At 35.9% G+C, this 72,089-nt stretch overlaps 2 protein-coding genes, 1 long non-coding RNA gene and 4 pseudogenes across 11 annotated transcripts in view; 4 read left to right on the forward strand and 3 right to left on the reverse strand.

Annotated features, from left to right (window-relative positions):
• Positions 1–5,443: 5,443 nt before the first annotated feature.
• On the forward strand, positions 5,444–8,073 carry LOC147488563 (uncharacterized). Its single transcript, XM_086572026.1, has 3 exons — positions 5,444–6,366; positions 6,874–7,611; positions 7,723–8,073. Exons 1-3 carry the CDS (start codon positions 5,773–5,775, stop codon positions 7,831–7,833), a joined length of 1,443 nt encoding a protein of 480 aa, XP_086428152.1. The 5' UTR covers positions 5,444–5,772; the 3' UTR covers positions 7,834–8,073.
• An 8,435-nt stretch (positions 8,074–16,508) lies between these two features.
• LOC147488564 (cytochrome P450 81Q32 pseudogene) lies at positions 16,509–24,340 on the forward strand (annotated as a pseudogene). The gene is made up of 3 exons (XR_015201244.1): positions 16,509–17,652; positions 21,922–23,351; positions 23,520–24,340. The product of XR_015201244.1 is annotated as a cytochrome P450 81Q32 pseudogene (transcript).
• A 6,619-nt stretch (positions 24,341–30,959) lies between these two features.
• On the reverse strand, positions 30,960–33,914 carry LOC147488565 (patellin-6-like; annotated as a pseudogene). The gene is made up of 5 exons (XR_015202828.1): positions 33,839–33,914; positions 32,193–32,445; positions 31,997–32,121; positions 31,514–31,658; positions 30,960–31,271 (listed from the first exon to the last, which is right to left on the reverse strand). The product of XR_015202828.1 is annotated as a patellin-6-like (transcript).
• A 4,248-nt stretch (positions 33,915–38,162) lies between these two features.
• On the reverse strand, positions 38,163–38,663 carry LOC147488566 (large ribosomal subunit protein eL28y pseudogene; annotated as a pseudogene).
• Positions 38,664–40,105: 1,442 nt separating this feature from the next.
• Positions 40,106–41,337, reverse strand: LOC147488567 (putative glycosyltransferase At5g03795; annotated as a pseudogene). Its single transcript, XR_015202829.1, has 2 exons — positions 40,921–41,337; positions 40,106–40,659 (listed from the first exon to the last, which is right to left on the reverse strand). The product of XR_015202829.1 is annotated as a putative glycosyltransferase At5g03795 (transcript).
• A 608-nt stretch (positions 41,338–41,945) lies between these two features.
• Positions 41,946–42,740, forward strand: LOC147488568 (uncharacterized). The gene has a single exon (XM_086574417.1). It carries the CDS (start codon positions 41,946–41,948, stop codon positions 42,738–42,740), a length of 795 nt encoding a protein of 264 aa, XP_086430543.1.
• A 26,787-nt stretch (positions 42,741–69,527) lies between these two features.
• The window catches only part of LOC147488569 (uncharacterized), an 11,049-nt gene continuing 8,487 nt past the window's right edge, over positions 69,528–72,089 (forward strand). For 4 of the 6 annotated variants that reach the window (XR_015202673.1, XR_015202672.1, XR_015202671.1 and 1 more), the window contains exons 1-2: positions 69,528–69,779; positions 70,993–72,089. The exon at positions 70,993–72,089 is cut by the window's right edge. This is a non-coding gene — a long non-coding RNA (uncharacterized LOC147488569). The remainder of the gene's footprint in view (positions 69,780–70,992) is intronic. The other 2 variants (XR_015202674.1, XR_015202676.1) reach the window with 1 other exon arrangement.

Raw genomic sequence — 72,089 nt, forward strand, 5'->3', positions numbered from 1 at the left:
TGTGAATATTCCAGCCGCCAGGCCACATGAGAGATTTGAGGAAGGTTTTCCATGCTAGCACGTTCCTTAATTAGGTAACTTCAATCTTTCACATTTGCTAGACACTGATGGAATAGGATGATGCTTTATGATGGTGTATTATGCAATTATTATTACTATGATTATGTTGAAATTTTTATTATTAGGATTTTTTATTTTTTATTATTAGGATTTTTTTTTTTTTTTTTTATTTATTTATTTATTTATTTTTTTTTTTTTTTTTTTAGTTTACGTAATTAATGTATTATGGAGACGTGATTACAAAACATGTAATTAAAGACGGGAGATGCCAAAATAGATGACTAATCATACAATTAACACATGCTAGTTATACACATGAAGTCTACACATGCAACTCTATATTAACTATACGTGAATAGAAACACGGCTTACGCATGCAATAATATATGGCTAAAAATACGTGCAACTAGATGCGAGCTAGGGGAATGTCGAGAACGAACTCATGCAAAGTAATACTGCGTATGTGAATGGATGTAATATACATATACAAAAAATAATCTAAGCAGGTGGTTTGAAATTACATAGACATCTAAATATATTCGAATCATATTAACGTATTAATATGCAATAATGAACCACACATCCCAGAAAAAATTCTATATATGTAACGAGATCTCATGTCAACATACAATATGCGATGTAAAACAGGTTATATCAATCAACCAAATAATATCCTCGACAAAGTTTGAGGAGTTTAAGAATTTGAAACCTGGCGTCCCGTGATTCCTCGTACAACGATTGAACTAATCCTGAGCTCATCAACTTACTGGAAGTTTGGTAAATAGGTCGAGAGAGTCCAAAATAGTACTGAGAAAGAAAGTGGCTTGTACCTGAAAAATGGAGTGTTGATACTCCAGGTTAGTCTCGCGCGCTACTATTATAATCTTGTCCGAGACTGTAATATCAATTCAGTACTTCAACTTCCTACGAATACTTAGACTATGTTAATAATGATAAACAAGATCTGGTTCACAGATATCTGTTAGTAAAAAAAGTTGGGGCAAACAGGTACTTAACACGTTAGTATCGCAAAACAAATGAAAATTGAAAATATGAAGGGGTAGGAAGGGGGCTTATTACGTGATGTATTCCAGTTATTACGTTAAATGTCCATAGTCCTTAGGCGTGCAGCGGCGCCATTTGATAAACGGTAATTTCCGATTTGGTTTACTTAAGTCCAAAGTTCATAGTCCGAAGTCTAAAGTCCGTAAACGTCCGTTTAGTCAAGTTACCTTACTCACGTGGGTTTGTAAGATAGGTCAAGCAAGGGATCGTCCATATCTTAGGGCTCGGCAAGGTTTACAACTGGATTTACAACTTTTAGTGAGTAGGATTTTAGGTTATTCAGTTGGTATAAGTAAATTAATGGTAATGCAAGTAACGTAAAATAATAACGATTGATTTCTATGTAAATAAACATAGATAGAGAAACAGGGAAAGGGTTAAAATTAGTTTCAACAGTTATAATACCACATAACTACAGCTCTAATCTGTCTCGAGTTCATACACAAACCTGAGACGGCGTCGAGTATCGATCCCTAGTGAGATGCACGCATCTCTGAGCTCATTTCACTAGCATAAGGAGTTGAACTAATATTCCATATTGAGAATATTATTTCAGCTCCTGGTTCGATTCTACATTAGCTGGACAAATCAGAGAGCTATCTGACACCATAGAGTCGCACACGAGACATTTTGGGTCTCTCGCGAGACTATTCTCGAGCATCAGCACTCCAAAATTAGACAGTCTCAATTATTTTGGGACCGGATGTATAACCTATTTCTAATTCCTAAGTAGTGATTCTGGAACATTAAAGTGTCAATCGGATCCTCACACGAGCATCATTAACCCTCCCCTCAGCAAGAGGTTTAGCTCATGGCCATTGGATGATTAATTGAACTTGTTGTATATAATAAATAAGCAAATGAAGAACAAGAATTAAACTTGACAAGAAATGACTTTTATTAAGTAAAAGGACTTACAGTACTGATGCTGGTATGAAAGCTATTGGAAGGGAAAGCGAAACAACGTCTTGAAATGAAAAGCTAAACTACTAAAGTCTAAAAGTAAAACTGAAAGCTGAAGTCTAAAGTCCCCTTCTCATATATATAGATCTCCAGCCCCTTCACGTGAAGCCCCTAATTAAATGTTTTGTTTGTATTCAAATTGATAACACTCCAAACTTTGTAATTTGGTTTTGTCTTATTATGTACTAATTTGGTTTTGTCTTTTTGCTAAATCAATTCAAACATTGATTAGTTCCGTCTTTTCCTATTGCAAGGTGGCACACAATTGTGACCATCACTTGCCACCTGCCTATGCTGACTCGTCATGCCTTTTGAGCCCACATAGTGGGTCCAGGTGCTGTGTCCAGTGGCGGCGCCGATTTTGGCATTTTTACAACTTTCTGTCTTTACGTTGAGTTTGTCGCCCTGGTTGCTCTGACAGTTCACTAGCCAAAATCGGCGTCCAGTTTTGAAAGATGTGAGCTTCTGAAGTTTGCTGCTTCTTTACACGTGGACCCGGTCTGCACTGGTTTTGTCCCTTTGGAATCTTCGGCTCTAGTCAGGCTTTGTTGGGCTTCACTAGGCTAAGTGTGAAGACTTCAAGTATGCACAGTATTCCCGTACTTTGATGCATGTTTTAATATCATATTTATGTTAACTGTGGAAACCTGCAAAAGTACGAAAATATAATTATTTCATGATTATTAAACACATAATTAACCAAAACACTATGTTTCTACGGGGTTTAGTATTACAGTTTTGGGTGCTTATCAACAAGGTCTTCTCTTCTTCTTTTTTCTGATATTCATCCAGTTCTCAACTTGTCAGCTGGGTAAGCTTTTTATTGTGTGGTGTAACGGGTTAGGAATTTTTGGTGAAGAATAAAAGACTTTTAGAAAAAGGTGAAAGCTCTAGAGGAAAAACTATTTTTTTGGGTTTTAAACGTTTATTTGGCTATATCGATCCAAAAAGGGTCTAAATTCTCTCATAGGATATGGCGTGGTGATCAAGCAAGTGGACGTTTAGTCTTTCTATCTGGACATCCTTTGTGTCATCACTCAATAATCATTCAGATGAGGCTTTTGGCTAGATTCTTAAAAGATATGGAACTTAATTGTTCTAACCTTGGTCTCAGAAACTCACTGCTATATACAACAAATGCTTATGCATGTTATTTCACTGCTATATACAACAAGTGCATTGCATTTTTGTCTTCATTTTGACATTGATTCTCTTGCTGTGAATGCTACCATCTCCTCAAAACCACAAAAAGTTTTGGTAGAAGCTTTCTACGGTAAGATTGTTGTTAGTCTTGAGAGGGAGTTTGAGTTATCTGCTCGACAGAAAGCAGTTATGGGATGCTTAGCAGTCGGAACATGCAAAAGATTTTCTACTTGCTATTCCGATGGAGGGACTTGGACAGCGTATTTCACAGGTGGAGTATTGTGCCATTCTCCGATACCGTCTTATGATTCCTCTGTACTCTAATGGTGGTCTTTGCCTTGTATGCAAAAATAGTATATTAGATGCTTGGGGACCATGCAACACATTGTAGACATTTTTCGGGTTTTAAATACCAACATGATCATGTTAGAGACATTTTGTGTGATGCATTTTGGAGGGCTGGAGTACAAGTGAAGAAAAAAAACTCCTGTTAACTTTCTCACTTATCCAAATGAGGGCAGATCGACACTTCGGCCTGCGGATGTCTTGATTTACATGCGGATGTCTGAGGGAAAACATGCATGTGTTAATGTAACTAGAGTCTCTCCATTGGTAGGGTTAGAGAATGGTGACTTTGAGGTGAGAGAAGCAGCTAATAAAGTAGCGACAGGGAAGATGGAGAAGCATGAGAAAGCTTGCAGGGCAAACCAACATTGTTTCATTTCGTTTAGTTTCGACACTTTCGGTTTCTTGGAACAACAGTCTGTTGAGCTTCTCAAGAGACTTCAGAAAGTTATAGACAGTAACGTTATGACAACTGGTTCTAACGAGTTTGTTTTTAGAAGGGTAGGATTTGCTATTCATAAAGGACTTGTGGCATAGCTTGTTGCACGCTTGTCCTAATTATTTATAAAATTCATTATCATTATCAATAAAATTTCCACTTAAAAAAAAATAAAATAAACGAGTTTGTTTTTAAAATGATAGGATTTGCTATTCAGAAAAGACTTGCGGCGTAGTTTGTTACACACTTGTCCTAATTATTTGTAAAATTCGTTATCATTATCAATAAAATTTTCACTTAAAAAAAAAAAAAAACATATCGTTGGCATGTGTGGAACCTTTATTGATTTATGTGGAGGCTTAAAGCATTAGACAAGCTCGTCTCAAATATATAAAACTAAGGGAGTAATGGGAGGGGTTATAGGGACATATCTTATCTTAACACGTAAACAAACTCAAAATCGTTAGGACATTTATAAGTTTTAAATTAGGCTAATTTTTTGTATATATGATTTCCTAACTATTCTAAACATTTTCACAAATAATCAAAAAAATTAAAAATTTCTAAATTTGCCAAATATAGTATAAAAAATGGTGAAAATGAACGGTCTACAATTAACCAAATTTTGTAAATTGTTAACTATATTTGGCAAGTTTGAATTTTTTGAATTTTTTATTATTATTTGTGAGTTTGTGACAATGTTTAAATAGTTACGAGATCATATCTACAAAAAATTACCCTAATCCAAAACTTATAAATGTTCTAACGATTTTGATTTTGTTTATGTGTTAAGATAAAATATGTCCCTAGAACCCCTTCCTAAAACTAAATGGGCGTTAAGTGAGGTTCAGTACAAAACATAAATCAAGCATCCTCATTCTGGCGTAAATTTGAGGTTCTCTTAATTTCTAAAGAAATTAATACCGTATTATGACATGAAGCATATCTCCTATAGGGATTGTTAGACATTGACAGTGCCAGTGAGTAGTCTGATTTGGTATACTCAACCTACAAAATTCACAGTACAAAAGAATATGAGAATAAGAGTAGTCTGACAATAAATAATAAGAGTCCGGAAATTATAGAGTTATGGATCGGAGTTTCCTTTTTCCTTGCTACCCACGCACGGAATCTTTATATTTGTAGCGATTTTGTTTTATCTGTATTTAACCGTTAGGGTGCTTTGGATGTGAAATGGGTGGACTGGTGTCAATAAATTTTTGTAAGGTGTAAAAGGCCCACTTCCCCACCCGGGCAGAGAAAATCTGACCTTAGAAAATTAGCTAGGCTTTTCGTTTCTTTTTTTTTATTAACATTCCAAATGAAAGAAGTATCCATAGTCAAGTTAGGCGTGAAATTAATCAATTATTATTGCCATCGCAATAGAAGGACCATGAATAATCAATGAGTACATTACTTAAACCATCCATTCATAATTGTAAAGTAAATCTGGAGAGACATCTGACTCTCAAAAATAAGAGATACATCACCTAATTAATTGTCCGTCACCAGCCATGTAAATTGCTGATCCTTCTTTTGGTGGACCACATGCAAGTTTCAAACTCCTGAAATGAGCCCAGAGTTCAAGTGTTTTTAATCCTTGTAAATTGCTACTGTTTCTGCTTTCTGGCCTAATCATCTACAAGTACCAAGACGGGTTGATAAAATATTTTACACAAAGTGATAAGGATTTATTCGAAAGAAGAAAACAGTCCCTACATATTCCAGTGCTTCTCTTCCTTCTCCATCCTGCAACAATGGCAAGGAAAAATCAAATAGCACTAAAGCTTTTAATTGACAAGGATAAAAATAGAGTGGTGTTTGTTGAAAGCAATGGAGATTTCATTGACGTTCTCTTTAGTTTATTGACTTTGCCAATGGGAACTACTGTAAGACTCTTTCAAACACAATCTTGCATTGGAAGTTTGGATAACTTGTACAAGAGTTTGTTGAAACTCAACAAGGAGCATTTACAAACGCCAGAGTGTTTCAACATGCTGAGTCGTCCGCGTAGTGCATATGAAACTATATGTAAGAAATTGAAGATAATAATCGACGATTCAGAATCTACAAAGTACTACATGTGTCCAGAATCAATGTGCTCTTATGACATGTTGAGTACAATCAGAAACTCCAAGTGTCGTTGTGGGGAAATAATGTCGGAGGAAAAGAATATTAGTGTTGATTGTGATGGCTTCCTTAAAAGAATGACTAATAAGTTCATTGTAACTGATGATTTACAAGTTATGCCTGTTTCTACAACAGTGGCTGCCTTTACCTTGCTCAAAGGGTATGGAGTTGGCGAAAAGAGCAAACTGGAGAAGCAGCCTATAGACATTGGGCCAGATGAGGTAACTAAACTATGTTTGGTATATATTGTACCCGATGTGTTTGATCTTGACTAGTACTACTGTAGAATATGTTGTGTGGGAAGTAACACTCAATGTAGAATTGTAACTTTCTACATCCATATATATTCTTGGAAGTAAAGAATGTTCATAGATGGAACCAGGGACGCACCCCCAAACTCTTAAAAAACTGCATATGTATTAGTAATTTGCTAGAAAGATGGACAAACTAGGATAGTTTGCACCCCTAGACGTTGAATCCTGGTTCCGTCCCTGCGTTTCTTTACCAGATGAAACACATACCCCTTTAGGCTGCTCTGCAATGCTTAAACGTAAAGCACATTTTCATAAGAATAGGTCGAGCTTATACTTGCTATTTAATATATAGTTATGTTGTTGAAGTCTGAAGTAGACTTGGTGTTGCCTTCTAAGTATGATCGAATATATCATGTAACTCTGTTCTGATCGATTTCATGTAGCCTTGATAGTTTAATGACTATGTTTTCTCAGGTTTTGCTTCTGCTCAAGCATGCTTTTCTCTCCAAGGAACCTTTCACTGATGTTTTTTTGCGTAACCAAGAACTTGCCTTGACAAAAAATGTTAAGGTGGAGCAGAGAGAAATTCCTGAATACTTGAAAAGGAAATGTCAACTCAATAACTCTAAGATGATTAGCTTAAAATTGATAGTGAGCAAGTCACAAAATAAGGTATTGTATGCAGAAGCCGGGGCAGAATTCCTGGACTTTCTGTTTAGTTTCCTAACTCTCCCTCTTGGTTCCATCATAAAGCTCTTAGGCGGAAATTGTTCCATGGGGTGTATTGCTAACTTGTACAGTAGTGTTACCAGTGTGATGGTCAGTGATTGCACCAAGTCTGAAAAGTACAGCGGCATTCTTCTTGACCCAAAGCTTCCTCAGCATTTCAACTGCAGTAGCCAAGTTCTTAGAATAGATGAAGAGGCACCTATGCAGTATTGTTATCTTTGCATTGTGGGGAGACTTCATTCAGGCTCCTTCCCTTGTCCATATCATGAAAACCAAGTGGAATTAAATGTTATTAACCCAAAATCTCCAAACGCGGCAACAGAAACTGGAGGAGGATTCATGAAAGATGCTGTAGCATACATGGTAACCGATAAGTTGAGTGTGAGTCCACTCTCACCTATGCAGGCCATGTCTCATTTTAATACTTTGAACGTGCCTGTTGACAACATTGAAGAGCAGGTTGTTCTAGTTGGGGAAGAGGAGGTAAACTAAAAAATTTCCGAGCTCTTTACATATATAAAAATTGATGCATAATATTTGCTTAACACCGTAACGTTGAATGAAGCTTATATAACACATATTTTTCTGATACAGGGTTTGCAAATTCTCAAGGCCTCTTTAACCTCAAAGACCGTCTTAAATGATGTATTTGCACCAAAATCTACAGTGGAGCGACTTCTTGTTGAAGACTTTTTATGGATCTAAATGATAAAAAATGCATACATTTCCTCATCATGCAAGTACTGTTCCATTTGCACGTTGTACAGTTTTCCTTTTTGCCTTGAGGTTTGATGTTTAGAAATGAGATCTGTGCTTAAATTATTGCATCTGGTTTGGCCAAATTGTGTAAGATAACAATGTAGGACTCCAGGAAATAGTTCCACTATGGAATAGTGTACTGGATCTGTAATTAAGATCGAATAGAATCGGAAGGAATCAATTCAATATTTCGCACCAGTAATTTTTTTGTTAATTTATTTTATTTTTGTTTTATGAGTCGCCAATATTTGGCATATACATTCGAATACATAGGTCGACCTCCTGAATGTGTTTATTTTTCGATCAGAGGAGAAAATTGTAGATTTAGTATGGAGGAGATAAATATAGTTTGATAGTTTTGGTAATGTTCTTCACTTTAATTATTTTCACTCTGTTTATTTTCAGAAGACAGGACTCACTGGAGTAATACAGTAAAATATAATCATGGAAAAAAGGGAAATTCTGAAGTCTACTTCTGATTTCTGACCACTTTATTGATGTTGTGAACTTTTTGTTTCACGTCCTACCTGGTGTTCCTGTATCTTGAACCATAGATTACTGTGTTAAAGCAATTGGCATTTTGTTTCTTACAATTTCCAAAACTAATGTAATGATATGATATAATTTTTTTTAAACTGTTGTACTAGAATCGGTGTACCTGTTACCTAATAGAGCTATAGTTAGTAATTGCCATGTATTGGAATCCATTCAAAGACGAATCATCTGTCCATCTTCCTAGATTGAATGCTAGCTTATTACATTCTTCTGAATTAATTCAGATGCATGAATAAGGACCTTTCAATTGAAAACTCTGTCACTTCTCATTCTACTTTCATATACCAAGTGATTTTAATGGATGTAAAAGTTAATGTGATTTTGTTTATCTTCCTACACTCACTACTAGTATATATGTGTGTATGTCCACGGAACCAACCACAAGTACTTCTAAAACCATGGCAACTCAGAAAGAAGTTAGTATAAAGCTTTTGGTTGACAATAAATCCAAAAGAGTGCTTTTGAAGATAATGTGAGCAATTGGAATTTGTCTAGATTTTTCTCTTCAAATACTCTTGTCCCTCCCATTAAGTTCCATAGTCCAATTAGTCACTAAGGAAAATATGGTCGGGTCCGGAAAAAGCCTATTCACCGAACCAAACTCAAAGTAGAGAACCTCGTCCATGGATAACCTACTTTGAAACCATATCAAGACAAGGACAAAGCTTTGTTGAAACCAAAAAAGATCCATCTCTGCCAGCAATTTGTAATTTTCCACTTCTACCACCAAAATATCCCTGAAGTGATAAAATACTATATATATCATGATGCTTATACCCGACAAACCGAAATGATAATTACGGTTCATCTTATTCTATATATGCTCTAATAAGTACGTAACCCATTTCCTTTATATCAAGATGTTCGATCCTGTAAGGGCATTTGCAATATATCGGTGATTTTTGACCATTTTAAAATATAACTATCACCTATATATTTTCCAAATATATCCGATATTTTCGAATTATATTTCGTGATAAACTTATTTTAAATAGTTTTCCCTTGTTCAAAAAAATAGATATATCCGAAATATCCGATATATTTATATATCTTGTTTTTTCGACGGGATGTTGGATTCATCGATATCGATATTTTTTTTAAAAATGGGTTTTGTCCCTCCCATGTTAGTTCCATAGTCCAATTAGTCACTAAGAAAATTTGGTCGGGTTTTGGGATTTCTGTACGGGATGTTTCATTCCGTCTCGGCGATTTTTGAATTTTATCAAGACAAGGACAACATGTTGAAACCAAAACTATCCATCTCTGCCGCATTTTTAATGTTCACATTTACCATTGCGTCCCTAAAGTGTTTTTACTATACATGTTTGTGACAAACCGGTGAATAACGGTTCATCTTATTCTATATATGCTCTAATAAGTACGTAACCCATTTCCTTGGGTCAAGATGTTCGTCCTGTAATAGACAAATGAATACCCAGATGCCCTGCATTGATGATGCGACGTCTACAGGTGCGTCAACAAATAATGGTACATATGTGAAAGGGGTAGTGACGTACATGGTGATGGATGATTTAGCTGCGTTGCCCATGTCTACAATCTCTGGCATTACTCTTATGAACAAATTCAATGTTCAGAATGGTTAGAATATGTCATTATTAGGATATGTCCTATATGGCAAGTCCGGCATTTCTATAAGTGTGGTGTTGTGAATAAATAACTGCGGAAACAACGTTACCCACAACAAATAGATCAATTCTACACAAAGATCGATCATTCTCAATAGACAAGACTTCAACACCCTCCAAGCAATATCCCAACACTTCTCAATATCAAATAACAAGCATATAAAGTAAAACAATTAATGTAAAAGAAGAACAAACCACAAGATGAGATATATCGTGGTTCGGCAATTTGCCTACGTCCACACTGTGAGTTCCAAACTTTACTAGATGTCCGGAATAACAGATTACAAGTCTCTAAATTCACTCACAAAGAATGAACACTCAACTCACAAAGAATTGCTTACTTATAATTTCTCTATTTCTTGGTTTTGGAAAAGCTATATTTATACTATTTCAGAAAACTTCCGAAATAAGTCAAATTCGTGATGAAATCGGTGGGGCGCGACCCGCGCTCTAGGCAAGGCAAAGTCGAGTGCAGGGTGCACTGAAGAGCTAGGAGTTCGACCAAGACATGAGCGCGACCCGCGCCCTTGTCCAGGCAAAAAGGAGCGCAGGGTACGCTTAAGCCTAAATAGAGAAAACTTCGTCTTTTTTTCTACATTCTCCACCTCGGTGAGGTTTTAACACATAAAACCGAGCTGAACACATCCAGCAAGAACACATCCAGTAGGAATACATCCAGCAAAGAAGACTCGCAGTCAACTACCCCGAAGGGCCATGCCCACAAAGAGCTCATTCAAACATGTAGGATTTGGAGCAAGTCAAAACAGTGTTGGAACTCAACTCCGGTGACAACCTTTGTCAACATATCAGCAGGATTGTCATGGGTGTCCACTTTCTCAAGTGCTACATCACCATCCTCAATGATATCCCGTATAAAGTGATAACGGACATTAATATGCTTGGTCCAAGCATGGTGAACTTGGTTCTTCGCCAAATGAATAGCACTCTAACTATCACAATACAAAGCAACACTATTCTGCTCAATACCCATATCATCCAGAATACCTCGAGGCCATAGTGCCTCTTTCACTGCCATATACTCTGCCTCAATAGTAGATAGAGCAACTGTAGCTTGTAGCATAAACCTCTAACTAACCGGTGCACCATGCATCATAACCACATAACTAGTAGTCGATCGTCGTCTATCTAGATCACCTACATAATTTGAATCCACATACCCACTGACATAACAAGTGCCTCCACCATAAACTAATCCCACATCTAAGGTACCCTTCAAGTACCTTAGTACCCATTTCACTGCCTCCCAATGCTGCTTCCCAGGATTTGCCATATACCTGCTTACAACACTAACTGCCTGTGAAATGTCTGGGCGTGTGCACACCATAGCATATATCAAATTGCCCATGGCACTTGCATAAGGAACATTTGTCATATGTTTTTGTTCCTCCACCAAATTAGGAGAGAACTTAGCTGAAAGCCTAAAATGCCTAGCTAAAGGTGTAGAAATCGACTTTGCATTCTCCATACCAAATCGAGAAATTACTTTCTGAAGGTATTTCTTCTGAAAGACAACTATCCGTCGCTTCTTCCTATCTCTGTCAATCTCCATGCCCAATATCTTCTTGGCTCCACCTAAGTCTTTCATCTCAAACTCAGAGCTAAGTTGAAATTTCAACTTGTCTATCTCCACCATGCTTTTGGAAGCAATAAACATGTCATCCACATAAAGTAGGAGATAGATGAAGTCATTACCACGAAGCCTTTTAAAGTAGACACAGCAGTCATACTTACTTCGGTTGTACTCATGTTGCATCATGAACGTGTCAAAGCGCTTGTACCATTGTCTGGGCGATTGCTTTAACCCGTACAATGACTAATTCAATTTGCATACATGATCTTCTTTCTCAGCAACGACAAACCCTTCAGGTTGTCTCATATAGATCTCTTCCTCCAAGTCCCCATGCAAGAAAGCAGTTTTCACATCAAGTTGGTCTAACTCCAAGTCGAAGTGAGCAACTAAACTCAATAACACACGAATGGGAGTTTGTTTGACCACCGGAGAAAATACCTCATTGTAGTTGACTCCTTCCTTTTGTGAGAAACCCTTTGCTACTACTCTTGCCTTGTACCCAGTACTATCGGACTTATGAAGGACCTCTTTCTTTCTGAACACCCATTTACTGTCGATAGTCATTTTTCCCTTTGGCAATAAAACTAGGTCCCATGTGCGATTTTTATCAAGAGACTCCATCTCTTCTTGCATAGCAACCAACCAATCTCTGTAATGAGCATCTCTAACAGCTTTCTTGAAACTATATGGTTCATCATCTTCGATATTTAGTGCATATGCCACTAAATCCACCTGACCATAGTGTTTCACAGGCTTCTCGTGCCCATACTTGTGCACTTCTTTAACTTGTCTTTTTTGCCTAAGGTCAGCCAATACAAGTTGCGGATGCTCTTGTTCTTCTTCTGTTGTTCTTTGTTGTGGGTTCCATGATTTGGTACCTCATCATGAACCAACCGGTCATCTCGGTCATCTGCGCGTCAGACGGACAACTCAAGCTCGGTGGCTTGAACCTATGGGACTCACCACCATTCTACTCTTTTTCCGGGACTTTTCGAAGATAATACGGAAGTCTCATCAAATGTAACATCTCTGCTAACCAGGAACTTGTGGTCTTCTAGACACCACAATCTGTATCCCTTAACCCCATTTTCGAAGCCTAAGAATATGGCTTTCTTAGCTCTAGGATCTAGCTTGCGCTCCCTTACATGGTAGTAAGCAGTCGATCCAAACACTCGCAAAACACTATAATCAGCTGGGTTATCTGACCACACCTCATAAGGTGTCTTGCAATCTATAGCTGGAACTGGTGACCTATTATATAGGTAACACGCCATGGACACTATATCTGCCCAATGCAATACTCTTTGCTTAGACTGGCATTAGACAACAAACATCTCGCTCTTTCAAGCAATGTTCTATTCATCCTCTCTGCCATTCCATTCCATTCGGCTAGGCGCACCCTTGTCCGATTAATGCGGCAATTCCACTCGTTCTTGCACAAAACTCTTGGAAAGGCTCATAGGTATACTCAGTACCATTGTCAGACCGTAGTGTCTTTACTTTCCTATCTGTGTGATTCTCAACCCTTATCTTCCACTTCTTAAATGTCTCATACACTTCATCTTTCGTTTTCATCATATACACCCACACATATCGGGTAGGATCATCAATGAATGAGACATAATAACGGTTACCTCCTTTAGAAGCCACTCTGGAGGGTCCCCAAACATCTGTATGTACATAGTCAAGGATGCTTATTGTCGTGTGCTTGCTTGACTTGAATTTGACTCTGCACTGCTTTCCATAGACGTAATGCTCACAGAACCCCATAATTGGCTTCTTCAAGTCCTTAAAGAACCCTCGCTTGCACAACTTAGACAAACCTTTTTTCACTCATATGCCCTAGTCGCATATGCCACATCTTAGTACATTCATAGTCATCACTACATGCAACCACTACTACATTGCCTATCACCGTACTACCCATCAAAGTATATAAGGTTTCATGTCTTTAAACCTTCATAACATTTAAAGAGCCATTGACAATCTTTAGGACTCCACCTTCGCCCACAAACTTGTGGCCTTTGGAATCTAAGGTACCAAGAGAAATAAGGTTTTTCTTTAGCTCAGGAACATGCCTCACATCAGTTAAAGTCTTCACTATACCATCATGCATCTTGATCCGTATAGTTCCAATTCCTACTGTCTTACAAGCAACGTCATTACCCATCAAAATGGAACCACCATCAATGCTCTCATAAGAAGTAAACCACTTTCTATTCTAGCACATATGGTAGGAACATCCGGAATCAAGAATCCACCGTTCAGCCATATAGTCTTGTGTGGACACACAGAGACTCAACTCGTCCCCTTCAGAGCCTGAAGCATAACTTGCCTCAATTTTTGTCTTACCTTTCTTCTTACCATCTCTCTTGTTCTCTTTCTTCGGGTGAAGACAATTACTTGCGTAATGTCCCTTTTCATCACAATTATAGCACTTCACATGTGTCAAAGGCTTCTTTGACTTAGACCTAAACTTCTCATTACTTGTAGAAGCCTTTTCATACGACCTTCCTTTTGCCACTAGCCCCTGACCTGCATCAATGATATTCTATATACGTGTCTTTTTCATCAACTCATAAGAAAGAAGAGCACTCTGAACTTCATCAAGATCGACGTCTTCTCTGTTCATAAATGTAGTCATTAGATGCTCATAGCTTTCTAGCAAGGAGAATATTAAACATGCCGCTTGATCCTCATCATCCATCTTCATACCAACATTCAAATAATCCGCTAGGCGCCGACGGAACTCACTAACGTGCTCTTGCATCGTTGAACCATCCACCATTATGTACCGATAAAGACGCTTCTTAAGGTACATCTTGTTCGTCATGCTCTTGGTCATAAACATAGACTCTAGTTTGAGTCAAATACCAACACCAGTATTTTCTCCCATCACACTATACATGACCTCATTAGCAACACATAACCGGATTGATGAACAAGCCTGAAGATCAAACTCTTTCCAATCATCATTACTCATATTCGCCGCCTTAGATTTAATCCCCTTTAAAGCCTTGTGCAAACCTTGTTGGATGAGGATGTCCTTTACTTTGACTTGCCAAATCCCAAAGTTATTCTTTCCATTAAACTTCTCTACTTAAAACCTTGTGTTTGACATATTGGGAGCCATCTTTCAAGTTACACACAATAACCCAAAAATAATCTCACTTCGGAATTTAATCGAACACCTTGTCTACACAAATTTCGAGCACTAAACTCAAAATCTTAGGTCGTAAACCTACGCTCTGATACCATTGTTATGAATAAACAACTGTGGAAACAATGTTACCCACAACAAATAGATCAATCCTACACAAGGATCGATCCTTCTCAATAGACAAGACTTCAACACCTTCCAAGCAATATCCCAACACTTCTCAATATCAAATAACAAGCATATAAAGTAAAACAATTAATATAAAAGAAGAACAAACCACAAGACGAGATATATCGTGGTTCGAATTTTGCCTCACGCCCACACCTTCGAGTTCCAAGCTTTATTAGATGTCTAGAGTAATAGATTACAAGTCTCTCAATTCACTCACAAAGAATGAACACTCAATTCACAAAGAATTGCTCATTTATAATCTTTCTCTTTCTTGGTTTTGGAAAAGTTAGGTTTCTACAGAAAAAACCTATATTTATACTATTTCAGAAAACTTCCAAAATAAGTCAAATTAGTGCTAAAATACGGTGGGGCGCGACACGCGCTCTCGGCAACGCAAAGTCGAGCACAGGGTGTGTTGAAGAGCTTAGAGTTTGACCAAGACATGAGTCGCGACCCGCGCCCTTGTCCAGGCTAAAAAGAGCGCAGGGTGCACTCAAGCCTAAATAGAGAAAACTTCGTCTTTTTCTCTACATGTAGACATCCATATCTAGTAATTTCTATTATCATGTTTTAAGTTAATATAAGTATGTAACTCTGGGTAGAGAACAAACCGTCTAAGACTCTATATTCCAACCCTAATCAATCTCTAGTCTTCTCCGTTCTTATTCTTAGTTTCTCTAACCGCTAGCACCATATTACTATTGCCCAAGTTAAATCTTTGGGAAATGACCTTTTCAGTAGTACATTTTGCTCTTAATTAAGAACCAGATTAGTTACATTGAAAATGACCTCTGAAAGCATGTATGGGGTTTGGTAAATGTCGTAGAGCTCCTTAGTTTCGTATATTATTTTTCTGAATTTGTCGGGACGTAACCTACAAATACGCGCGCCTTCGGTGCCTCAAAACGCATCCGCTCCCCGTACAACATAGATATACGCGCCATCGGCATCCCAATGCGCATCCGCTCTCTGTACGGCGGCACAGATACGCATACTTTTGGCGCCCCGACACGCATCCGCCCCCTATTGACACCACTCTTATTTGTTATATAGATTTTTCTGAATTTGGCGGATTATTGAGGGTAAAAGATGAAATTAAAAAGACGCAGAGAAAATTTAGATATATATATATACTTGAGATTTGCTCATTTTCTGAGACTTGGGATGTTTAAATTTTTTTTTTATCTACTATGAAGATTTTTTATGGTGGAAGTACACATCCTTGATCTCAATCTCATGGCTCCAAATTTCCAATTGCAATATTTCAAAATTGTAAGGGGTGTGCTTTGTGCAATTGTGCAGGCGTGTGATTCTGGATTTGGGCTTTAATGGCCACGGATTGCGGCGGAGGCCGAGTACACACGTAATCCACAGTACACGCTAACAAAGTTACACGTGTGAGCTTCACCATAAAGTATAATTAAGCATGCATTTAAATAGCATCATTTTCTCCCAGTGTTAAGGAGCACTTGGTAGGTAATTTTTGCAACTTTCATTTAATTACACTGTAACTATAGGTTTTACCAATTTAATTCAGCTTAGTTTCACTTTTACCATTTCATTTTATCTTATGGTAGTTTAATTTTGGTTAGGTTTTCACAATTGTATCCCATTTGTTCCCTATATTTTTTAGGTTTATTTATTTTATAGCCTTATAGGTTTAAGTAAGATGGGTTTTTTCTAAGTATTGAAATTTCAAAAATATGTCCTTATCAAATTTTAACAGTACGAAAGCAATTGTTAGATTTTATCGAATTATAGAGTTTTCATTTCTACATTCTGCATTGTTTCTAATTTTCTATCTACTGATATTAGTGTCTTTATTGAATTTTTTTATCTGATCTAGATTCAGTAGGTATATTTTCCTGTACACATCATTGTGTAGAAAGTCATGATGGGATTCTACAATTGGTAATTCAAAAAAGTCATGATGGGAAACTAAAGAGATTCCACTCTTTATTGCATATTTTAAATGATAATTCTGCACTTTGTTGGCTAGTTAGTTCTTGTTGATGTATAATTTGTGAAATGAGAAGATAATCTTTTATATAGTCAATTAATGCAAACCCTTCTTTCCAAAACTTTATCGATATTTGGACAAAAAATTGTATTCAACCTCTCATTTGCAAATGTTGTAATTGGGGAGTTACTTTTTGGACCTTTAGGATTTAGTAATTATTTTTTATATCCCCAGTGTATTATTTCGAGTTTGAGATGTGTACTATATGATCCTCTTCAAACAGGGCTTGTTGTTTTTTATTTTAATGTCACTATAGGCCGTGGTCAGGGAGATTAATTTCTGGGTACAAGCAGATCAGTAAACAGCACTAGTCCTGGTTTAATAGCTTCTTCTCCATGGAAATCATTACTTAGCTCATCCCTTTTCAACCTTGGTTTCTATCTAGTTTGCTTTGGTAAATGTCATTTACTGCTGCAAGGGTTTAGAGTTGCTGAAATTTCTCTTGCAATCCAATATGTTTCCATCTGTAGTGTTTTTTTGCAGAGAACTTCAGGGACAGGTATCAGACTATACCTGAAAGGCTCACGTATCAAAAGAAAAGAGAAATACTATACCTTGAAGGCTGGAAAGACGTGTGTGTCCTCTCCATCGGAGCTTTTCAAGAAGTCCACAAAATTTTTTGGTATGTTCATCACTAGCCTACTCTTCAATGTCTCCCTTCGACTATTTTATTTTATAATGTTTAGTTAGGGTTAGGCAGACCCTTACCTGTATTAGAGAGAAACGTATGTACAACATTTTGGAGACATCCTCCTTTACAGTAGTACTAAGTTTATGATCTAATGATCTGCAGAAAAGTTACTCTCCCTGAAGACATGTTTGAAAAACAATAGATACAAAATGTGTACTTAAGTGATGGATATGAGCTACCAAATTCCGTGTGTACCATGGCAGAGATTCTGATCTGTTAAGGATACTTGTAGCTAGTAGAGAGTCTGAGTGTACTCTGATTTTGTTGATCTGACATTAAAAGCACCCCCATAATCAATGTTTAAAAGCATATAGCTCTAGATGCGGGACTGACAAACTTCTTTTTGTTCTTAAAATGACCAAGAGTTATTTGGGTGTAACCATATATTTATTGGCTATGATAGGAACTTAAACCAGCTGGCTTACTGCTGAACTACCTGGGCCACCTGGGCCACCTGGACCAGATGGTTATCCGTGTCTTATTGAGTTAAAATAAATAACACTGGTGTACTCTTGATGCATGAGTATGGATTATTAATTAATTAGTAGTTTCTATTTTGTTTGGTTTCCTAATTCAATTAGGAATAGGATTTAGAATGGTCTCCTATTTGGTTTCCAATTAGGTTTAGTAGTTGTTTTCTTATATAAAGGCATCTAGGCCTTCATTGTTAGGGGGTTGTTTTTGGATTGTTTAATTAAGAGATTGAATTAAGGAAATTCGTTTTCCCTTTGAAACCCTAGTTTTGGGTGTTTATCAATTTTATTCATTAGTGTTATTGATTCGAAGTTGCTTCCACCTTCGTATACATCAAATTGGTATCAGATTTTTAGGTTTTTTCTTGGTTTGCTCGTCATGGCCACTCAACAAAGGGACTCGGATGACCACCAGCAGTGAATACAAGATTGGTTCATGTTGGGAAAGAATTGCAAGCGAATTCGACTAATTTGTGCGACATAAAAGAGATTTTGATGAAGCTCGTACCTGACTATCAACCCAAACAAACCATTGAAGTTGTGGACAGACAATGGGCGGAAGATGACCCCCAAGATTCCCACCACTCTGGTTCTGAAGTTGAGTTAGTTGTTGACACCCAAAATACTCGATCGAATCGACGCAGTCATGCACCCTCGCACAGAAATTCTCCACATCCATCTTCCATTGAAAGCGATACAGAATCGCTTGTAGCTTCACGCACTAAATCACCATCTTCTCCAATTTGCCGATTGGTACGACCTATTGTTGATGGAAGTGGTCCGATTTTGAATCCCACTGATCAGGGCCGATTTCCTTGTGCTGATTTAGCCTTCCCAAGTCAAGATCGCAGAAGCAATCGCACAATTCGAGTTCCCCATGTTGATCAACCTTTTCAGCATAAAGAAGATTCTGTTCCAGAAATTTATTATGACGCAGATCTTGATGCAAATAGTAGAAGATCTCGGCGAAATCCGACAGGCCTTGGTCGTGGTCAAAGACCTGTTGATGCTTTTGTTACTCTTGGTCATCTTCCCCAACAGAATTCCGATCGACCAAAGAGACAATCCTATTTGCCTAATTCACGGGCTGGGCAAACTAATCCCACTTGGGCTTCTAATGTGCAGGCCTACGGAAGACCACATGATACTTTCAGGGCTGCAAATTTTATTCTAGTCCAAGAAAATACTAGGCCTGCCCGCAAGAAAGTTGTTACTGTTGACCAGGGTGCACCCCGTTCCCCGGACCCAGATGATTCCCCATCCCCTTCACCCCGCCGACACCGCCAACAGCCATATCGATTAGCACCAACTTTTGATCCTCCGGACCTTTCAGATTCTCCATGTAGTCCTTCTCCACCAAGGCACAATAACCACAATAGGCGCAATCAAAGGCGTGGGCATCAACAAAATGTGCACCATAATGCAGGTAATTTTGATATTAATCGTTGCGCATTTTACAAAAGAATCAGATGGGTGATATTAAATTAGACGTGTCTGAATTTGATGGAAAATTACAGCCTGATGCTTTTGTGGATTGGTTAAATAAGATTGGAAATATTTTTTATTATAAAAATTTGGAGGATCTTAAGTGTGCTAATTTAGTTGTGACTAAATTAACGGGCTATGCACTTGTTTAGTGGGATGAACTTCAATTGACTCGTGCTAAATTGGGTTACAATAAAATTACCACTTGGGATAAGATGCACCGAGAGCTGAAACGAGAATTTATACCTCATGATTATGAGAGGGATTTATTTATGCGCCTCTAAAATTTAAAACAAAAGTGTAAGAGTGTGACTGAGTATACCGAGGTGTTTCTTTTATTGGCCACCAGGGTTGATTTATCTGAGACTATGGAACAGAAGGTAGGAAGATATTTGAATGGTTTGAACCAATCAATACAAAAAGATTTGGCATTTAAAGACATTTTTGATATGTCTGACGCTATCAAGTATGCTTTGAAGGCTGAAAAATTGCATAAATTTTCTGTTTCTATAGCTACACCACATCCGGTTTCTGTTCCCAGAAGCACTTTTGAGGCTACATGTTTTGAGTGCGGCAAAGTTGGACATAAGAAAATTGATTGTCCATAGTTAAAGAGAGTGGGTGTTAGTCCATGATGATCATAGTGAGATGGGTGCTACACAGTCACTGCATAGTATGACTCAGCCTGTGGTTGTTACACCTCCTGATTCTTGTTCCTGCTTTGATGATCCGTCAATCCTTGGTTACTTCTTCCCCTGATAAATCTTCTTGGCGTCGTTTTGCCATTTTTGAAATTCGTTGTATTGCAGGAGGTAAACTTTGCAATGCCATTATTGATAGTGGTTCTAGTGATAATCTTGTCTCACAAGAAATGGTTGATAAGCTCCAATTGAAGATTGAACTGCTTCCAGAACCATACAAAATACAAGGCTTGAGCAAGGGTAGTGAAATTGAGGTTACTCGTCGTTGCTTGGTTCCTTTCTCCATTGGCTACCTTTACAAAGATGAAGTTTGGTGCATTGTAATTCCTATGACTATTGTTTGTCATCTATTATTGGGGCGACCATGGCAATATGACAGAGACAACTTATGATGGCACTGCCAGTACCTATTCTTTCATTTTTCAAGGCCAACAGGTTGTATTGTCTCCACTTCCTCCTACATCTCCTGTTTCAGGACTGCCACAACGTTTTGTCTTTTCTTCTTCCACTCGAGGACGAGTTTCTTTCAAGACGGGGAGATTGATGCATGAGCATGGATTATTAATTAATTAGTAGTTTCTATTTTGTTTGGTTTCCTAATTCAATTAGGAATAGGATTTAGAATGGTCTCCTATTTGGTTTCCAATTAGGTTTAGTAGTTGTTTTCTTATTATATAAAGACATCTAGGCCTTCATTGTTAGGGGGTTGTTTTTGAATTGTTTAATCAAGAGATTGAATTAAGGAAATTCGTTTTCCCTTTGAAACCCTAGTTTTGGGTGTTTATCAATTTTATTTATTGGTGTTATTGATTCGAAGTTGCTTCCGCCTTTGTATACATCAACTCTGTTGCAGTAATTCGATCTGTTTTAGTAATGAACCATTTTATTGATTTGATTCTTTTTCTCCATTTCAATGATTCCAAAAGTCGACCTTTGTTTGTTGCCATCAATGGGTGCACTTGTTCCTCTACTAATTTCTAACTATTTACAACAGAAATATCAAATTGATTTCCAATATAATTAATCATTTACATGTTAATTGATTTTGACAATGACACCTAAACTAACTACTTACGAATCAGTTTGAATTGTCAGAAGCATATGCCTGACACACAGTATAAAAAAGAAGAAAAATTGTATCCTTTTGCTTAGTGAGCTGTGTATATATATTGATATTAAGATATATTATAGGTATCTGACTGTCCAGAGACTCTCAGTTATCAAATCTAAAATAAATTGACTCAGGGGCCTCCCATTTATACAACCATGGGGTTTTTTTTCGTACAATTCCATAGCACCTGCAGCAAGACTAGTGCTATGCTTTGCAGCTATGTCAGCTGCAAAATTTGCTTCTCGAAGCGTGTGTGACAACAAAAGAGTCTGTAATCTGTTAAGATACTCAGTTTTCTGTTGAGAGTAGGCTCATTCCATCCTTTCATACCCTCAGCAGACTAACAGTTTTCGTCTCTTCTTATACTGGGTTCAATTGTTTTTCTTTTTGGTTAAAGATGTGTATTGACATAATTTCTAAATATATGCAGGATTTTTCAAAATGTTCCTACTCTCAGCAGACTAAAAAAACAGAGAACCAAAAGGAGAACTACCAACATGCATTTTATCGTGTGCAACTGTGCATATTTAAGAAGGGACAAAAAAATAATGAAAAGTAAACCTATGATATGAATATTTTTTGCTGGTGCTGATGTGTTTATACCTTATCTACTATAACCACAACTTTTTTGAGGAAAACAAACTTTTGTGTTGTTTACAAAGAAGCAGATTATTATTTTATGATCTCTTGTCTCTTGCTGTTACGATATTGTCTGGAAAAGATTCTTGCAGTTCTATACATCTGTAGTTTAAGGAAATATTATTGCAGTTTTGTATATTATATCACCGATACTTATTGTTCGAAAGAAGACATGAAACCATCTAATAAAGTAAAATATATGACAACAACTTAGGTATTGTAATTTGAAAGACCACTTTACCCAACATGTATAACTGTATAAGTAGACAAATTCATGCATGAAGAGCAAGCCGCCTCAGCAATGGAAATCCAGTACCTAATAGCTTTAGTCCTAGTAATTCTCTTTATTTCCTACAAACTAGCGCACACAAAGCATCACCATAAGAATCTACCCCCAGGCCCTCGCAGTCTTCCTATAGTCGGTCATTTCCATCTCCTGGTCAGTAAACCAATGCACATAGCCATTGATAAATTTATACAAAAATATGGTCCCATCCTATATCTCAAGTTTGGATTTCGACCTGTCCTAGTTCTCTCCTCTCCAACAGCTCTCAAAGAATGCTTTACCAAGAACGACATCATATTTGCAAACCGTCCTCAAATGCTCCTTTCAAAATTCCTGAAAACATATGATTCTATTCCGATGTCACAATACTGTGATTGTTGGCGGAATCTCTGCCGTCTTACTACTACTGAGATTTTCTGCACTAGTGGTCTCGATAGGTCAGCTAGCGTTCGTAAAATAGAAGTTTGTTCTTTGCTTAGAGGGATGTTGAAAGGTTATGATGGAAAGTTTAAAAAGCTGGAGTTGCAATTGATAATTTGCAAGCTCGAAGGGTACTTGGGACGAAACCATTCTTTGGAGAGGAAGAGATAATCGATCCGGAGGAGGGTAAAGATAAGTTAGATGAGTTGAGGAGTATATTCTTACCAAACAAGATACTGTTTGGGGCAGGAGACTTCTTTCCATTTTTGAAGTGGATCGATCGTTGGACAGTGGAGAAAATTATGATGAAATTGTTCAGAAAGAGGGACAAGTTTATGCAGACTATGATCGATGATGTCCGAAGTAGAAGGTCTACTTCTTCAGGTCTAAGTAGTACCAAAGAAGATACTAGAGAGGAAAGGGAGAACAAAGGATCAATGATGGATGTTCTTTTTACTCTGCAAGAAGCGGAATCTGAACACTATACAGATGATGTTATCAAAGGTGTTATACTGGTAAGTAAGGCATAACTTTCTTAAAAGACACTATTATGAACATTACAACCTGGTGCTGTGTGGCGTAAAATAGCTAGGTTATTTATTAATTGTGCATCTTATGATCATTGCTCTTCCAATCTTTAAAGCATTGCGGTTTCGTAGTTGTATGATCTGATCATGTTTCAGGTAATGTTTGGCACTGGAATTGAAACTTCAACAACTACCATGGAATGGGCAATGGCTCTTCTACTGAATCATCCTGAAGTCCTAAAGAAAGCAACAGATGAAATTGATTTAAATGTGGGGTATGAGAGATTGCTGAATGAGTCTGATTTTGTCAAGCTCCCATATCTCCAGAATATTATATATGAGACACTCAGAATGTGTAGTCTTCAACCATTTTTAGCTCCACATGAATCAACAGAAGACTGTACTATAGGAGGTTATGACATACCGAAAGGCACAATGCTGCTGGTTAACCAATGGGCTCTTCACAAAGATTCCAGGGTGTGGTCAGAGCCAACGATGTTCAAGCCAGAGCGGTTTGAAAAAGGCAATGAGGAAAATGATGGAATTAAGTGGATTCCATTTGGTGAAGGAAGAAGGGCGTGTCCTGGAGATGGCTTGGCAATGCGGACAATGGGAATGATGTTGGGTGTCTGGATTCAGTGCTTTGATTGGGAACGACTCGGGGGAGAAATGGTGGATATGAGTATAGGTGAGCGATGCATTATGAGTAAGGCCAAGCCCTTAGAGGCCATGTCTAAGCCAAAAGCAGCTCTACTTAACGTCCTTTCACAAATTTGAAGTAATGGGTGTTTGGTAATAAAGCTCAACGCTAATGTAATCTTTTATGTCTCCTCAAATAGGTTTTCATAGTTGTATTCTCATGCAGTAGAATATATGAACTCCTGTGTTGAAATATTGGAGACTACTTGGGCTGGTCTGCTGCATTAGTTATAATGGCAGATTTTAGGATCCCAATTAATTCAGAAAATGTTCCAGAATATAGTTGTGTATACGATATAGTAGGATTTAGAACTTAAAAGTAGTTATGCGTAATTAGAAACCTGTCATTTTAGAACTGTATGTAGCTGTCAAATTTCTGCATATGCATATTTGAGAAGTGTATACCAAATAAATCTCTCTGTAGTCTATAATACGTATTTACCTTCGTTTTTTTCTTCTTCTCAATCCCTCTGCGTCCATGAAATCTCATTGAAATCCCTCTGAGCCATGAAATCTCATTGGAATAAGGTCCCTTTTAATCTAAAAGAGTCTCTATATCAATGTTTCTCTACTCCAGCAACAAACCATTGATGATGCTCAGTTCCAACTGCTTCAAAAACATGAACAACATATCATTGTGATGTAACACTGATCGAATTGATCATGCCAAGCCAATGTGGCTTTTAACAGCTGAAAGGCCATTGGATCCACCACTAGTAGACTCGGGGAAAGTTAAAGCTTTCTCAACCGGAAGAAACTTGAAGAATGAACTTGTGGTGGCCAAATATCGTACAATATCGGCATGAGGGCTGATATATTCATGATAAATTTCAAGTACAAAGGAAAGGGACAAGGATGAACACATGTCAAAAAATTATTGGATGGACTCATGTGGAGCAACTTTAAAAGGCGTGGAGACAAAAGAAAAAGAGACCACATTCACATTCACACACTTTACTTTTTCTATTTCTCGCATGTAAACAGAGAGAGAAAGGGTGAACAGTGTAAACCACCATTAATGGAATAAGAAAAGCTTAGTGATTTTTATCTATTCTTTTCTTGAATCTTACATTGATGCCGTTTATGATTGAAAGACAAGAAAAGATTGCTTTTTTTCTTTTCTTCTTTCTTTGAAGATCGAGTCCAAGAAAAGGTTGAGATAAAGAATAACTGTTTGTATTCAAAAAACTTCGAGAAGATCAGTTGAAGTGTTGAAGAAGGGATTCATTTTTTCTCATTAAAGATGCCTCAAAAGCGTGCTACAGTAAGTAAAGCGGTGATGGTTAATGAAGGAAGTACTTCTCAAGCAAGAACAAGGCGATCAGCAAGTAGATTGATAGAAGAAGTTGAGGAGATAAATGAAGAAGAGGTGTCTTTAAAGGCTTTATTAAGAAGGTTGGAAGATTTGGAAAAACAGAACAAAATTTTGATGGCTGAAAATAAAGTTGTGAGAGAAGAGAATGAGAAGCGTGCTGAAGACGCTTTGTATGAGAAAAATGGAGAGGCGTCGAGTTCAGGCACTCCAGTGGTGAGAAAGAGTCATGTCGAGGAAATGAGGAAAAGCCACCATGAAGAGGTGCAATCGGTAGCGAAACCGACGCCAAAGATAGTACAAAAGGAAGAGGTAAAAGCACCAATCACGAAGGAAATGGTCCAGGAGATGATGCAGAGGCAATTTGGGAACCAGTTGCTAGAAAAGGTATCAGCCTTAATATGTAAGCTAGCAGATGATGTGAGTCAAAACCCATTGAAAAAGGATATAGAGAGGGTGTCATTACCTCCAAAGTTCAAGAATCCAAAGTTCAATCAGTATGATGGGACTACTGATCCCATGGACCATCTTTTTAGCTATCGACACCAGTTCTCAATATATCAGGGTACCTAATATTGGGATTATGTACTATGTCGATCATTTTCTTTGAGCCTTAAAGGCAAAGCACTGAAATGGTTCTGTACAATTCTTGAGGGAACCATTTCGTGTTTTCGTGAAATTGAAGAAATATTCCTCACCAACTACGGTCACCAGAGGGTGAAGCCAAAACATGTGTCGGTCTTATTTCAGTTGAAACAAGGAAAGAAGGAATCATTGAAGGATTTTTTGGCCAGGTTCAAGGCCGAAACTCAATCAGTGGAAAGGCTAGACGAGTCTGAGATGACAGCTGTCATAGCTTTCCAAAAAGGTGTGATACCAAGGTCATTTATGCACAAATATCTCTTGAGAAGGGAAGTTAAAAGTCTGCAAGAATTGTATGACAAAGCTAATAGAGATATTATAGTAGAAGAGGGTTAAAGGCAGCCACTGTGCAAGCAGTATTGCAAGTCTCAGACACAGGGAAGAAAGATAAAGATAGTGATCGACATGAGAATCGAGACTCCTCGAAGTTAGATAACAAAAGACCTCAGGAGCATTATACAAACCGAGATAATCAGCCACAACAAAGAAGAAAATATGAGAGAACATTGAAAGAAGAGTTAGATCCCAGTAACTTCATCGCCATCAATACTACAACAGAAGAGGATAGAGAAAGAAGATTTTGTGACCTGGCCAAAATACACTCTCAAGGAGGTGAAAGGCAGGCAGGCCTTACTGTCAATTCCACAAGATTGAAAACCATGAGACTAATAGGTGCTTGCAATTATTGAAGGAGATTGATAGGCTGATGAAGGATGGGAAATTGCGAGAATTCAGGGCTGACGTCAGACCTGCAGAAACGACAACCATCCACGAGAAGCCACTTGGAGTCATAAATATGATCTACAAGGGGGAGATTCCACATAAAAAATCCTTCGAGATAAAATAAGGAAGATTTCAACAGTAAAAGAGGTGCTCGAGGTCAATGTCGAGCCTGTTCCAATAACTCAGAGTTTGGTATCGGCGAGCATCCCAGAAGCAATTATGTTCGTACCATATGACCTATCCAAGGTGATGTTACCACATGATAATGCATTATTAATCACTTTGCGTATTTCTGGATATAATGTGCTAAAGATACTTGTGGATTGTGGTAATTCTATGAATATTCTATTTTGGAAAGCATTCATAGGCATGGGTCTCGATGAGACTCATCTAAAGCCACCACAATTCAGCTTGTTCGGTTTTAATGGAAGCTCTACCAAGCCAATGGGGAAAATAAAATTGCCAGTTCGAACAAGACCCCAGACAGTGACGAAAAAGTTCGTGGTCATAAAGCATCACTCTGACCACAATGCAATACTTGGCAGAAAGTGGATCCACGATATGCGTGCTATTCCAAGTACATTTTATTAGGTACTCAGATTTCCCACAGTGTATGGCTTGCATGAGATAAGGGGGGTTCAATCGGAGCCAGAGAAGTGTAATTTCGTCATTGTAAAAGGAATGATGAAGGGAAAAAGCCAAGATACTGGGGGCGTCTTGGAAAGCTCTAACTAGCAGTTACATCAAGCTTTACCTGTCGACACCGATATGCAGATACATGAGCAGGTAAAGTTCACACAAGAGCTAAATTAAAATGAAGAAACTCCCTAGGAAAGAAAGACAATAGAGATGGTGGAAAAAATTAATATTGGTACAGGAGAAAATGAGCGTCATACGTTCATAGGTACATAAATGGTTGCCAATATAAGGAATGAGTTAATGGTCTTAGCTTTTTGAAAAAAAATCAGGATATTTTTGCATGGTCAATGTCGGACCTCACGGATATCGACCCAGCTATCTGTTCACACAAGCTGAATATGGAAGAAAATGCAACTCCGGGTCCATCAAAATCATCAAAAGGTTAGACCAATATACGAATAAACAGTGCAAGCCGAAATACAAAAGATGTTAGATAATGACATAATCAGAGAAGTGGAGTATTCTGAATGCGTATTTGGCATTGATAGCCGATGTACAGAGATTGAGTTTTTGGTTGGAATTAATGATTCAAGTTTTTGGAGATTGGTGGATTTAAGATTGAGTTGAAAGAAAAGGTGGAGTTTTTTTGTTTCGGCGTATCTATTTTTGGGAGAAAGAAAGTGAAGATGAAGTTTAAATTTTCTTGCTGATGATGGGCTTGGGCTCGGAGTTTGCAAATGAAATTTGCCGATATCGAGTTTAGTTGAAAGTAAAAAGTGGGTTTTTAGTTTGTGGTTACATTCCCACTTCACTTTGGTCTGGATTGCCGACATAGAGTTGCAGCAAATAAAAGCTGAACACAAAGACGAATGAATGAAACCGCTCGATACCGATACTGGTCTAAATATTTTGACACTTGGTATTGAAATTGCTCACTTGGAGCCTCCACAAATCATTTATATTTTCTTTGAATGTGGTAATTACTTTTAATATGAATTACTCTCTAATGTTCAAAAATACTAACTAACTTATTTGCACATATTTAAAATGGTTATATGTCTTTATAAAGTCATATTCTAAGTTTCAAATATAAATTCAAATATTTAAAAAGTCACACAAATTACTACACTGATTGTAACTCCTCATGATTACAAAATTAAAGAAATATTACAGGGCGTTAATAGGACTACGTTCAATTTTAATTAATTAAAATCAATGATAACATATATTATATATATATATATAAAATATATATATATATATTTTTTTTTTTTTTTTTTTTTAATTCGGAAGAGCCTCTTTTATATTTTCGATATTTAAAACACGTAAATCCTGTCATAACCTGAAAATCAAAACAATTGAATTTTCATTGATCAACCTTTCCAAGATATGTATATATATACTCCACTACTCCACTTTAACAACAAAATAAATATTACATATATACAAGTTACATATCCATTTCCAAGATATTCAACAAACACATAAATAACATTACATATCTACTTCCACAACAAAATACATGAAATAAAATAAAATAAAGTTACACTATATGAAATAAAATATTTGATTTTACATAAAATGAAATTACAGTACATGAGATACAATAAAATATCCCACGAGCCCTCCTCGAAAACCTCTGGTACTTATCTCTAGATAGTTGCCGAGCCATCTTGAACTCGTAGTCATCATCGTCTGAGTCTACTCTAGGAGGGTGTGCATATATGGCAGCTCTATAATGTTCTTGAGCTTTGTTTGTTTGTTTGTTTGTTTGTTTGTTTTTTTTTTTTTTTTTTTGTTTTTTTTTTTGTTTTTTTTTGTTTTGTTTTTGTTTTTTTTTTTTTTTCTCAATCCTAGACTCAACTATTTGTCGGAACATGTCTCGAATTTTCTTTCCACATATTGAGCATTTCTCAACATTTTTGTTCTTCCCGCCAAGATATACTTTAAGCCTTGTAATGCCACCTCCAGCTAAAATCTTATCACAGTATTTGCAATGTGTCCCATTTTTATTTCCATAAATACGGATAGCGTGGTCCCACCCGATATCGAATCCTTTTGACATTTCTAACCTCGTTTAACACAAACGAGAATAATTTAATATATACATCGAAAAAATAATTAAATTTGATAATTCCTATTTAAAAATACATGGATCAAGTACATAGCTGTCTCAACGAATGCCAAAACAGTTAAATAAAATTTACACTTAAAGAAACCAACAACTTAGATCATCTCAAAACAAATAAAGATAAGCTCCAAATAGTGCCACTATAAAATAAATAAAGTTCCAACTCTAATGATGCACAATGAACCTATTAGTCAAAATTGCTCAAAAACGAATTCTACTCTATTTTCGGGTCACCAAAAACTATCTTTTGAACCATGTCGTTCCAAATGAAAACCACTAGCTAAAAGTAGGTTACAAACAACGTATAAAACGTTCAGGAATGATTAAAGAAGCTCTTAGTTCATTTCTAAATATATCTCTCAAATTAGGTTCATGCACATAAAAATAGAACACGGTAGGTTTTCTAGCTGAGTTACCAATACAATAACTTTTCCTATAGTCATCCAAATGACACCTCACTTGATTATTTGAAAACTAGAATATATACACTTACTTTTTCATGTACAACCGGATGTCCCAATCTCATCCTAACTAGAAGTAATTATAGCGCGAACTTGGTAACAATCCAAATTTTTAGCAAACAAAAATTCTGACGGGCAATCTTTGGGATAGCACAACTTTTTCCATAGATATCCAAAAACATTGAGGTTTTTTGCATTAAAATTCTAACACATAGAACTTGCTTCTTTATGTTTCACAAAAAAATTCGATCTCATTCTAAATAAGCGAAAACATGGCTCGAACACAGTGCGCAAAAACTGATTTCTGATGTACTGTTTTTCTGTCAACCCAACTTCACGGTGCCATATCTATTTCCACAGGCCTCGGAATGCATTGAGGCCAATTGGGTTAGAAAGTAGACTCACGGGTCTTACTTTTTCATGTTTTACCAAAAACCTATCTCTCCTTCTAGCCATATCAAAACTGAGGTCTAACATTGTGCAGAAACTATTTTTCTGACTAGCAAAATTTTCTGACGCACAGTATTTGGGAGTGCATATCTTTTTCCACCCACATCCAAATTGAACGAGGCTTACTGCGTTGGATAGATGACTCACTAAACTATCATCCAGAATTGGATTCAATCAAAAAGACCAAGATTCCACTTTGATATGAAGTTTCAAATGTCACTGTAGGAAAACTGTTTTAATACGATCCACACTAAACTTAAAGTTACGTATCAAAGATAAACTCTTCGAGACTAACTTTTCATGCATCCCCATCTCACCATCCGACATCAAGTACCAACTACCTAATGGCAACCCATATAGTTCACACAATAGACACCACCTTAGAAACAAGGTATCCACACCAAGAAAAATGCTAGTAAAACAAATATGATAGAGCAAATTAAGGATCCACATCATGGATTAACAAATTTAGCTAATTACATCATAAGACAGTTGTCATGTGATTCACTTAATACCAAGTTTTACATCTGAGCATTTATCTATTCAGCCATTGCGAAACACGAAATGGGGAATTTATTTAAGACTAATTGTGTATAGTACACCGATTTGCGCACAAAGTATCTATAAGCAGCAACCTTCTTTCTCCGAGAACTTGTATTATCGATTAAGAGAACCATCTTACCAGCTTCTCTAGGTGTGAAAGAATTGTGAATTGGTTATTCCAGTGTAGCAATCCTTTTTGGCTTTTCTATGGCAATAGTGTAGCTTCCCTCCATAATTGGTATGAATTCAGCACTATATTCCACTTCCCATCCTCCCACCACTATATCCCAAGTTATTGTTGCACCACACTAAGAACAATGTAACAATTCAAAACAATCAAAGGTGGTCAGTTAACTTAACCCAGCTCAGTTTTCAAATTAGAATCAACCGAAAACTATGAAGTAAAAGGTTCAGGTGATAGGGATAAGCCTAGGAGACACGAGGCACCCATTTGGCCCAAGCCTAAGGTGCCTTAGGTGCTCTTATGTCTGAATTTAACCTTAATGTACTCAACTTAGAACTCAAATTAACATTTTTAACACATGAATACCTCAATTCCATCAATTTCAAGGTTCACTTTCTCTCCTCCTCTGACATTAAACTTCGGATCTTTGGTTTAGGGCCGACCGTCCTCTAGTTCGTTTGGTCGACCAAGTCCATCATACTGGATTGGCACATTCTCAGGTTTTATAAACCTAATCACCAGTAATTGATAAATTTAGATCAATTACATAAACTAAAAGGAGTAGCAAAATTAAGCTAGAGCAACAATATTTAAAATCCTAACCAGGTTTGCACATAATAATTAAGTAATGTAAATTCATTAATAGGAAGATCTTTCAAATTCAAAAAAATGGGTCTATCTGAAAAGGAAGTGGACAAAGAAGATTTCAAGTTAAAGAAATAGCAACCCTACCACCAATGACCAAACTACCAAGACCATTCAAAATTTTCTTCTGTTTTTTTTTTTAAACAATACAACATGGTAGAAGCTACAAATTTGTTTTAACATTTCTGGCGATGATTAACTTACTTGTAAAGGGTCTCAGTAGCATTCCCTTCCTTAGATATCACAAACTTGCTCTTAGTTCTTTGAGTAAGGAAAGGACTAAACATGGAATACAACATAGTAAAGTACCATGGAACATTAATAAAAACCTGCATCACCGAAACTCATATTAGAAACACTGAGATTCTAAGCAGATTCAATCTCAAAAAGCAGCACTTACCTTTCTAGCAACCATTTCAGGATAATTATCTTGAAACAAAGACAAAATGGCTAGAAGCAACTTTCAGTTCTTTCTTGGGCATATATTTGAGATCAGTAATTGAGTTCACTCCACCAGGCTTGAAATCCAAAAGATTGATCCCTTTTTCAAGAATTTTAACTCTTTGTCTAAGAAATTTCTTAAGCCTTCAATTCATCGCCAAAAATTCTTTCGACTTTCTCTATTGCAATATCATCGAAATATCGCGATATATCTATAAATATAGTCGATAGTTACACTAGTATTTATCCAATTGAATACCGCGATATTTCTGTATCCATATCTAATTTCTCAATATATATCGTGATATTTTGTACTATGCTTGGAGGTACAATAGAATGAATAGATTACATGTGCTGGCTTACCGATTTAGAGGTGATCATTTGAGGACAAAATGCATTAGTTAACTTGTAGCCAGTATCCACTAAACACTTGGGGTCAACACTTTGAGTCGATATCGTTTAAGTGCTTGGAACTGGGCTGATTGAGCCAATATCATTTAAGTGCTTGGAACTGAGCTGATATAGAAAAATCACTTGGGGACAAAAATTGTATTATCGATATTAGATAGGCTAATCACTTCGGGCCAGTATTTCATTGATGATTTAAGGTGAAGAAGGATATTCTAAAATACCGATATAAAATTATCGCTTGGAGGCGACTTTTTGATGATAATATAAATCGATCAATTGGAGATGGGATGAAGAGCTCAAAATTTTCTTTTATAAAATTTTTTGTTTATCAAATCTTATTTCAAATTCAAAAATTTTAAATGTCAAAATCCTATTTTGGATTCAATTTTTTTTTTATCAAAATCAAATCCTATTTCGCATTCAAAAATTTCAAATCCTATTTCGGATTCAAAAATTCCTTATATCAAAATTTTACTTCAAATTCAAAATTTTCAATTTCAATTCAAATCCTGGTATCCATATAATTTTATCGATATTCAGGTCAATATAAAAAAAATCCTGGTATTTGTAGCCCATTGTCTCGATACCAGGTCAATATAAAAAAATCCTGATGTTTGTAGAATTATATCGATACCAGGTCAATATCAAAAAATAAAATTGTCATCTCGAATTTCGAAAATTGCCATCTCAAATTTCGAAAAATGTTATCTCGGATTTGGAAAAATTATTTACAAAAATGCCATCTCAAATTTCAAAAATTCACTTACAAAAATTCCCATCTCGAATGAACAGTCTCGATGCACAGTATCGGATGAATAGTATTTATGAACAATCTTGATGAATAGTATCGAGGATGCACAGTATCAAGGAACAATATTGGGGTGTACAGTGTCGATGCACAGTGTCTATGAACAGTATTTGATGAACAATAATAAAAAAAAAAAATCAGAGTGACCAAGGATGGACACATGTGGAGCAACTATAAAAGGAGTGGAAGCAAAAGAAAAAGTGACCACATTCACATTCACACACTTTACTTTTTCTATTTCTCGCATGTAAACAGAGAGAGAAAGTGTGAATAGGTAAACCACCATTAATGGAATAAGAAAAACTTAGTGATCTTTATCTATTCTCTTCTTGAATCTTACAGAACTCCCAGTAGGCAAGTACCTATCCATCAAGTAATCATATCACCTTTCCTTCGTTGTGTGTAGACTGCTTCAGAGGTCATTTCAGCTCTCTGCACCAAAGACGATGATCTGATGTACATGACCGAAGATAACACTAGCTACCTGCATTGATCCTTCCAAGGTCAAGGTTTCGATCAAGTATGGACTATGTGAGATCCTAGATAGGAAAGTGGTAAAACCTGAGTTGGCTCCTAAAGCAGGGGACTTCATATTTAGTATCTCACAGCTTGTAACTATGTTTCCTGTTGGGATAGTGGAACCAGTATACAGTAATATGCCACAGTGGGAAGAGTCAGTATTGGACGTAAGAGCTAGATATGCAATGGTTATTAGTGCAATTACAGAAAAGTATCATATCCATCTGAAATCCTGCTACTTGTTACGCATGGCGAAGGAGTTATGGTTTCAGTTTCTGCTTTCATGGAGAACACCTTTGCTCATGAAGTAGAACATTGTGGATACTCACATGATGACTACATTTCAGGAGACTTTGAGGTTACTACAAAAAGTAGCAAATCAGGCATTCGTTTCTTCCAGAGGAAAACATGACCCTCAATGTAAATCTGATGTTTCTAATATATATTGTCTTCCCAATTTCATTCTAAAAGATTTTTGTTCTTAAATTGGGGGTAGAGATACTGAAATAATAGTAGAGTACTCATATTACTTATGATTAAGCTTGTGGTAACAAAGACCATACTTGTTGTTAAGGAAAACTAGAAAGCATGCAAGTCCACAATTGGCATTGTAGCTTCCTAAGCAAGTTACGTTTTAATGACGAGTACAAGTGTTTGAATCAGGACAGGAATTAGAAGTTGCAAGTTGTCCTGCTCCTATTGCAAATAGAAACAACGTTAATTGAGAAAGGTTGTTTAAGCAATAGGGAGTGTTTAGGACAGATTAGGGGAAAAAAGTAACTCTCACCAACCAATTTTTTTTTTAATCACTGACAAGGACTGGGTAGATGAAAGGTTAAGTATATCCTTGACACAAAATTAAAAATGGCTTGGGTAGATGAAAGGTCAAGTATACCCTTAACATGGAATAATAAACGGCTCGGCCCAACCGAACGACTCAGTGTATATAGTATGAACAATCATTGTTCATACATATTTAGGATATGAACAATCATTGTTCACACCTATTGGAGTATGAACAATTGTTGTTCATATCTTAACTTGAGTTACGAACAATCACTGTTCATATAAACATACATTGTTCATACATATTTGGGGTATGAACAATTACTGTTCATACCTCAACATAATGTATGGTCCGTAGGAACACCTATTAATTGGAGTATGAATGATCTTAGCACTTTTCAGTGTTTTTTTAGAAATTTACTTACTACGTGCTAAAACTCAATAATTCCTTACTCACTGTTTTTCTTTTAGAATGTCAATCTAGTTCGAGTAGGGATTTCGTTCCAACTTCTAAGACAAGAATCTAAATGATCACAACTGAAATCTACACCTTGGAGAACTAAGTGAGAAGGATTTGATAGATAGATTTTTTTTTACACAAGTTATCTAAAATTTGTAAGTTTGTTTTATAGTTAAATGAAAGAGAGGGAAGTATTAATCCTACTCATGCAAGGCCTAGCTACAAGTCTTTTAGAAACAAGTCACTACCATCTCAAATCCCTAACATAATATACTTATCTCTAAACATATCATGCTAGCATGTGGAATTGAAATGATATTTCATCTCGAAAAATATCATTCCAACTCTAGTTCTACTTTATAACAAGTTTGATCGATATTTGTCAATCTCTCATTTTTTGGGACATGATGAAAAATAGAACCTAAGTCTTTTAAGTAGTGATTTTGGAATCCTAAATTTGTAGTCTGATCCTCACATGAGCATCATTAACCCTCCCCTTGGGAGAGTTTTAGCTCATGATCCTAGGATTTGATTAAAACTACAAGTAAGATAAGTAAAAAGAGATAGAAAGAAGAAATAAATACAAAGCCAACTAATTACCTAAGGAAAACAGAAGTTTTTATTCAAGAACTAGAAGGTGTAGTCCGCCATTAACAAGTTACAAGTTTTTTTTCTTAAAACTAAAAACTAAAAACTAAAAGTAAAGACATGAAAGTAAATGAAAAGTAAAAGTCAAGGAAGTAAAAGCTAGCCAACTCCCAAAATCAGCCCCCCTTTACATAAGAGAGCATTTTTCTCTTCTCCCACGTGAAACACTCTCCTCTCATTTATTTTTCACTTATCCACAACTAACCCCCATTTGACATATTTCATTTTTTTAGATAATCATCACCTAAATCCAACCAACTCATTAACTTTATGCAAGGTGTCAAATTTGCACCAATTATTTGCACCTTTGTCTTTACTTGCATGATGACTCATCAAATCTTATGGGCCCGCCTAGTGGGTCCACGTGCAGTGTCCAGTGGCAGTCCGGTCTTTTGGCATTTTTACAACTTTACGCCTATGCGTAGAGTTCGTCGCACTGATCGTCGGAGCAGCTCACTCATCGCATTCGGAGTCTTGGTTCAAGAGATATGAGCTTCGGAAGTTTGACACTTCTGTGCACGTAATCCCATTTCTGATTGGATTCTGTACTATTTGAGTCTTTGGGCTTTAGTCCGGATTTGTTGGGCTTCACATGGGCTTAATCGGAAAGCATGTGCATACTCCCTATTCCGTGCTTAAATGCTGGCTTTATCATAATTTTTACATTAGTTGCTCCATTCAACCTGCAAAAAGCACGAAGATGCGATTATTTCATGATTATTAAGCACAAAATTGACCGAAATGTTATGTCTCTATAGGTTTTTATAATACAGTTTTGGGTGCTTATCAATGAACAATCATTGTTCATATACCTATTTGGGATATGAACAATTACTATTCATATATTAACATGAGTTATGAACAATTATAATTAAGTTCATACCTCAACATAATGTATGATAAGTAAGAACACATATTGGAGTATAAACAATCAGGTATGAACAATCATTGTTTATATCTCAACATGAGCTATGAACAATCATTGTTCATATATCAACATAATGTATGAAGTATGCTCACCTACTTGAGTATGAACAATTATTGTTCATACAACAACATAATATATGAACAATCATGGTTCATACCTAAATGACAAAAAGGGTAAAATTAGAAAATATTTATTTCATATTCGGGCTATTTGTCCTTACAAGCTATTTTCACTTGAAAATTGGGTTTTCAGGTTATTTTCACCCGAAAATTGTCCTTGAGAGCGATTAAAAAAACCCTGGTTCTAATAGTGATTTTCACCCGAAAATGGGCCTTAGGACCAATTTCTTGTTTAAGCAAAACTGTCATACTCCTACTCGATCTATTTGCTATATTGAATGGATTTTTTAGTTTTTTTTTTCACAAAATTACCTATGCGCTAAACTTTTGAATTTCTATGATAAAAAACAAGGTGGTCTAACTTTTAGGACCAGCTAAATGGTAATCAATAATTTTTGTTACCAAAAACCAGACTAACCAATTAAGGGGTCCAGTTATACTAACGCAATGTAGTGTTATATTACATTTTTTATAGGGTTTTTTTTAGAGGGAACTGAATTTTCCACGGATGTTTTTGCCACTTCCAAGAATTTTCAGTATATTGGACATAAATACCCCTAACATACACTCTTTAAATTGATGGTAGTTTTGTCCAATGCATTGAAAATCCGTGAAAGTGGTAAAAACGTTCGTGGAGAATTGTGTTCCCTTTTTAGACTTTGGTTTTAACAATAGTTGGTTTATTAGGGTTTGGTCCATAAAAACTTGAATATTAGGGTTCATTCCTAGTTTTGGTTGTTGACTAGTTGACTGTGGTTAATCTGCTTGTATATTTGAAATGACAGTAATACCCCTCGCGTGCAACATCACATGAATATATAAGTTAGACTTTGATACAAGAAATAAGGTCATCTTCTAGGACTTGGTCCCTATTGTTATTTGATGTTATTTGACAAATTAGAGTTTAGTCCTACTTGTCAACCATTAGAATTTCCTTCTAAGTGAGATTTGCAAATAATGAATAGGTTTTTTTTTTTTTTTTTTTTTTTTTGAATCAATAAATGCATTCTTTTAGAATATCACAAGAACTTCACATGTGGTAATTGATATATTATACCAAAATTCCAATGCAATTAATAATAACATCCACTAAAGAAAATGGAAAATCAAACTGTATTATGAACCAAAACAAGCAACCGGGGTGTTAAACCCGAAATACCATGTCCTCATACGTTTCAAAGAAAATCTCTAAAGACTAATAAGGTCTCTCAGAAATGAAACTCCAAGTAATAGCTCTAATTTATCTCACTTTAATTTCTTCCCAGGATCCTAACATTTTGCCTGTCTTTCCTTTTCTTCGCACCATATTTGCTGACCTTGAGGCTCCTGTAAACAACACTCAGCCTAACAAGTGCACCATTCTTCAAATCGGGTCTGTAATGGTTTTTTTCCAACCTGATTAGAAACAGCCTTAGCCATGCGATAAAACTCCTTATTCATAATAGACTTATGCTTCAACTTCCCAGGCTGATTTTGTTTCTTAGTCTTAGTCGTAGCTAGCTCAACAGTAAGATCTTTCCCCCTCTTTGAATCACAACTGTCTTCTTATTAGCCAACCCAGAGTGTTTGAAGCTGTTGAGGTTGTAAAGATTGTTGGCTTCTTTATTGAACTAAACCATTTGATTTCCATTTCCAAACTCCTTTACTAGAAATGAGTTGTTCTTTTTCACTATCTCCCATATCAATGCTCCTGGTACTGTTTCCTTCTGAGACGATTTTGATTTTGGGAGGCTGATTTTTTTTATTGCCATTTTGAGGGTTTTGATTTTGGGAGACTGGTTTTTTCACGTGATATTGCACGCGAGGGGTATTATCTAAACCCTTTGCAAATCTCACTTAGAAGGAAATTCTAATGGTTGACAAGTATGACTAAACTCTAATTTGTCAAATAACAGTAGGGACTCTAACTTATATATTCACGTGATGTTGCATGCAAGGGGTATTATTGTCATTTCAAAAATATAAGAAGATTGACCACAATCAATCCAGTTGACTGACAGTCAACAACCAAAACTAAGACTAAACCCTAATATTCAAGTTTTTATGGACCAAACCACAATAAACCAACTATTGTTAGGACCAAAGTCTAAAAAACCCTTTTTTTAAAATTTAAAATGGTGCATGGCTCTCCCTTCTCTTCTCTGTCTTTGCCGCCATTAAGTCTCTTCATTTTTCAATAAGAAGTTAGAATACTCTATTCACTTCCTCTTCATTTTTACATCAATAATTAATATAAGTAAACAACATGTTCAACAACTTCAAAATCAAAAAAGAAAATTTGGAGTTTATTTGGAAATTTTAAACTAACATTTTAATTGGAGGAAATACCTTTAATTAGAGTACTTATTAGTTTGATAAGATGAAAGAAGAGAAAATGAGAATGGTGAAATGAAGAAGAGGATTGCTAAGAGAGAAAAAAGAGAATGGACGTAGAGGTGAGAATATTTGAGTGAATCACTTTCCGGAATCTTAGATTTGAAAAATGATAAAGATTTAATGAAAGATATTTCTGGAAAAAAAAATTTTACGCTCATTGAGTTAGTTTTACCCGGCTCCCCCTAGTTAGTCTAGTTTTTGGTAACAAAATTATAGATTACCATTTGATTAATCCTAAAAGTTTGACCACCTGGTTTTTGGTCATAGAAATTCGAAAGTTCCATCCATAAGTAATTTTCCGTAGATGTTTTCATCATAGTATCTATTGTTTTATTACTGGTCCCTGCAAATAATGTGAACAATAATTCTAGTTCATAATCACAGGTATGTGACAAACACGGAGATAAAGAATGCTTAAGGGCAATGTCCAATGGTCCATCATTCCGTTAAAATCTCTGATTCCAACCCATCATTCTCTCATCCTACTGAAATTAAATTGGTACTCGCTATGGGCACAACCCATTTTGTATTTGCGGACCCCAAAAAAATATTATTTTACAAATTTTCCATTGACAAAAAAAAAATCATAATTTGTGTTGGGCACCCCCCAACTAAATACAAATAACCTAGAGCCAACATGTTTAGCCTTTTTCTTTTTCTTCTCCCTCATTCCTAATCCCTAATCCCTAAACTATATCTAAGTGGAGGAACTTCGAAACAATAAAATGGAAGACCCGAGCTTTTTAGAACACGAAGATGAACCATTTAATGAACACATGGGAGAAAATGAAGAAGAGAGAGGAATGACCAACAACACTTTCATACAAAGATAGATCTGCCCTTTATTTCAAACAAGTTTTATAGTGCTGATCAAAATTGAGCAACTCACTCGAAGAGAACCTCAGAGAATTTCTTCGAAGCCACAACTCATACATTACCATGTAAAATGCATCATAATCTGCAGGAAAAAGGTTCCACTGAAAATGTTTACGCACTTTCAATACATTCCTTTGTAACACTATGTACTCTTCCGAGCTTACCCTATGTAGGATTTTCTTCAGTAGTGGTATATCCAAAGTGGCAACGATAAGTGAGAAACTCTTCCAATTGAGTATATCTGTGAAAGGTAGATCAGAGTGATTGGCGATGATTACAGGGACACAACCCTAATATAATGCATCCCCTATCCGTGCTGTGTTGACTTCAAAACCTTTTACATGGAGGAAAAACTTGCAGCCAAGAAGCTCGTCAGAGTAGGGGGTTGGCAGCCGACCGAAATGGACATATATCTTTGAGTCGTTCTTCCATACTTCCAGAAGCTTCTTACGTACTGGTGAGTTTATAGCTCCAGCAAAGAATGCTAGGTTCTTTCTGTAATCACATTTAGAGAACAGCAAAAAAGTACATATGAGAAAGGAACTTATCAGCTAAAGAAGTTACTGGATCATATCAGAGCGCTCTTGTTTGGTCTTATAAAAAGAAAAGAAATACCATCAACTTATAAATTGACCACACTTATTCATTACAGCATCAAAAATTCAATAGCGTATGAGTTTGTTGATGTTGGAGTATTAACTTCAGGCGTAGATGTCAATGTTAAAGAAAATCTACCACATGAAAGAAGTGGTTTACCTTCTAGACAAAGCAACATTTGGAGGATCTCCTTGTCTTGGCCAGATTTGTGGCAAAGATGGTGAGCGATGTACCCACTAGGAAATAGCTTGAAGAACAGACAACCTGAATTGCATTGAACTTAACCTCCTCTGCTTTCTCCATTGCTGACCTTCCAATGGAATGACAAGCAAGGTAAAAATGGTCTGTTCCACCAGTTCGATTCCAATAAGGATATTTCTGGCTGATATTGAAGACATAAGATCGAACAAAATCTGGGATTCCTCCAACACTCACTCTTTTGTCATGCCGCAACCTTGCAATAGAGAAAGGCAAGAAAAAAAGATTGTATTGGTGCGAACTGAAGGGTGGTAAATGAAGAAATAGATTGTATTGGTGCGAACTTAATAAATGGTGGCTAAAGGAGAGTAGGAGATGAATTTAATTTAGGTTTTTGGTGAATTCGACGAAGGGTGGTAACTGGCTATTTCGGGTTTTTTTGGTTCGGTTTGGTTACGGAGTCGGTCCAAAACTCTCGGTTGGCCCAACATAAATACAGACTCTAAATTGGGCCGGAATCTGCCCAACACAAAATAGGGTCTGTCAATAGCAGGACCATTAAATTTCATAAAAAAGAAAAAAGTTCTATTTTTGTGTAGACCCCTATATGGGCCCTAATTCCCCTGATGTTGTAAAAAACGTGAGTCTTGCACATTAAGTCACGGGACATACAAATTAAGTCGGTGCTAATCCTAATACGGCGTCTGGGTAGGGCTGGAATTAGAAACTCCTAACACTATTAGGAAACTCGTTAAATAAAGCACCTTCGTTTCTGAATCTTTATTTATATATATATATTGACCTACTAGGTTTCTTAGCAAAATTCTAGCAGGTGAAATTTATCTCGTGTTATTTACCAGCCTTCTCAATTTTCTTCTTCTCCTTCAAGTCTCTCTTTTATTTTCTTGAATTCTATCCAACCCATGAAAAAGGCAATATATCATCGCTACAATCAGGAGCGGAACGTGTCAAACAACTCAGAAACCATGGATTATATCCCGTTTCAACAAGATCTTCAAGAACGTGAACAACATATAATTGTGATGAGACACGGTGATCGGTTAGACACCGCACAACCAAGTTGGCGTTTAACAGCAAAAAGGCCATGGGATCCACCTCTGCTGAAGTTGGGCAAGTCTAGAGCATTCAACTTAGGAAAATTAATGAAGAAAGATCTTTTATCAGTACAAATTGACCGAGTTATAGTATCGCCTTTCATTCGTTGTGTAGAGACTGCTTCCGAGATTGTTACAGCACTATGTACCATCAAGGATAATGTTGACTTCTATGATCCGTCCAAGGTGAAGGTTTGTTTCGAGCTTGGATTATCTGAGATCTTCAATAGTAGAAATTTAGGTACTGCTGCTTTAAGAAAGGTGATCAGTTTTGATTTGCCAAAGCTTGAAGCTATGTTCCCGGCTGGGACAGTGGATCATACTGCGGAACCCGTAAACCAAATAATATCAGCAAGGGTAGAATCAAGTTTGGATGCAATGCTTAGATATACACGGGTTATTCGTGAGCTAGCAGATAAATATCCATACGAGAACTTGCTACTTGTTACGCATAAGTATGGAGTCGTGACTGCTGTTTCTGGATTCATGGATAACACATACGTTCATAGAGCAGATGTTTGTGGATACTCACACTTAAAAAGGAAAATCTCGTTTAGTCCTAGTGATGATGTAATTATTGCCGGAAAGTACGAGGTGATGACTTCAAAAACTGGGGAATCTGGTGTTGAATACTGCCCGCTGAGTGAGAGGGCCCTATATGATTGAAATATATATGATGCCTTCTTGTAATTGTACCTTAGCTAGGTAATTGTATCTCATAAAATTATTATTCATTGTTTTTACTTCTGAATTGTTACAAGAATTATACCATTAATGTGCTTCAAATAATACACTGAGACTTGTATGAGTTCTTTGTGTTTTTTTTCCTAATGTAGGCTGTTCTCGCACATTACTGGTATTTGTCGCAGCGAGAAGTAATTCCCTTGTCATATAGAAGAAGTGATACCCTGTATCAAGAATCTGTACTTACAGAACAGAGGGATCAAATTAATAATTTCAGGCTGATGAAACAATCGCAGATGGAAGCTTAACTACCTCAAACTTCGTTTCAATGTCTGACTAAATTTCTTTTTGTGCCTTTTCTAGTTCACTACAATATTTCAAAGAAACCATTAGATTACAACGAAATCTTTCCCTTTTATTAACTCATCATTGATTATACTGAATGGGCACAGAATAAATTGTAGAGGACTCAAGCAACTACCAAAAATTTCTTTTCAAGGTTGCGGAGGTATTTACCAAACAAACAAACAAAAAAGATTATATTGTGCGCCGAGTATATTGAAGTGGTGACTGAGTGACTACAGAGACTGTTAAGGAGATGCAACAATCAGTTAGAAATAAAGTGCGCTTGCAGAACCTGGGACTACATGCTTAATACAAGAGTATAAAGATGTCATAAAGTCATAAATACTGATGGTTCCTTAACTTCAGCCAATGCAGGTTATGGTTGATTCATAAGGGAGAAAGAGGTTCAAGCCGTCATGTGCTAGTGGCATGTATAGGAGACCACAAGAAGAAGTATTCATTATATAACTGCGTATTAGGATTTAGATCTGGCACGTTTGGAAACTACTTTGGACACAATTAGGAATTAGATTTCGTACCTTAGGTGGACAATAATTTCTCCACAATGTTCTGTTGTTGGCTGCAATTATTATAAGTCACTAGCCTGAGGACGGGTTGGTTCTGTCATTTTCACTTCTGATTCTAGGTCTAGACAGTCTCATTGGCCTCAATTCTCCCGAATAAGTTAACCACCACATATTTTTGCTTTAAAGGATTAAACGAGTGAAGATGCCCACTGGAACACTTGCTACTCAAGGCAGCTAAAGTGTCAAAGAGCTAGCAAATATCTAGCTTTCATAAGTAGTATCTTTGACATATATGGTCATTGTATTAAAATGTTAAGTAGTAGCTTCGATCTTGTAAGTGACTAAAACTGTTCTTATTGTAGAAAACCAATCTATATCTATCAAAGACCATTAATACTGAGTAGTTGAGAATGCTCCAGGAAGCCACCTCAGCCCCCTTTTTACTCTAATGTGGACACGTCACCTTCAGCAGAAAAAAAAGGCAAATCCACGCCCTTTTCAATTGTTCGTAGGTTCAATTCAATTGTTCAATTGTTCGTACGTTTGTGAAGGAAAATAAACCAAAAAATAGAAAGTCCAAAAGAAAAACCTCCCAATCTCTCTCTTCCTATCTCAATTTGATGAAAAAAGAAAACAAATAAATACAAATCCATTCTCTAACAAAACAAGAAAAAAAAATCCGAAACAATCCCATCGAGATTTAAGGTATGGTCCCATCTTCTTCTTCTTAATCCTTAACAACATCTCTCTTTATGCTTTTATTAATTTTGTTTAAATTTAGAGGGAGGTGGATGTAAAGACACGGTCCCTAACTGGTTTGTCTTGCAATTTATAATGCGTATTTTTTTTGTTCTTGCAATGCTACTGGTGTTGATTTCTTCTGATAAATAGCAATTCTGAAGTACTTTTTTTCATTAACTCCTTGATTGTGTTTTCTTTCAATCCATTGATCCCTAATCTAGTTCCAAAAGAATTGTTAGCTAATTGAGTATTTCGGGTGGTTGAAAAGGAAATCATAGACCTATTACCTGCTCTCTTCCTCTTTTACGATGGTCTGCGATCTCGCCTCCTTATCATTGTCAATATAATAGCAAGGGATGAAGGACGACAGAGTGGCGAAGTTAACCTCTTTGACCTCATCTGGTATTTTCCTTCGCTTTGCAACCTTGTATTGCACGTCGTTAGTTGCAGCCTTAGGCCTGTATATGGCATGAATACTACCTAAGGAAAGCCACCAGTCGTTATATGAGCCCATACTTCGAGTAGAGAAAGTCGCAGAACAAGAGGCGATGAAAGAGTTGGAAAAAGAATTGGTGGAAGAACTAGGGCAAGAAGATTCATGGGTTTACTCTATCTCTCCCTCTTTCGGTGTCTCTGTAACTTCAAATTTCTTTTAATTTCATCATTGCTTGTATTTGAATTCATTCAAGTTAGGTTAATTTGGTTGAATGTTTTGACGGGTACCAATAGATGTGCTGCTGATAAGAACTACATTCTAGCTCAGTATCGACTCAAAAGGTCAACTTCACACCACATGAACTAATTTCGACATCAAGGCTTCAAGCTTCGAGATATTTGAATTCTTGCTTAGTAGTTTACTATATTTACAATACTAAAAGCTGATAATTTAATCTATGCATATTTGCTTTGATTTTTTTTTTTTAAAAGGCGACTTGAACTTCCGTTATTCTTATTCTGTACATGTTTGCTATATTGCCTAAAGAACCATTCGATTGCAAATCCTACCAAGTTGTTTTGGCTTAGAACTTTTGTTAACAGTTTTATAATCCGGGGAAACAATCAATGCTAATTAGTAACCTGTTTGGAGAAAAAGATAATACAAAATGTGGGTGTTAGTTTAATGACTTCTAATCATAATTTATGTGAATACATGCGTATATGTCGTTTGAAGAAATGCCAACACCCTAATCTATGGATCTCAATTAGGTGAATTCACACACGTGTTTGGTCGGCGTGCTGTGAAATTTTTACAGAGCTAAACAGTGGTAAGTGCATTATCTTTTGTAACACGCATCTATTCAAAAGCTTAACGCTGCATAACAACGTTTCTTACAATCTAAATTTGAAGTGTTTCTAGATAATATATACTTTCCATTAGTCTGTTCAAGATGCTTTGTCCATCTACTGATTTGGATTTTATCTATATTTTTTACTATTTTGATACTATTTCGAATGTAGGCTTTTGTGGTTTAGCAAACACTCTTTTGCTTTGAAAGAAATCATGGCAGACCAATAGGATGTACCAACTAACTCATTGCGCTGTAGTGCGAGGACAAGCTCGAGTTCAAAGGGTGGATCAAGTTGAGGTATCCAGTCCTTTTTTTTTGGTGATTAAACACAATTTCCTAGACGCATCCTCAACACAGAGAATTTTTTTTCTTGCAGGTGGATGTGAGACCTCTGCGACCAAGCAGCGAGAACAATTTCGACCTGAACCTAATGTATGTGCGCGTAATCTTTTCCACCGTATATATATATTTTAAATAATTTTTCTTTTTAATAAAGTATACATTTTCACTTCTCTCTCTCTCTCTCATAAAAACTCATTTTACATTTTCTATGTCTACTTTTCTCATTTGCAGTCAAACATAGGAATTCATGGGGGAAGGGTGCATAAGAAATTTCAGAATGAAGATGAGGTTCATGTGATTTATTTTTGTGGGGAATGTTCCTGTAATGCAATGCTATCATGTCTTGATTTTTTTTTTTATTATTTTTTTTTGGCAACAACAGGCATTCGAACATATTGAACGAGGAATGTTAGATTTGCAAATCCGACCTCATGCTGTTAATGAAACCCAGGTACGTAGAGTATTTCACACAATTTTCAACACAGATTCGTTTTATTTGGTTTTTACCGTTGACTATAAAAAATAAAATAAAAGAAATCTCTGATCTATAGGTTTTGAATGAAACTATGATTACAATAAAAATTAAATTAAGTGTATTTTTAGCATTAAAATATTGAATGTTTGTTAGTGCAATATGTTTTTGTTACAGCACATATATGTCACCCCTAGTAGTTAGCTACTTATAATTAATTGTTCCAAGTAATTACAAATAAAATTCTCAGAGCATCGAGTGAACAACTCTCAAACAACTCAAGTCTAGCTTCAATTCCAACTTCTTGCGAGTACTGTTCCTCTAGCGCTATCTTGATGCACAATCTCACGAAGCGCTCGAAGAGACAAAGATAGAGTCATATCTTCAACTACGGCTTAGGGAGGGCGATCTTCATCTAATTGTTAATTAGAATTGTTTGTCAAGTTCTTAAACACATCGAATGATTTTCATTGTTATTAAATGTTTTCCATTCTTTTTGCAATTGAGGTTTGCATTTCTCAATTATTTTGTTAATTTTGCATTACATTGCTCTGAGAAATTTTCTATATCAGTACATGCAAAAAGTTTCCTTTACGTATATCTTAACATGTTTAATACTTCGATTTTTTTCGTTGGCTCACTGCTATAGGTCTGATTTTATATATTATTGAAGGATGTAGGTTCCGAAGGTAGTGGGATTTGATGCAAGTTATATAGTTTGCCTACTGCTCGATTGACTTTTGTCACCAATTCTTTACAGGTAATGTACATTATCTGAACATAGATACATTAATATGAGCTTATAGCATCCTGTTTAACTTTAGATTCGAACCGTGATTACTTCAGTTGATATGAAATAAGATGTATGCACTATGTTTAGCTTTGATTACACTCCTTCAAGGTCACAACTTCATTGTTGGTATTGCTACTCTTGAATCTCCTAAAATTTCTCTCTATTCATAGTGTACACAGTAGAACACACACCCACTTTCAGAACCTGAAATTCAAAGTCACACCTTTACAACTTACTTCGTATGTCATGCCATTCCTGAGTTGAACCCTTCACTATACTGTCATAACCCTTCGCTCTACTGCCATAACCTAACTTGCCATATGTCAGTAATATATGTAGAAAATTAAGGATTGCTAGAACTTCTTAATATGATCAACATATACGAAATTCTTAATGAAGTCCACAAGAAATTCCAAATACTTTTAGAACTTTGACAATATAATATGTTAGTATTATGTCGCCATAAACACAAGCATTGCTAAAAATCAATACTTCGGTGAGGGCTGCTAACTATGTTTCGTCAAGTGTTGAAACAACTCTGTACAAAAACTGCTTTTGTAATACTAGCTATTGTCATGTGTTTCGTTGCTGAGAGAACTCTCTACAAAGTAATGCTTTTTATGATTTTGTAATGCTAGCTATTGTCATACTTGATTGTAATCTAGGATTACAGTGAAATTGTATGCGTGTGGTATGGCAGTCTAAAAGACATCCGTAATATATTTGATGGTTTTTTGTTTTTTGATTACTGACATTCCATGACTGTTAGAAATCCTAATGCATCACCAGATTGTGCATGGTTTCCTTGGCTGCCATAGGCCTTACCATTAGGCATCACTATTACAAAACTTAGTAATGCAAAAAAAATAAGATTGACTTAAAACAATGAGCTGGAACTGATGTATAGGTCACCACTCCACAACTAGATTTGCTAGGTGTGTGATTAAAAAATAGCTCCAATATCTCCTTCCATTATAAATATTTGATTTTATGTTGCTTCCCCAGTCAAATTGCATGTTCTGCACCCGTGAACGCAATGCATTGGTTGCTGCTATTTGATGAGTAGCCGCCACAATGAATTGCCTGTTAGCACTTGCGAAAATGATTTTTCAAACTATGGTTGCAACATATTGCAATGAGTAATTACTTTAACAACACAAATCTTCATCGCATGCATTTACTATGTTAATTTAGATGTGCTATCATTTAGTTGTGGCCACCGACTTAAACCGAATGCTTAATGAACCCATCCGTTAGCTATTGCACCTCATTCAAACATAAGTATGGAGTTGCCTCGCCATGTTGGAATTGGGGAAATTACTCCTCCGGTGATTGAAACTCTTTTGATTTCCTCCCAAATCAATACTAGCGAATTGCTTTAAGAACACTTTTGAAATTTGTAAACATGATTTGAGTTCATTTAATGAGCTTTTGGGAGGATGACCTCCAAAGTGTTGTTGAAATGGGGGTTTTTTTTTTTAATCTTTTTTAGTACAAATTTAGTGGTAGCATACAACAATCGAGCAGGTGTTATAACGAAGTTATTAAAATGTCTCTGCAATCGCATAAAGTTGAATTTGCTGCAGTGGTGGTAACTGAAGCCTGATAAGAGCCCAAAACTGTAGTTTTAATCCCTTAATATCATTATATTTAGACCAATTATGTGTATAATAAATATGAGTTAGTACTATTTACGTGCGTTTATGTATTTCAGGCATTGGAGTTAAATATGTGAAGAAACATGTCACTTTTGCGAGATAAAGGAGCAAATGTTGGTTGTTAAGAAGTTCTATGATTAAAGGCCAAGATTCAAGGAGAAAAAACCTTTTTAAAGCCCGGTCAAAGCTGAAAAGTCAAAGTCAACGCGGGCAGAAATAGAGCAGAAAAGTCAACAGAACTTTCGTAGACCATATCTTTGGACTCAAACCTCGGAGTTAGGCCTATTATATGTCAAAACGACTGACTCGGAAAGAACTTTCTAACGGTCTAGGCTTTGACCCAATCAGAGGAGCAGAAGTGGACAAAAAGGCTATTGCAGTAAATTCCAGCAGAGAAACCCTTTTTGGACTTCTGTAATTAGGTTTTAGGCTTGATTTAAGGGCCCAAAACATGGCTCCAAAGCCCATGCACGAAAATGTAGACCTAGCCTCTCTTTTATAAAGAGGACTAAGGCATAACTCTTAGATATATATAGTTAAACTTAGATACTTAGACTTATATAGATATAATTAATTAGAGCTAGATAATTAGGATTTAGAATTAGTTATTAGTTTAAAACCTTAGTTAATTATTGTTCTTCAGTATTCATTAGATTAATAAAAGTTCATTATTGTTCTTCATTATGTCTCTTTCTTATATATATATATGTTTATGATAGTCTAATGACATCTAGCTAAACCTCCATTAGAGGGGTTTGATGAAGCTTGATGAATATTTGATATGTTAGTTAAAATTATTGCTTGTTTAAGAGTTTCACTGTAGTAGGTTAGTTGATTCGCCATAAGAATGGGTTGAACTTCCTCACATGATAATTATTAGTTAGCAGAGATCGATTGCCATGAGTAATTAGGGATCAACACTTAATCTTAATTGATTAAAATTGCAATAATCGACACTAACATATTAGGAATACATCAAGTGGATTCAAATCTCCCTAATTCTATATTCACATTTCAATATTCTATTATCATAGTATAAGTTAAACATCTTATTTAAATTCAATTGCCATATTAGTGTAATTCAATTCATTACTCACAACTGTTTTGTTAGTAGTGATTAAACTAGCGAAAACTTACGTTTAAAGGACTAAGAGTGGAACGAATTCTCTACTCCATTTATTGCATGATTCAAGAGAGTAGATAACTTTGATAGTTAGAATGCAATTACTATTATTTACTTCTGTTTAAGTTTAATTAGTTAAGTACGAGAAACGATAGTTTTTACGTTTATCAAAGCCAGACCATAAGAGACATGCAATAGATATTACACTAAATGTACTAGCAACCTGTTAGATATATCTATTTTTTTGCTAATGCAGTTTTTTAATTGGAAGTCTGAAATGGGCGGGCGTGCTTAAAAATACAATAGGCATCTAAACCTAATATATTAGAGCTTCTCATACATACAGTTTATTTTAATATTTGGAATTTTGTATTTTTCATGTGTAACCCCTAGAACTTAAAACAATTTATGTTGAATTTTAGTATTTTACCAAAAGTGGAAGCAAGCTTCAACTGAGGTAAATATATTTGTTTTTGATTTTTTTCCCTATTGATAAAATGTTTGAATTGATTTATGTTTTAGCCACAATTATATTGCCTTCTTATTCTTTGATTGAAACCATTCTCATTGTTTTTTATTAAATAGCATTAAGCCAAATATGCTCTAAACACAGCCACTTCATGAAATTATCTGGAGGATAAAATCTAGGGTAGCTTCATGGCTGCTAAAAAAACTTAATTGATGCGTGAAGAAAAAAGGATATGATTTGTATGCAATCAATATTATTTGTAATTTATAATTCTCACAAGTGTTTGATTTTATGAATGATGTGTTTGGTTGCATGAGATAGTTTTCATTGGTTAGAAAATTACTTTTGAATTATTAACTTGCTGTAAGAATACTCCCCTAAAATTTCTCCCCTGCAATTCACTAGGTGAATTTATCATTACAATCATTATCATGTTCAACTAATACTTTGCTTTTTCTTCAAGTGTTATTGTTATTGAGTCTTGTCAGGCATATAATGTAATGCCAACATTGAGGGAAGCTATAAAGTGTTAATGTGGAGATGAATTGTGTATGTGGTTTTAGTTTATGGATTCATATTCTCTGACCGTCTATTAGTTCCATTGTTTTTTTACTTGATTTTACACTATTTTATATAATTTGTATACATGAAATCCTTCACACATAATTCAGAGAAGAATTTGCTTGCCTACCACAGCATTGTGAAAACTGCAGTGATTGAATTGGTATGCTCCTTTACAACTTCAACAATTTGTAACACTTAGCATTAAGTATGATAAATTGTAGTGTAAAAAGTTCAATTTTGATTTCTTTGATAGCATAGTCTATGGACAGGAAACTTTTTTTATTGGGACTACCATGGCGCATAAACGAAATAATTCCTTCACATTCTGAAGGAATATAGCTCATGCATTTTAGTGGTTGAATGCTGAATATAATATGCGAATAATGTGAAACCTAATTACTTTGCATGCTCAACAATGATTATTTTCTTTTCAATAGTTGTCTGTGTGTAAGATCTATAGTTTACAATCTACAACTATCACCTATTTTTTCCTCACCCAACTAGAACTGTATTCATCGTTTCAACAACTTTTGCTTCAGTAATCTACTTGCATTAGGTTGTCACAAACTTATAGCACCTTGGAATGAAAAATTCATGGTAATAAATAGTTTCCATTCAAATGTCTTTCTATGGATTTTGGGGTTTTGATTTCCATTTTAAGTTTTATTTTCTCATGGTTTTTTTTTTTGCTTATGTTTACAGTTTTGGTTTTTTGAGGGTTTTCAAGTTATGAATTTTCTATTACAATGTATTGTAGTAGCCCCTGCCTTTTTCAACCATTGCGCTGCTCAACTATGTTCTCACACACTCTGATGCGGAATATGGCTCCCGTGGTCTTTAGGATCAATTCCCACCTTCACATTGGGGAGCGGTGTTTAAGAGTATACATGCTGAAAAAATGTCATCATAGTTAGTTGAGTTTGCATAGGTTATCAAGAATACATGTGTTATGATCTTCTTATTAAGTTTAATTGATCTTTGCATTAATGAGTGATCTTCTTTTTCAGCTGAAAGTGATAATAGGTTGGCCAAAGTGGTTCGACATTCAACCCCATTTCTATATGATGAGCTTCATCAAGATAAATAAAAGGTATGTGTAAAAAAAATATTGCCTTTTGATGCATGATATGGAATAGTTCTTAATTATGTGTTTTAAAATATGGAATTTTAGTATCAAACCTTGACAAATTCTGTGTTTCACACTTAGATCGGGGCAGTAAGCTATATATACAACATCTGAGAGTATTGTGACGATAAACTATTTTAGTTTTTATTTTTTTGGGTGCAATTCTCTTTAGCTTAATGTTTAATACTAAAATCCTACAGCTACAAAATGGTATCTTTGTCACCATTCATCCTAAATCTAATCTATGATGGGTTCATGCATATTTTCCATGCAAAATAACATGCATATATATTTTTATTGTCATCTTAAAAGAAAAGATTCCAGATATTCTGTTTTGACATTTGTATGCAAGATATACATTAGGAAACAATCCATATTATGATGAATTCATGAGTCAACAGATTGATTACAAAAGGCAATTAATGCAAGTGATCTTTGCCAAAGTACTTGGATTTATTAAAGTAAAAGTGATGACCATCAAACCTTCATCACATGTATTTCTTAAGGTGTTCTGACCATTCAAATGGAACCTATATCGTTACTTTTGATGTTAGCACTTTATATTACCATCAATGTATGTGCCTCCATCTGTTGGTTTGATGCAGACACATGCCTTCCTTTTGGGTACTCGGATTCTCCTATAATAATCATCCAAGCCTAAAAGGTAATTTGATGCTCTCATACTAAAATTGTAGTCTAAGGACATACTATCATAAGTAAGATATAAAAACAAAGATGGGTGTTTGCAATTGAAAAATGGAAGGGTCCGATCATGAGCCGATGGTGCATATAGTTGTTGTTACTCTAGGTTGTTTTCTACTATACTTCTCTATTTTATCGGGATATTTAATTTTTAATTATGGGTTTTTTGGTTTTATTCGATTTGGGGTTTTGCTCATTTGGGCACCACAATTGTTCTTTCCCTCTCATGTTTCCTTATTCTGAATCTTTTCTATCCAAATCGAATCGGATGCATTACCTGTATCTTGTGATTCGAATAACACATGTGTTGTAAGGAAATTGCTATAAGCTATAGGTTTAAAAACTTTTCTTCTTCTTCCCCTTTCAACTAGGTATATCTTTGTGATTGTTTTTTTGTTTGCTTTTATGGACATCTCGAATATTTGATTGATATATAGAAATTTTAGGACACAAATTTCTAATTTTGTTGATTTAAGCGACACCCGAGTTAATGATGATAGTATCAATTTGCTTGGTGATATAATTTTTAAAGCTAAAGCAATATTGTTTTTTAAAAAAGCAAAAGAAACAATACTGTTGAAATCTCAGTTACTGGGGTAGGTAATTTCCTTAGTCCTTTTTCCTTTTTATTAGTCCCCTAGCCTTAAATAAATTAGTATTGTGTGTTTATTTGTTCGTAGGATACTAAAAGTGTAAATAGGTACATGTTCAAAAACTTTGGTAGATTTTAATATCAAATACATTTTTTTTTTCCAGTCACTAGCTTTTGGGTTGAGTCGCTATTTTTTATTCCAGTCGCTAGCTTTTGGGTTGTAGCCTTAAATAAATTAGTATTGTGTGTTTATTTTTTATTCCAGTCGCTATACTTTCCATTCATTTGCATATTTTGAACTAATCCATCTTGATCTTCTTTTCCGGGGCTCAAAAGTGGGGTTTGAATAGTACGAACAGCGCAAGCGGGAGAACAATGGCAATCGAGTTATACTGAGACTTGAGAGTGAGTTGTCTTTTCTCTTATCTTTCTTTTTTTGAATTTAATATGTTTTTTTTCATGACCTTACAACATTCTCATTCTATATATATATATATATATATATATATATATATATATATATATATATATATATATATATATATCGCCTTGGCTAGAGTGACATCCTTATAATGACATCCTTATTGTACATCCTATCAAAAAGTGCATTTCAACAATGAATTAGTGACTGATTTTTAGTAGATATATTCTACCCACCATGGATTATATCTCTACAAAAAATTAGCTCAATTCGATATTTCTAGCCTTGTCAAACTTAAAATTATTTCTAGACCATTAGATAAAATTGCAAACTTAAAACACTATTTTTGACAAAGTTCCACATATTGGATTGAGCTAATTTTCTGTAGGGATATAATCCATGGTGGGTAGAATATATCTACAAAAAATCAGCCACTAATTCATTGTTGAAATGCACTTTTTGATAGGATGTACAATAAGGATGTCACTCTAGCCAAGGCGTATATATATATATTAAGAAAGTTGAATTGTAATGGTAAATATGATTTCATATAAGTTTTCTTCAATTAATTTGAGTGCTTCATATGCTCTTTTATTTTATTTTTACATTTTTTACATTTAAAATTTGATGGTTAGCTAAGCACAATCTTAAAATATTTGTTATATGTAATATAACTGAAATCAACTATCAACTTCTAGTAAAACAATACCAAATAGATATTTTTTATGGTTAGCTAAGCATATGAATATTTGCTGCAATATAATGATGTCAAACATTTATGCATTTGTAGACAGATGGAGTGAGTTGCAGTTATAAAAAAAAAAAAGATGGATGATGCAAGAATAAAGAAGGCACTAGGTAATAGTTTTATTGAAGCGAAAAGCGCAGCTCAGTCCACGAGATCGATACCACCCACACACAAAAGAAACAATTGAAATACTAACTGAGATTGCCATTTGAAATACTAACTGAGATTGTCAAGATTGCCATTTGAAATACTAACTGAGATTGCCATGACTTGAGTTCCAAATTTGAGATTTGAGGATGGGTGTACCCAAATCCAAATGTTAATGTTTTTTTGCAGGTTGTAAGAGGAACATATATACTTCTGCAATTGTGTTTCCAGAGTGCATGTTGGATATGAAATAATTCTGCAATCGAATGTGAATGCGGTGTGTCGCAATATGCCTTTAGATTTATCCAAGGTAGCATCCTATTGTAGTAACCGTTATGGTTGCACCGAATGATTTACGAACCGTGAACACCCACGCGCAGCGGAATAAGGGGTGTCCACGGTTTGGTTAGAAATCCATACCTTTAGAATGACTGTGATAACTCTGAGAATCCAAGATCTACGAAATCAGCAACCTCTTGATCTTCTGTTGTATTCCTATCCTTAGAATGGACGTTGTGTGGGCAACGATCTTCCAGCCTCTTTTTTCTCTCTTGGCCTCTCTCACTCTCAAAGTTGGAACTGAATTTGGATCTCACTTTTCTTAAGAAAACCTTGGTTTTTCTTGTGTAAAAAAACGGCTAGAGAAAGAAGTTTCTATTTATAGGCTACAATAGGGACCATGAGGAGAAATCAGGATTAGGTCTCCTGACGGGCTTGGGCTTCCCATATTCGCCCAAAACACACGGCCCAAGTCCGTCAACAAATGACTTATTCCACTAAAGGCCATTGTTGCACTACCGCCTTAATCCCAAATTACATGTTACGTTTATGGGCTCCATATTATATGCTTGTTGATCTCCCCATGTTTAAGATATTGAATACCCGTTGATTAAGTCAAGTTACCAACAACTACATTAATCAACTTCTTATGTCCTTGAGTAGTACCACTCAACCTCATTGTCATGTCGGATTAAATCCACCTGCAGGGTTTACATGATAATCTTTATGAGCTCCTCAAGGGGACATCATCAGCCCGACTTCCTGCGGGTCACAAATTTCTTCTATAATCAACAACACACCTTACATACAATGTCATTACCCAATCCATCGAGTTTGTTGATTCACAAATGATTCTCACTCATTGATGATTTAAAGCAATGTACAATGCACGCAAGTGCCCGTTATTATATCCGGATTAAGAGGACAAGCATCTATAATAACAGAGGTGTTTGTTCTCTTATATAGTCAGTATAAAGAGAAACAACCTCACTTGGTCCTGTTCAATACACACAAAATGTACTAGTGTAATACTGTAGTCAAGATAGACTAATACCAGATTATACTACAATCGTACCAATGGTTTGTCCAAATCCATCTAGGTTATGAACGTTTACTTATACTTTATAAGGTACTGATGATATGATCTTCTGTGTGTCATCACACACCATATCATCCACAACATAAATTATTAGATGCATGTATATAATTAATAATATATATAATATGCATAATATTTGCCCATATGATTCTCATTCAAAATATAAAGAATTAGAGTTAATACAAAAGTAATGCTTTTAGTATATAACCCTATCACCTATGACGCATTGTTTAGAGATCATGAGAAGTTGATGCTTGCAAGCAATATGATTACAGAGCGCCATGATATTAACACCGTCAGTATATGATGTTTTGTTTTAAGAAAACGATTGGTGTAGTAGTTCACTGGAAAGTAAGGGAAGAGTGGAATAGAATCAAGCTCAAAGCCAAGCCACATTTCACGTTGAACGGTGTGCTAAGAAAGAAAGGGACTACTTTACCTAAGGGAGTGAATCAATGGTGGTCTCATAGGCCTGCATTTGTACACAGGGTAGAGAGCCCACAATCCACCTGTTTTAGGTTTCTTATGTAATCCTTTGTAATTTTGAAACCAATACAGGGTTCTCGCAGGCTCACAATGTCTTTCATTTATGCTATCAGTACAAATAATTACACCTTTAGGTTGAGAACAAAAGTTCAAAATGTTGAATTCATGTTTGTTACATACTCTATTAAAGTCTTTTTCCTCTTTGAAATAGTTTTACATGATGTTAAAGTTTTTCATCATTCATTTTTGGCCATTGTATTTCAAGTATATTCAACGAATACTTTATTAAGCATATGAACTGAGAAAGAATGAATGTCAACCTGGGGAAGAGATTAGGATCCTGACCTCACTTGCTTCCGGAGCTAGGCATTTCTTTTAGGCCAATCACTAAAGTCCCTCTCCCAGTAATATAGATGGTGGTTAATTCATGTCTATAATAGCTTGCTTGGATCTGAACATCCAATGTGGTTGAGAAGTCTATGTGACTTGAAGCTATGTTTGGAAATCATCAAAGAGGAAAGCAAAAATGTCACGGGATACAGGGCAAGAGTCTGCGGCATCTTCACTATTTAGGCAGATGGTATTCTTTGTTTTCAATATTTCTAGATTGAATCTAAACAAAACTAAGATGGCAGCGGCGCCATTTGATAAATGTAAATACGATAGTTTTACTTACTCTTAACTAGATATGCTATGAATAAGTAAAACTAAATGTTATACTATTGCTATGATTATCAAAGTTCTACTCTCGTTATCGTTCAATATGTGGAGTAGAGAATTTGTTCCACTCCTAGCTCGTTTAGATGTAACGTTTCCTAGTTTATGTAATTCTAACAAAATCAATGAGAGTAATGAAATGAAATTATGCTAAGATGGTGATTTAATTAATTTAGATGTTATGATTTAAAATACGGCAATTCAAAACTACGATGTGATTATGGGAAGGAATTAGGGGATTTGATTCCACCTTGAATTCAACTTAATAAACTAGCATAGATTTGTTGTAATCCGAATCGTAATGTTTTCACATAACAATTGGGTCTTTCTAATCCCTAATTATTCATAGCAATCTCTACCAACTAATAATTAGCATGTGAAGCAATTAAACACATTCTCATAGTGAACTAATTGCTTTCTAGAGTGGAATAGATTATCACAACTATATCTACACCAACACAATCAAGTCTTCATCAAAGCTTCGTCAAACCCCTCTAATGGAGGTTTATCCTTGATTCATCAAACTATCATTCATAGAATAAGAACAATAAGAACAAAACATTATTGAAAGAATAATAATTACTTTATTAACCTAATTGAAAGAGTCTAAGAATTCAAACTGTATTAAAACTGAATTAAAACTAACTTAGAACTAAGTTTATGAATAACTAACTATCCTTTTTAAGATTAACTAAGTATATTCAGAGTTTGGCCTTAATCCTCTTTATATAGAAGACGACAAGGTCTACAAATTCGTGCATGGGCTTTGGAGCCATGTTTTGGGCCATAAAATCGAGCCGAAAACTTGATTACTTTGGTCCAAATAGGGTTTCTCTGCTGGAAATTACTACAACAGCCTTTTCATCCATTTCTGCTCCTCTGATTGGGTAAAAGCTTAGACCATTAGAAATTTCTTTCCGAACCGGTCATTTTGACATATGGTAGGCCCAATTACGAGATCTGAGTCCAAAGATACGGCCTTCAGAAGTTCTGCTGCCTTTTATACGCTATTTCTGCCCGCGTTGACTTTGACTTTTCAGTCTTGACCGGGATTTAAAATGGCTTTTTCTCCTTGAATCTTGGCCTTTAATCATAGAACTTCTTAGCAACCAACCTTTACTCCTTTATTTCGCAAAATAGACACATTTCTGCACATAATTGACTCCAATGCCTGAAATACATAAAAACACGTAAACAACACTAACTCTTATTTATTAATCACATAATTGGTCTAAAAGCAATATTGTTAAGGGGTTAAAACTACAGTTTTGGGATCTTATTAAACCACCCCCAAACAGCATTTTGCTTGTCCTCAAGCAAATATGAGAAATTAAAATAAGTGGCCAAAAATGGAGTTCTAACTAATCTCATTTCGCCGAGTGCGATTGCATTGACCATATTCAACAAGGCCTTAAACCACTAGGAATTCCCTAGTGGACAAGTTATAGCCTCATGAGAGTTTTCCAGTGAAGGTATTCACAAACTTCATCTATACTACAATGACTAAGAAATATAACTACTGTTTCCTTATTTATTCTCAAATATCTATACATCTCACCAGCAATGAATACAGAATAATCAAGTCGAAACCTAAGCTAATATGTGCATAATAATCAATTATCTACGGATAAACATATATATAATGAACTATGCTATGTAATGCAATAACAGGTCTGTTTATGAAACTTTGGAATAACGTCCTTAAGTAGGTCCTCACATATATGTCAAGAAAAAAACCACTATGATTTTTCCACTCAAGTTTTGCTCACTCCAGTACACAATGGGCACACTTTACCTTACTATCTCAATGACACACAAGGAAGCCGAAGTCGATCAAACACATTTGCCACTTACTATCACACTAACATATTCCTAATTGAGCTAGATGTCTTTATTAGGTGTTGCGGGGATTAGGAGATGGTTTAAGAATGAAGGAAATGGATATTAAAAAAGAACCAGTCTGAGATAATAGAGCCTTCATATTATGTAACTAGAGATAACCTTATTATTACTTTGCTTCTACACTTTGTTTCCATCCTTAGCCATTTTTTTTCTTTTGACTTTTGACTCCTTTGAGAATGTTTTTGGAGTTCTAACTTTTTATTTTATTTATTTATTTTTTCTTTTCTTTGGATGTAAGCTTTATTTTCTTATTTGAAGCAAGTAACAAATTCTTGGTTTCATAGGCTTTTCTCTTTTCTATTCTTCATTTCATCTCTATTCTCAGACTCATTCAAAAATGGGTAGGCTGATTTTTATTTTTATTTTGTTTTGTAAAAGGGTAAAGGATTTGAGGTTTATGAAAGGCTAAAGAAAGGCTCAGAGGGGCGACTAGCGGAAAATAATTTCATAAGGTTTGAATTTCTGGCTATATCGATCCAAAGAGGGCCTAAATTCTCGCTTAGGATATGGTATAGTGATAAAGCAAGTGGACTTGTGATTTATCTATTCAGAATATACTTATCCCTTGTGTTATTTCTCAAATATTTCACTCATATAAGGCTTTATGCTATATTCTCACCGGATTTGTAGAATAAGTATACTAGCCTAGATTTGAGAAACTTATTGCCAATACAAACATAGATGTTCATGCAATATATTTATAGAAAGATGCAAAAATTATTACCTACATATTAACCTAAGTTTCTAAAAACTATTCTAATGCAAAAGCTAACGTGAAACTTCTAGATTATTAAGAGCATAGAGAAAGAAACAACACCAATATTTTTAAGTGCATATCATAAACTTTTTATTTATATTTTTGAATTTGTTTTTATTTATTTTTTTACTAGAAAACAAGTGCATATTGTACATATCTATATCCTAATAGGTGTCTTAAATTAAGCGTGTTTCTATGCCACCCCCAAACAAAAACATGCTTTGTCCTCAAAGAATAAAAATAAGAAGGGTAGGAAAATACCATGGAAATGCGTGAAATTTTGAAACATCTACAAAACAAAGTTAAAACATACTAATATAGATAAATAAAACAGACGCAACTCTATATTAGTTCTACCTGTTATGGGGTTACAAAGAAGTAAATTGCTCAGGACATAAGCAGACACGAACAAAAATAAAAACTTACCTCATATCCAGCATTTAGGCGTTGTCAACCTCTTCTATAAAGAAGTGAGGTTCCTTCGCATCCTGCCATGCCATGATGATTTGCCAGGCCTCACACCATTTATCATCTACAATCGCTATCCCGTTTAGCGCCACTTGGTCGGATAGGTTGTAGGGGCAACCCAATGAGGTTGTAGCCTCCACCCCGGCCAAGTGATTGCATGGAAAAAATGAATAATGCAGTTGGTGGGTCTCACAATGTCAACCCCAACCCAATCCGTGAAATGGGTAGAAAATGCTTGAAAGAAACATAACATGATACGACAAACTAAGACAGACATATGAAGATACTTATGCCTCATTCTCTGGGCTCATGCTAAACTAGACATTAATGTCTTGGGAAGGTCATATAGCAGACGTCCCTCAGCTAGAGCAAGGAAAACATTGCAAGTGGCGTCATTCGCAGAAGAAAAACGCCACTCCCCTAATATGTTTAGCATGATAAAGAACATCACCGTGCCCATGTTAAGGGACAAGCTACCAAGGGCAACGTTATATGTCCCTTGGTCCTCTACACGGAAAATTTCAGCCCCATAAGTCTCATGCAAAAGCTCATAGTTGTAGGCAGAGAAATTATCAACTAAATAGCCCCATGAGTCCATGATTTTAGCAGGCATAGGTAGATCAACAACAAAGGCCAACAAGAACTTGGTTATTTCCATTGTTTCATCATTAATGGTGATAGAGAACATGTGTTCTCCATCTATCCGATAAAAGAATTTACAATATTCATAAAAATACGAAGTAAGTGTAGGAGAGTAAAGTTCATTAGAACCTACCATTAGAGACTGCCATCCTGCTTGTATGATCACTTCGCGAAACCAAGATCCGTACATGTCGCTCGAGAACAAATCTTCGAAAGACTGTTTCGGTATGAGTGTAGGAGACTTCATATCGAACAACACACTCTAGAGCTACTAGAACAACCTTGGAAGAACCCACAAATAAAAATCAGAAGTAGAAGTGTTGCAAAGGCGAAGGCATAGGGTGCGCTCGAGAATTGACTGTGATGGGCGCGGGGTGCACTCTTGTCTTACTCGACTTCCAGGCACTTTAGCGCGTGACGCGCTTGGAATTTGCCTGTGATGGGCGCGGGGCGCGCTCTTGTACCTTGAGTGCTCTGACTTGAAAAGTGAAAAAGAAAAGTGAGAGATAACAATGAGAGGTGCAAGGTGAGAGGTGTGGTGTGGAGTGTAGAGTGAACCAAGGATTTATAGAAGTTTAGTTTCTTAATCTAGTTCCACAAGTTGTCCAGATTGTTAAGGCAACTTGATGGAAATAGAGTATTTCTAAAACAAAAATGGAAACAAACCAGATTCATTATTCCAAAAACAAACCTAATAGCTTAATGGTTTGAATTTAAAATAGCAACCTTCCAATTCCAATCCTTAAAATTTTCACCACTACAACGACACTAGCTAAACCTAGTTATACCAATTTAGTAACATTTTCACATAATCATATTCTCACAAACCTGCAACAAATACTTCCAAAATGGTGGATAGAGTAAAGAAAACAATGCTAAACCATTAATGCCACCCCCAAACAAATTGGGAGGGTGGGATTCATGAAAAATGATAGCATGCTTGGACAAACATTTAATTAAACTTAAAATTCAACTAATAACCAAATATTTGAAAACAATTTCATAATCCAAAATTAACTACTTAACTAAACAACAAAAAATAAAATTCTTCGAAAAACAGGGAAATTTCCTAAACACAAAACAACTAAACTACTTGCCACGAGATGAAGATGGTCTAGAGTCGTCAGTCCTATGTCGACAACGCTCATGCCTCTTAGAGTCGTAAGAAGTAGGACTTTGATAAGGTGGCAAGCGTCATAGAACTTCTTCTTGGAACTTCCGCTGTCCCTCTGTATATGCGTTCATGGATTCCTCGCGCTCTTTATCACGCTGGACTAGGGTCTCCATGGTATCTTGGAGCTCTCGGTTACTAGCACTGAGCCCCTCAACATTCTGTTGGATGTAACCTACCTAGTCCGCAGGTCCTCACAAATGATATTAAGAGAACGCATGCCTCGATGAAGCAATGCCATGTGTTCTCCATCAGAAGTAGCCTTTTTCAAGGCATCAACTTCAAAACATGTTGTATCTTCCTCATCATCATCCGAATCAACAACCTTATCCTCAGGCAATCCACCATATCTTCTGAATGCATTCTGAATAAATCTTTGCATTTGAATGCAATTTTATCATAATCCACTCAGTTTTCGGTTTATCACCAAAATGCAACATGATCTTAGTAATCAAAATAGGGAACGGTGCAAAATGTACTCCAACACTTCTAAGCTCAGAAATCAAAAAGTTGAGGAGGCTAAACTCATACCTCTTCTCCTGAAGAATCCAAAGAACGTGCAGACAAGACGAGCCGATGTCGCTGACCTTTGAGGTGCCAATGATGTTCTTGCCAAACCACTGAGCTATAGCCAGTTGGTTGGTTCTTAGGGATGACTGTTGAACACAATGCGATTTTGCATTGTATTGTCCCTCCAATACAGTCTCTCTCATCGATGCCTCGATCCCACCCCACTGCGATTCCTGCAATGTAACTATGGGGTGGTTGTTTGGCGCAATGCCCGTAATCCTAGACAACATACCCGTACAAACTTCTCTCCTCGCACCATTCACCTTCACAAAAACCTTCCTACCCTCAATTTCTATCTTCTTGTAAAAATTTAAAACCAAATCCGAATGGTAAAAATCATTCTCCTTATACCACAACCCTTGCCACCTCCTACTTTGCATCTTATCATTGTAAAATGGTGCAAAATGGTCCGATTTGAATGCTTGTTATGGAAATTTTTTTCGTTTTTGGGCCATTTAAGGTTTTTGAATTCGAAAATGGGGTTAGGGTAAGGTGGGGGAGAGTAAAATTGATCAAGGGACGAAATGTGGTTTGATTGGCGCGATTTCCTTTTTTTATACTTTTTTTGGTTCTACGAACTGATGGAGGCGGAGGTGTGAAGAAGATGATCGCGAAACATTTTTGGTGTTTTGGAGACTCACGTGTGAGGCACGTGACTGCGAGATTTTGGGCCCAAGCCCAAACAAATTCGAAAAAAATACCCATTATGTCCTTATGCGGGCAAACTTAAAACTAAAATTCTCAATTCGTTAACGGTCCGATTTTGGCGAATGAGCTATTAAAACGATCAGCAAAGAAAGTACAATCCAATGATCCATAAAAAACTCAATTCTAACTGTGATTGACATATAAGATAATGGAAAATGCCTCAAAGTGTGTGCATGATATATGTTATGTGATCAAATGGAATCTAAAATTATAGATATTGTCGACCCGAATCAAAATTCGACTAAACGGCATAAAAAGCAAGAATAGGAAGTTGAGAGATCAAGAAAAGGAAAGACCAACCGCCCCACCCCCAAACAAATTTTAGACAACATAGTTTAAAAAAATTTGTTTAAAAATGTGGGTCTTTTAAAGTCAGATTCGAGACTTGCTAAATTACTTTCTTTATTTTTTTCTTTTTATGAATACGAATTAATATAAGAGAAAACAATAAAGCAATAAAGGCATAATTCACACCATAGAGAAACATGATTAAAAAACCGAGAAAACATGCAAGAGTGGAAAATGTGAATTATGTTAAACGTGAACTTAGGATCCGATACTTATAGCCACACACTCCAAAGGGAGGGCCTGGTTACCTGAATGGTGCACTTACTAACATATAAGATTGGAATGGAGTACACCGAATAATAAAATGAGTCTTTTATAGTCAGATACTTAAGACTTTATCTAAAACATATGTATATAATGAACATGCAGTTTACCATATATCAACAACCGAAATAGTTGTGGATCGTTCCATAAATAATGATCACAGGAAACACACCCAAACACAATCAAGCACCATGATTGCCCAAAATGTGGACTAGCAGGATGAGAGTGAATACTGATGGATCTAAAACGTGGACTAGCATGTAAAGTCTTCTTTTTCCACTGATGAAAGGGTTGCCAAATGAATGATCGTGAAAAATTGGATGGTTGTGAAAGATATGGTGGATATGGATGAATTTTAGAAGTAAGGAATGGAAAAAATGAGAATGTGGGTTTAGCATAAAACTCATTTATGGCATGGATTGGTATTATCACACATCTGAAAATGAAGATATCGGGTGGCACTTTAGGTAGAAGTTTCTTACTATGAGAGTTTAGAAAATCATGAAGCACAAGAGAAATAAGAGGGTCAAGTGCAAACTCAAGGTTCCTTTGAAAAGGTGGAGGGCAGGGAACATTGATGGAAGGTGAATGAGTGATAGGATAATATGAGGTGGGTAAATGGTGTTCAGCTAGAGCTCTCAGGTCTATATCATCAGAATCTTTTAGATATGCAAGACATTCTTCAATAGGTAGGTTAGAAGAATCACTGGGATAGTGGATGAAAAATTCTTCTTCTATCATGGCGTCAATGTTGGAACTTTCGAAGGAAAGAAATTGGTGCATCTGATTATCAGGAAATGTGTTGTCGAAATAATCTTGAGCTAAGCTCTTGATCATGCTAACCTCTCCATCGGCAGCCGTATCTGGGAACTGTTCCATCGTTTTAAAAACATTTACCTCAACAGAAAGATGGCCAAAGGACAAGGACATCAAACCATCGCGGTAGTTTATGAGCGCGTTGGTAGTAGCCAAGAAGGGACGCCCTAAAATGATAGGAACAGTCGTTATCGACTTCTATGTCGAGGATAACAAAATCAGCCGGATAGTAGAAATCCTGAACCTTAACAAGCACGTTTTTAACCACACCCTTAGGATACTTAATAGACCGATCAGCTAATTGCAATGTCATTTTTGTTGGTTGCATCTCTTGTAGACCTATTTGTTTATATAAATAATAAGCGAGTAAGTTAACACTCGCCCCCAGGTCTAATAGCGCAGTCATCGTATGGGTATCCCCTAAGGTGCATTGTATAGTAAGACGACTAGGGTCCTTGTACTTAATGATTCCATTATGTTTGGATAAGGTTGGAAACTGTTCAGTTAAAAATGCATCTTTAGGAATATTTGTTTTACGCCTAGTAGTGCACAACTCTTTGAGAAACTTAGCATGGTGTGGTAACTTTTTAATAGCTTCAAGAAAAGGGAGGTTTATCGTTAGATTTTTAAAAACTTCCCTAATCTCCTCAAAATTTGTATCTTTGGTTAACATGGATAATCTCTGGGAAAATGGTGGTTTCTCTCTATATTTAGCATATTGATCAACAGGATGTTTAACCTTGGCCTTTTGTTTCTTAAGTTGTGGTTTAACTGGTACCTCTACAGTGGTAGGATCATCAATTACTAGTTCGGTATCTAGTCAGTTTTCATTTGTTATGAATATTGCTGGTGTAACAACGGGCATAGTTATGGCGTTATCAACCACTTTGCCAGAACGGAGAGTGGTGATAACATTTAACTCACCTATGTTTCCATTTTCATTACTAGTATTACCGTTTACCTCAAAGGCTGTGTTTGGTGTTTTAGGATTAGGTATAGCTTGACCTAGAAACATACCTTTTGGTTGTACTTTCTCTTGGGTTAACTGCAGTAAGGAAAGTTGGATGGACTGTAAAATCTGTTGTTGGGTTTGCATGAAGGCGTCGAAACAATTCGGTTGTGGATGTGCAGTTATTACAGGTGGTATGACAAGAACTATCTAATGGTGATTATTAATAGGTGGGTTGTGATAGTTATTATTAACCAGAACGATACCTCTATTAGCATTATAATTATTATTGTTATAATTATTATAATTACCTTGTCCTTGTCCTTGTCTTTGTCCTTATCGTGGTGGAGCTTGGTTGTAGTTGTTTGTTGGCCTAACATTTTGATTAGAAAACCCTGGAGGTGTAACTTGTTGATTATTTCACCAACCGAAGTTGGGGTTTTGTCGCCAAGGTGCGTTAGGTTCGCTATTAATGGAACAAACATTGTCCGGCTGTGCAGATGGATGTTCATAGACTAGAGGACAATAGGAGTTAGGATGCGCATGACTCAAACCGAAATTACATGGAATAGAGCTGACATTCATGACAGGGGTAGGCTTTTGTTGAACAGAAATAGCTTCTACCTTTTTAGTGAGGGATTCAATTAGAGTTTTAAGCTCAGGATCAGATTTAACCTCAAATATACGGGTAGCCTTAACTGTTGAAGAAGAACTAGCGGAGCGGGGGATATCATCACTACCCCCCAGTTATTATTATGCTTTATTTGATATTCTAAAAACATATAAGCCTCTGAGGCTCCTTTACTGAGGAAACTACCCCATTCATTATATCAAGGACCTCTTTATTTTGGTGTAAAAGCCCTTTGAAAAAGGCACGAACTAATGTGTCTTTCACAAGGTTATGATGTGAACACTCTATAAGAAGATCAGTGAAACGATTCCAGGCCTATGAAAAAGATTCAAGAGGATTCTGGCGGAAAAAATGAATCTTGTAAAGCATTTCATCTATCTTCAGTGGTAGGTAAAATTGTTCCATAAACAATTGAACAAGTTTGGCCCATGAGTCCACAGAATTAGGCGCTTGGGCAGTTAACCAAGACGCCGCCTTATCGGCTAGGGTGAAAGGAAACACCCTCAGTTTAATTTGTTCCGCGCCTACTGTAGGATGATGGAATGTGGTAATAACTTGTTCAATCCTACGCATATGCTGATAAGGCTTCTCATGGTCTAACCCATGAAAAACTGGTAACAAATTAAATATATTTGGGGGGATTCGGAAATCCCCCACTGGGTCTGCAAGAACGATGCAAGACTTCGGGCTATGGTTTAGGGCTTTGTAAAAGTCAGAGAGAGGAGTCAATCTTTCTTCAGCCATTGATTCAGGTGTAGTGTGTGGTATACTAGATAGGTGTGTGTGTTGATGTTCACGATAGATCACGTTAGACGTTTTTTCTTTACCTGACCTTAATCTCATGCAAGGCTAAGTCCAATATTAAAGAAATACGACAACAGTCAAAACAACCTTGATATGCTAGAATAAATCCTCTAACAGGAGAGGCGAGGAGTGGAAGAAGGAGTACCTGAATGTCTCCTTGTTACGCGTTTGAATAGCGTCTTGTATACACGATTTCATTGTATTCAAGCAGATAACAACACTGAATAACTTGAAAAAATGAAAGTTTGAACTAACCTGTGCAATCGGGCTTATTCAGAATAGGGCGCGGGGTACGCTCGGAATTTTCCTAACAAGGGCGTGGGGCGCACTCTTGCCTTGGACGATGTCCAGGCACTTTGGCGCGGGGCATGCTTCAAATAGGTCTGAAATGGGCGCGGGGCGCGCTCAGTGTATTTCTGCGAAAAAAATCAGTTTCTGAACCAAACAAACACAGTTAGTACCAAACAAGGGTGGGTGTTAATGAGATTTTGGTAGGATTAACACTACTAAAGGAATTGACTCTAAACAAAACTAAGATGGCAGCGACGCCATTTGATAAACGTAAATACGCTAGTTTGACCTACTCTTAACTAGATATGCTATGAATAAGTAAAACTAAATGTTATACTATTGCTATGATTATCAAAGTTCAACTCTCGTTATCGGTCAATATGTAGAGTAGAGAATTCGTTCCACTCCTAGCTCGTTTAGATGTAACGTTTCCTAGTTTATGTAATTCTAACAAAATCAATGAGAGTAATGAAATGAAATTTTGCTAAGACGGTAATTTAACTAATTTAGATGTTATGATTTAAAATACGGCAATTCAAAACTACCATGTTAATATGGGAAGGAATTAGGGGGATTTGATTCCACTTTGAATTTAACTTAATAAACTAGCATAGATTTGTTGTAATCTGAATCATAATGTTTTCACATAACAATTGGGTCTTTCTAATCCATAATTATTCATGACAATCTCTACCAACTAATAATTAGCATGTGAAGCAATTAAACTTATTCTCATGGTGAACTAATTACTTTCTAGAGTGGAATAGATTATCACAACTATATCTACACCAACACAATCAAGTCTTCATCAAAGCTTCGCAAACCCCTCTTATGGAGGTTTAGCCTTGATTCATCAAACTATCATTCATGGAATAAGAACAATAAAAACAAGACATTATTGAAAGAATAATAATTACTTTATTAATCTAATTGAAAGAGTCTAAGAATTCAAACTATATTAAAACTGAATTAAAAATAACTTAGAACTAAGTTTATGAATAACTAACTATCCTTTTTAAGACTAACTAAATATATTCAGAGTTTGGCCCTAGTCCTCTTTATATAGAAGAGGGCTAGGTCTACAAATTCATGCAAGGGATTTGGAGCCATGTTTTGGGCCATAAAATTGAGCCCAAAACTTGATTACTTTGGTCTAAAAAGGGTTTCTCTACTGGAAAAATTATTGTAACAGCCTTTTCATCCACTTCTGCTCCTCTGATTGGGTCAAGACTTAGACCATTAGAAAGCTCTTTCCGAGCCGATCGTTTTGACATATGGTAGGCCCAATTATGAGGTATGAGTCCGAAGATACTTTCGGAAGTTCTGCTATTTTTATGTGTTATTTCTCCCCGCGTTGACTTTGACTTTTCAGCTTTGACCGGGATTTAAAAAAACTTTTTCTCCTTGAATCTTGGCCTTTAATCCTAGAACTTCTTAGCAACCAACCTTTGCTCCTTTATATCGCAAAAGGGACACATTTCTGCACATAATTGACTCCAATGCCTGAAATACATAAAAGCACATAAACAACACTAACTCTTATTTATTAATCACATAATTGGTTTAAAAGCAATATTGTTAAGGGGTTAAAACTGCAGTTTTGGGTTCTTATCATCACCATATCGCTTTATTTTCCAACCGAGCAATATTAGAGGCTCCTAAAAAAAAGAAAGTTCTAATAATTAGAAACACCTTCCTGTATTTGTTTAATTCTCCTTCATCTATTCTTAAATTACTATGAGCTCCTCAAATTTTAGCCGAAAAAAAAAAACACGTCCAATTGGAAGTTTACTGAAGACTAAAGAGTGCCAACAAAAATATCAAAAAAGAAAAAGAAAACATAGTACCAACAAAAAGAATTGCTTAGAAAGAATTTTGATTTATGCCAATTCTATTTCTAGATTTTCTTGAACCTCTCCACTAAGGATTTATAAGAACGCTAAATTCAATATTCACTATCTCTCTCCCTTTCCAACAATCAATCAATCAATTTACAAGCATGGTTTTCACAAATGATTCAATAGTCAAGCAGTCGTCGACGTAACTTGGATATTTTTAAGGTAATTAGTTTGGTATTTTTGCATTTTTTCTAATTTGAAAATGAATTCAGAGCACTTATTATTTGCAAAGTAACAATCAAATTTAGCCCCTTTTAATTTTCATGGCTTTTTTATAAACGAATCACTGTCCCAAATGAGAATGTTTCTTATAAATTTCCATCCAAAATGTAATGGTTGTATATGGTATGCTGCTTATTATCTACGAAAATATATGCTCATAACTAGAAAACTTCTTACATGTTGGTGTGATATTGGAACGGGTGCAAGAAATATAAGACGCCTTGAAAATATATGAGCAGCAAGAATCCAAGTAGTAGATAGGTTTTTGAGTCCTTAATTCCTTATCCTGAAACAAGAGAAGTGGACTTGATTGGAATGCCACAACAAGTTAGTAGGGCAGAACAACAAAGACTATGTTACATTGTGTTTACAAGGTGTCTACGTAAAACTTTAAATTATAAGTATAGATTTTCTTTAGAGTTAATACCTAGCCTTGACAGTTGTGCTGTTAAGGTAATTAACGTCAAGTTTATCATTGTAACTGTTCAATTCATATTTGTAATGTAAGAATAATTTTCTTCTTCAAAAATTATGATATAATATGAGTTTGTTATAAAAATTCCACTGTTTTTGTTTAAACTTCTGACTCAATTGGATTGCTTGAAATTCCAAAACATTGGGTCTCTGTTGTATTAAACTTTACAAGCTTTTTTAATTTATTATTTCTATGACATCCCCACACACACACACACACACATATTATTTAGCACTGCTAGATCTTTGTGGTGCCAATACTAGAGAAAAAAAAGCATTCATCAAAGTTATCATTTGGCATTAAGAAATTACCGATGTATTTTTTCCAACATCCTAAGCAATTTTTTGTTGCTGATAATGTAGCTCTATGTAGGTTCTGATTATGTACTTCTAAGCTTAACTGTATTTTGTTTTCTCTATCTTTTATACTGACAGGTTGGGCTTTTTAAAATCTTTGGATTCACTGATCCAGCTACCTAATTAATACTAACAAAAAAAAAAAAAAAAAAAAAAAATAGAAGTCCTTGGTACCATAAAGTGATCAAAATGCTTTAACTGGGAGGTTCACCCTATTAGCTGACTGCTACTTCTGCATGAAGTACTATGATAGCTGCTTCATAAGTGAAAAGTATGTACCCAAATCGTTAGCAACTAACTAATAGAATACTTGGATTTGCAGGGTTACTCTATTTCTGTTATGACAAAATACTGGGAAGGAGGAGACATTGAAGTACTTACTGTAGCGATGTAAGGCAACCTTTTAAAGGAAGCTGACCACAACAAGGTGAGATAATGCAGATATAACAATGCGCCAATCTCATCACCTCTTGCCTCATGGAGCCTAGCTCCGAGAATGCGGGATTGCACAAAACGGACTTTAGAAGCAATCAAGACTAAGGCCAAACATTATACCTCCTACCTCAAGGAGCTTTGTGCGAAGGTAAGATGATTTCCTTTGTTTGCTTTTAGTTTTAATTTACTCTATAACAGTTCAATTAGGCATGCAGAAGGGAGTAAGCAGCAAGGGACAACATAATAGAAAACTACGACTCTCAGTATATGGAAGTTAAGGATTGATTTATTGTCGGATGTTATCCACTATTACTATTTTATTCCTTTATGGCATTTCCATGCACTTTTTGGAGTTCAATGAAGAATAGAGTTGGCTTTTCAGGTCATTGGAGTACATGATAGTGAGTCCTTCCAAACTTTTTTTTTTTTTTTTTTTTTTTTTGAAAAGATTAAGGGTTGAGGCAGACCCTAACCTGCATTAATTAACAACTCTTGCATATGAAAAGAATTTGTGGCTGTTGGGATTTAATACCATTTGAATTTTTCCTATATTTTTTCTTCACTTTGGGTTGCTACTGAACTTGATTTAACGTTTCAATGCCTCTACTTCTAACACCTTTCTTTGGTTCTTATCAACAAATCTTGGATAAGAAAGCAAGATATAGGTTTCAGGAATTGTTTGAATATGATTCTAATCCATAGAAGTATAATAACGGGTCAATATCTTTTGGATGAGCTCTTGAGTTTCACCAATTTTTTAGGTACATAATTATCAAAAATCGGTAACGTTGTATTATTTATCCGGTACTAATAATGTTCTAACTTGGCCCTCTAATCTTCCTCTCTCATGAATCTAAGTCCTCATTTCTACAAAATAAGGCAACTTGATAAAGGAGTCAAAGCTTCACAAATCACTCGGTCATGTGGGCTTTGCTCCTCATGAGCACTTTGTCGGATTGTTTTACCAAGTATTGTTAGTTAACA

Source organism: Coptis chinensis, chromosome 7, assembly GCF_015680905.1.
Source record: "Coptis chinensis isolate HL-2020 chromosome 7, ASM1568090v1, whole genome shotgun sequence".
Taxonomy (NCBI): domain Eukaryota; kingdom Viridiplantae; phylum Streptophyta; class Magnoliopsida; order Ranunculales; family Ranunculaceae; genus Coptis; species Coptis chinensis.

What these genes read in the sequence shown, in the direction of transcription:
- LOC147488568 (XM_086574417.1), top strand. Translation starts at nt 41,946, where the DNA reads ATGGATTATATCCCGTTTCAACAAGATCTTCAAGAACGTGAACAACAT.
- LOC147488563 (XM_086572026.1), top strand. Translation starts at nt 5,773, where the DNA reads ATGGCAAGGAAAAATCAAATAGCACTAAAGCTTTTAATTGACAAGGAT. An exon ending in TAGACATTGGGCCAGATGAG is followed by an intron (nt 6,367 to 6,873) that starts GTAACTAAACTA and finishes ATGTTTTCTCAG; the next exon opens with GTTTTGCTTCTGCTCAAGCA. An exon ending in TTCTAGTTGGGGAAGAGGAG is followed by an intron (nt 7,612 to 7,722) that starts GTAAACTAAAAA and finishes TTTCTGATACAG; the next exon opens with GGTTTGCAAATTCTCAAGGC.